Genomic DNA, 72,089 nt, shown 5'->3' with positions numbered 1-72,089 from the left:
TTTATGTCACTTTGTGCAATCTTCCTTTATTCATAATGTATCTTTGTTCAAGACAAAAATCAAGTCCGTGTAGCAGTAACAAGTTGTCCTATATTGTCTAACAATGTAAAAGTTTATTGGTTATTTTGCATAGTTTAAAAATTTGGATTTATAAGTTTTGAATTTCATAAATACTTTTCCTTTGTAATAATTCTTTGTAAGTAATTTAGAATGATATTTTTGTATTAAAATTTAGCTATTAATGAATTGTAAATGAATACATTAACTCACAATTTAATTATAATCATTAGCATATTATTACTCATGGATTTGTTTAGGTCAACCCAAGAGTATAGCAAGTAATCCTTAGCTTGACTAAATCCATCCATTGATTATTACCATTTATTTATAATTAGATTAGTAGTAGATCAATAAAATAGATATTTATTTATATATTAATAAATGCATAGAGTAGCATACATCAATATAAGAATGCAAGTAGTTATTAAGAGAATTTAAGTAAGAGGTGTAGAGATGTTATTAAAGCTTAAACTTTATTAAGTTATAACATTAAATGTATAGAAATAAATTCATTAGTCAACAATATTAAACTTGAATATATTCTTTCTGTATATCTTAAGATGAAGAAGTTATTATTTGAATGCCTCTACAATACTTTGTTTGGATTAAAAATAGAAAGACTTTTTAAAATCACAAGACAAATATATAAAATAGGATAATAAGGATAGAAATGAGAGAAATGGACTCTTGGGTCAAGGGTAAGATGTAAGCCCTTATCCCTTACCATATAGAAATAATAAATTTTGTTTTTATTTTGTGATTGTTGAATATTGAACTTTGACTTAGTGAAAACTCTAATGATAATATGATAGTCTGTATTTTTAAATGTAAAGCATAAGGGTGGAATTTCATATTAATCTCATGTTGACATGATCGTATAGTTTCTTGACTAGATGATAGTTCCTTACCATTAAATGGTTAACCATCTTTAAAGTTTATGACTATATATATAAATATTAAATGGATTTGATCTTATATTGTGATTGTTTGATCATGATAACACTTTTTAATCAAAGGAGTGATTAGATGAATATGATATTTAATATTATAATCAAATCTAAGGTAGAAAGTTTATTCTAAGATAGAAAATATCTTCTATTATCAAAATATTTGAATCAATTAGATTTAATGAATGCAACTAAGTTATTTATGATAATCATTTCTTATCAATTTATAACATGTTAATGATATAATGTTAGTGAATTTATGCATCATATAATAACTCATGAATTAGTTGTTAAGTATATCATTTAGAAGATTTAATAATGAATTAGCATTTAATATGTCTTGCATGATATCAGGTTAATTAGATAGATTGATAGTTACCTTTTCTTTTGTACTCTTATACATGTGTCTGTATGAGTTTTATACTCTCAAGATCATGTTTAGAGAAATCTTGTTATTGGTATTCTTATGTACTAATGTGTTTGAAATCAAATTTTATGCTAAATTTAATTATCAAGAAGATAATACTTGTTAGATGCTTCTATTTTCCTATGACTACTTTGTATACTTGTGAATTCAATTCTTGTTTCTGTAAATGGATGGTGCTAAACATGGAGAACCATAGAAGGATTGAGTATCACCTCTATATATCTATCAACAAATGACTTAAAAAGATGCATTGGGAAAAACATGTTTTATCAAATTTTAATATTAGACCATGCTACTACTTTTGATCATTCAAAACTCATACTCTTTGCCATATCATAATATTGTTATATTAGCGTGTGTGTGTGCACACACACACACACACACAAACAAACATAGAGAGAGAGAGAGAGAGAGAGAGAGAGAGAGAGAGAGAGAGAGAGAGAGAGAGAGAGAGAGAGAGAGAGAGAGAGAGAGAGAGAGAGAGAGAGAGAGAGAGAGAGAGAGAGAGTATATCATGCTACATAGATTTCATCACTCCTACTTGTTTAAGATTTCTTGACATCTATGTGTTGGGCCAGGTATTCTTCATGCCAAGAAGAGTTTGAGGGGAGTGTAAAGATTTGTGGTTCGGTAGATAAGTTCTTCGATGATGCTCTCACCCAATGTGTGCTTGTTGGAGATAGTGTGTCCAGAGTTCCTCTTAGGGTTACCTTTATTTTTGTAGTCTTTGTAATTGACCTTTTGATGTTATGTAAAGAAAATTGTTTCCTTATGACATGGCTTGTCAATGGCTTTTGTACTTAGACGTCATGTTTCCATTCTAATATATTTGAACATGTTATTTTAAATGTTTTAGAATAATGTGTATTTTATGCTATATCATTATTTTAATAATATGAAGGTCCTTATAGTTTGAAATTATTATTGTCTCAAAACTTTAAAAATATCAAAATTGACACATTACTAACTCATGTGAATGCACATTGATATATTCAAAGCAATTTCACTTGTAGTTGGGTTTGTTTCATGTAAGATAAATAAATTTACCAAATATTTAATATATTTTCAATGTGAGTACATATAAGAGGCATTTTTATAATTTATTATTTTTGTATTTATAATTTAATAACAAGTCATCTAGTGTAAAAATACTCTAATAATAAGAGGTGGTAGAAAATTTTGATAGAATTTATGATATAAGGACTCATGTTCAACTTTAATATTATTTTATGTGGCATGGAAACTGAGATGTTTACTTCTAAAAATGGTTTACAAATCCAATCACATAGAACTATTTGGACTTTTGCTAATGCTATTTAAATGATTTTTATTTGATAAAAAAAAAAAATCTCATATAATTAATTACTCCATCTAATAGTAAAAAAACATAAGTATTAGAAAGCCTTCTATTATTCACAGCTCCTTTTTATAAGTAAGAGCTACACAATTAGAAGTTCTAGAAATGAATGATCTTATTAGATCAATATAAATAACAATTAGTTCACCATTCATACTTCTTACAAAAGCCTTCTCACTATTAGGCTGTGTGTGTCATACAATTCAATAGAATTAAAAGTTGAATTAATGCACAAAAATGTTCCAATAGTATCATATGTCTTTATTATTTTTAAAAGTTGAATATTTAGTTTGATTAAAGATATATTTCAGGTTGAGCTAGCCATCCAAACTAAAAACATAGAATGATTCAACATATTATTTAAAAGTTCATATTATTAAATTGATATGATGTAGAACCCCCTTCAATATGAACCCCCTTCAATATGACTAAGGCTGAGAATAGTGATAAATATCATGTTGAGAAGCCGGAGCTTGTAGTTCAAATGGTAGAAAGGTAACCATCTCGCCTTTCAGATGATTTAGACATTTTAGAGAATTTATTTATGGTAGTATAGAAATGAAATCCAATATCTTATTGAATTTACTACATTACTATGAAATCCTTAATGACAAGGTTTATTATAAATGTTCTATTTATTCTTATGCTTTTCCTCGACGTTTTCTTCAGTGTAATTTCTATAATATTATTCTTGTAACTGTAGTTGGTATGCAGTAGTTATAGAACAAATTTCTATCACCCATATCATCATGCCATTGGATAATTAACAATTGTCGTCATTGAGACAGATTCAACGAAAGAAAATTCACTACAGAAAAGATATTTAAGTCAGTTCAATTAAGAGAATTTCAAAGTTCTAGCATTTTTTTAAAGCTAGCATATATTACAGACAGTTGAGATTATTTACTTCAAGAACTATTGTGCAGGAGTTTAAATAATTCGAAAAGAAAGCTGAGCTCGTGCGAAACGGGGAACCCCATCGATGACTCTTGGCGTTGTGATCCTAACTGGGTTAACAACCGAAAGAGACTGGCTGATTGTGCCATCGGATTTGACAAAAACGCCATTGGAGGTAAGAATGGCAGATCCAAATAACGATGACCCGGTCAATCCTCGACCTGGCACTCTGCGGCACGCTGTTATTCAAACCGAACCTCTCTGGATTATTTTCCAAACAGATATGGTTATTCAGCTCAAGGAGGAGCTTATCATGAACAGTTATAAGACTATTGATGGTAGAGGTGCCAATGTTCATATAGCAAATGGAGCTTGCATTACAATTCAGTATGTGACCAATATTATCATTCATGGAGTTCATATCCACGACTGTAAACCTGCGGGAAATACAAATGTTAGGAGCTCCCCGACCCATTATGGGTTTAGAACCAAGAGTGATGGAGATGGGATTTCTATCTTTGGATCAAGCGCAATTTGGGTTGACCACTGTTCATTGTCAAATTGCGCAGATGGATTGATCGACGCCATCAGGGGTTCCACTGCTATAACCATTTCAAACAACTTTTTCACTCACCATGACAAGGTGCTCAAAACTGCTTGTTTGGTCTACCATAAATATACTTTTCTTTGAAACTAGGTTTCACAATTGTTTTTTTTATCCGAGGATTTTAGGGTAGGGTACTAAAAGCCTATTACTAGACTTGAACGAAAAAAATGTGAGTATTTACTAAATTGTCGATAGAACGCTATTTCTCAAATCCAATAATTATTGGCTTTTTGCAGGTGATGCTCCTGGGACACAGCGATGCCTACACCGAGGACGTCAAAATGCAAGTAACAGTTACTTTCAACCACTTTGGAAAAGGGCTTGTTCAACGTATGCTCAGGTGTGAATAGATATTCCTTGCACAAAGACCACGAATATACACCTTGCTGAAGTTTATTTGCTCAAGTCTTTAAGATATTAACGTTATGATGCAGATGTTGACATGGATACTTTCATGTGGTGAACAATGATTACACCCACTGGGAAATGTATGCAATCGGGGGAAGTGCAAACCCCACCATTAACAGCCAAGGCAACAGATTCCTTGCTCCTGATAATCGATTCCACAAGGAGGTAAAAGACCTGTACAACTCATGTCTCTTATATTTTTGGTATTTAACGGTTGTAGTATAGTTATAGTATGGGTAATGTGCAGGTTACAAAGCACCAAGATTCAACAGAAGGCAACTGGAGATCAGTGGGAGATCTTATGTTAAATGGAGCATTCTTCACAGCATCAAGGGCTAAAGCATCCTCAAGCTATGCCAAAGTTTCGAGTATGGCGGCATGTCCTTCCTCTATTGTGGGCTCTATCACTGCAAGTTCGGGTGTTCTCACCTGCAGAAAAGTTTCCAGTTGTTAGACCAAATGCATGCATTATAGACAAATTCTTAGGAATCCCTCAATTCTGTTACTTTGCAAGCATGAGCACACGAAATGAGGCTTCTTAGTTATTTTTGTTTTGTTTGCCGAGACTCTCCTGTCAACTTTCACTAAAGATGAATATATGGAAAATATCGAATAATATTTTTCTCAAATTTGAAGCGTAGTGGTAGAACGTCAAGCCAATGTTTGTTTATATTATCTCAATTATCACTTAAAAGCATCTCTTAGGTAAATCTCACAAGAACTGCAATATATAGATAGGAAATAGTTGAATTTATGTTCATACCAGTAATTAAAAAAACTAATTTATGCGAATGTTTCTTGAAACTATGAACACACCCGGTGTAATTGCATACGATGCAACAGTCAATGTCAAAAATAATTTGTGTAAATTGATGTTATTTTAGGAAATTAAATGTATAAGGGTATACAAAATCTTAATTGATCTTAGGTTTATTATGCGATTGTAGATTGATTTTACACTACACATATCTAATTTGTAATCCTGCACCTTTTCTATTATTATGTAGACTTTTTCTCTCTGATTATACTATATTCTCTATTACTCATTGATTGTTTTGATTAGATAAAGTAGGAGAGGGCCTAAACCTTTACATATAAACCTACCAAGCAACACAGAGGGATCTCATAAGGAGTGACAAAACCAACAAAATTGAGAAGGTCTAAATCCAACACATGCTCCCCAAAAAAGGAAAAGCTAAAAACTATAAAAAGGCAAACTAGCAAGGCAAAGTAGGGACATAAGGGGAACAAGGCTACAAGCAGCCTTAAGGAGATGGGAAAGTCCTAGATGTTTGAATCCAAACTCAATTCATGACCTCATGAGAGGAGTAGGTTGAGAAGAAAGAATAGAATTTTGTAAAGAATGTCTCCCATGATCCACAACAAGATTTCTCTTACCCTTACAAGATGAACCCAAGACAAAGGGAAAAATGTCAATCTTTTTCCTAATGATGCCTATCAAAGAGAACCCAATAGTAGGATACAACAAAGGGCCTTGCACCATAGAGGGGCAATAAAAATATTTAAGACCCTTGGAAGAAGAAGAAGAAACCTACACCAAACTAGCTAGTTGAGGAAGAACATTCACTAACTTCTAAACTGCATTATAGGGATTGATCTTATGAGAATTGATGAAATTCATAGAGAAAATTCCCATATAGTTGAAATGACACAAATGAGAGTGATCAAAAAGAAAATATTAATCTCAAACTCTCAATCTAGAAGACAACTTGATGGAGTTAGGCAACCTAAAACCCTCCTCCACACAAACACAAAATCTAGCAGAGCAATATCTTGATATAGATTTAGTGATCTCATCCACAAAATTGAGCTAACCAAAAGATTTAGTATTTCCACGAAAAATATAGTCATCCCAGTACTCCAAAGGGAATTCTAGGAGCTTGATCCAAATAGGAAGTGAATTGAACATAGAAGGATCAAACCCAACAACCCATATTTTCAAATTTAGGAACACCTTGTGAGAGAACCAAGGACCTCCTAGAAGAACACTTTTACTATCCTCCAAATAATTTATAGAAATAATAGTAAACCATGTGAAAGGCCCATTACCACATGAACAACAATAGACCAATGAATAGAAATCCATTCACGTATAGTCTCTATGTTAGGTCTTGGCCTCAAGAACTTACCAATGAGAGTAACCTGCAACCTATAAGAAGCCTTATCCACCCATTGACTAGGGATAGAAGGAACAAGGCATTGCAGGACCAGAGGAAGAGACTTCAAACACTGAGTATAGTTAGTGGAGAGAGCCATCCTCTAAAGATATTCCTGACAAAATTCATGGAAAAAAACTTAATCTTTAGCAATGATAGCATCAGAAGGGGATAGCTGAAGGGCACCTAAAGTCCTCCACCAACAAAGAGAGAGAGGAAGTAGGGGGAATAACACCATCTAGAGGAGAGGTGGTTGGAGGGACATTAAAGACACACACAACATCTAGAGGAGAGTTGGAAGGAAGGACATCAAAGACATTCACACGCATAGTGACATTAGCCACAACAGGACTAGAAAGAAAGTCCCTACGTATTCAAAGATTAGAGGAGGGAGCATCATAGTAGGAGCCTAGCATAGGCTCAGGGAAAGAGCCAACACCAAGGAGTGAATATTCATATGGATGGAAATTTATTGTTTACAACTTTTTTTCAAGTATTATTTTGCCAAATTCTAACACTCAAGGAAAAAATTATGCATTTTTCTTAAAATGGTAAATTTGTCACACAAGAAGAACTCTCCTGACAAATATATCTACTTTTTATGTAATTTATACAAAATTTGTGAAATATATGCAAAAATACTAGATAGATTTTTTTTAGTGTGGGAATAAAACCTAGATATTTTTGTTTATTTCCATTGAGAGGAAGATGAGTTTCTAATACAAAATTAAAAAATAGTTCCATAAAATATTTCAAATTTTAAACTTTGATTTGTAACTTTGTCCCATAATCTTTGATTTTCATGAAATAAAAGTCAATTATGACTTTCTCAGACCTTTTGGATGCTTTGGAAATGCTAAAAAAACTTCCAATATTGCCAAAATGCTACAATCAACCAAATCTCATAGGAACATAAATATGCAAACTAGAGTATATAGACTCTTAGTTTTCCTTTAAATTATCCACATTCTCTAAGTCATCCATGGATGTAGGAGAAGAGAATACTAGATTTTGTAAAAAATATAGCTACCTTTTAGTCTAAAATCTCTCAAAAAATCATATAATAAAATGAACTATACTAGACACCAAGCTTTGATACCATGTTTTTGATTATGGGAAAATAGGTTTTTAGGGGACCCGAAACCCCTTACAAGAAGGTTTGAAGGGACCCAAAACCCTCAGATTTTACCAAGATCTAGAACCCACAGAACAACGCTACTCCAGAAATCAAACCATGAAAACTAGCAGCCCTAACACAGCTGAGCTGACAAAAGCCAACCGAACACCAGCACTACCATAGGTAGAAAGAGCTAACCAGACACTTCAGATATGATTAAGACAAAAAAAATTTGCCACATCGAAAAAGCTACAGCCTTAACCTTAAGAAATAGTGATGAGGGTTAACAAGCACCCTCATGTAAACAACAGGGATATTCATGTCTCCCTTAACCTGAGATAAAGACTCCAGACACAAAAAAACCAGCCTAGGCCATAACCAAAAACAACCACTACCTAAAATGGGCCCTTGAAAACTATCAGCTTCCAGCCAGACAAGATTAAACATAAAAGAAAAAACATGCTGAAAAGAAACAAGGGGATTTTCAAAGGCTTCCTTAACCTTAGACCTGGGTTTTGAAATTGTTTCCAAAAATGCAAGAAAGGGTTTTGAAGTGGCTCCCTCAACCACCTTGGATTGAAAGAGAGGCCTTAAAATAACAACATCCAATCAAACAAGCAACACCAAAAACTCCACCTCTATAGAAGAAGACAAAAGAGATCTTGAAAGCGTGGATCCATCAACCAAAAAATTGTCTGCCTCAAGAAAAACCAGGCTCCCACAACCTAAAGAGATGGGTTTAGTAGTAGCACTCATAGCCACCAGGGCGAACCCAGCAAGAATATCAACTTGCAATTGAAGAAGAAAGTCCAAAAACTCAAGAAAAAACCCATTTCTCTTAGCTGGAACAAAGGGTTTTAGTAGGCCCCCATAACTGAAAGATCAAGGAGAAAGATCTCCTTTAGAACCTCGGCAGTCTAGAAAGAGGACAACACCAGCCATCCAATAGATGGTCATAGATCAAAATTTCAGAGTAGAGATAAAATATAAAATATAAAATGAAAGAACAATAGAGATAATGCAATATAATTTTACAATACTCTTAATACTCTCATTGAGCTATCACCAATTAGTGAAGGTCAGAAAATAGTGTTGTATACATAGAAAAATAATGGCATATATATCAAATAGTTGCATTAACTTCTAAGAACCATAAATGATGGAAAGTTTTAGCTACTTGATAAATGCCATTTAAACATGTGGCATAGATTCCTTAAGTGTGGATAGAGAAGAAGTTATGAGAGGTGGCACATTAAGCTAAAAGAGGGTGAGAAACCCAACTACCCCATAACCTACTCAGGTAAGGACAAAGTAGTGGTTATAAGAGGTGGCACACCAAGGAAAAAGAGGGTGTGTGACTCAGTTACACATTTGTGGGAGAGGGTGACACATATTTTGCCATATGCCTTCATATTAACCACTCCTAATAAACCAAACAAACCTAAATAATATGTGTAAGAAATATAAATACCCCCTAATATAAGGAAATGAAAAACTCACAATAACAAGCGCTATGTGGTAAAAGGTAAGGATTCATTGGTGTATAAATTGAAGAAATTTCTATACAATCTCAAACAATCTCAAAAAATGCGCTATCAAAAGTTTGATTCCTTTCGAAGTCCAAATCTATACTTGCTACAAACCATATCATTTTATATATTTTAACTGTATGATAATCATTTTCTTGATACTAATTTATGTATAAATTATATGCTGATATTTGGTGACAATAAATGGATGACTAGAAATAATATATATCAATGTTCACTAAAATTCCACATAAAAACTTTGGGTTTGCTAAGTGCATCTTAGGTATTGAAAAAGGAGAGAAAATAGAAAGCTTTGGTTCAGATAGGCTAAGAATGAGAATTTATATTAGAATATTTAAGTATGAAAAAATATATACTAGTAAATATTCCTATTTTGGTGGGGACTATGTTATTGGTTAAACAATGTATTTGTCTTCAGCTATAATGATGGAGTATAGAATTCATGTTGCTTACACAAGTTTAGTTCACAGTCTAATGTATGCTATGTTTCACATAAAGCTAGACATTGCCAATATAGTAGGAGCCCAAATTTTTTATATGGCTAATATTGGCATAAATAAATGCGCAACACTGAATAAAGAGTTTATGTGAATGTGAAACACTACAAACTATTATATTTTCTACTTTTGGGATTACTCACAATCCTTTGAGATCCAAGGTTTTGTCAACTTAGATTGGATAGGAGATCTCAATTGAAAAAGATCTACTAGTGGCTATTTCTTTAAACTGTTTAATGTTGTTATTAGTTGAATGAGCAAGTGATAGGTTGTAGTCATTTATCCATTCTAGAGGCAAAGCACATGACAATTACTAAAAATTAGAACCAGACAATTTTGTTTAGATTTTTTTTTCAATTATTAGGCTAACTCAAGGAGTAGTTTAGATTGGATGTGAGAGTCAAAGTGTCATTATCTTCGAAAAACACAACTTTTTCTATGTAGGTGGTGTATATAGATGCACACTATCATTATTCTCATCACATGGTGGAGTAGAGTGGATGCTGATTGAAAACACTAACTCTTTGGTGAGTTTTTTAGATGATTTGATGAAGCATGTGAGCATAAATAAATTTAGATGGTGTAGTAAATATAATGGCCTCATAGTCCTTAATAGTTAGATTGATCATTTTCGAAGGCGTTTGAAATAAGTGCAATAACATTGGAAAACTATTCTCTTAAACTTTTTTTTGTAGTGTTCATTTGTAATTATTCAATGGTTAATCTTCATATCTATTTCTCTCATCACTGGTTAGTGTAGGGCATGTTTCTACTATCTTCTTCCTTTTAGACAGGTGCTATCTGCCTAGAATTGGACATGATCTCACCTTAAAGTTCTATATCTATGAGAAAATCAGCTAAATTAAATCATCCCAATGAAAATTCTAAATTTTAGACAAGTAGGTAACCTTGATTCATTGGTAAACAATCTTAATGAAGTAGTACCATTAGTTAAGTTTTAACTTTAATAATGTGCCATCATGCTCAACAATGTTTTCTCATTTAATTCAACTACAACCCTTTGGTATGTGTTCTCTTTAGCTACCTTTTTAATCCATTCCCTCTTAATCTTAATAAATAAATGAAATAATTTGACATAATTAATCTTAATAAATAAATAAATATAAAAAATAATTACTAAATACAAACTACTTCTCTAAACTGACTCTGTATGCTAAACTTTTAAGCACTTGAAAATATTGTTAGCTAATCTAACATTTGCATCTAAATTTCGTTCCTTCCGAAGGTAAGCCTAAGTGGACGAACGGAAAGAATATATATGGAGGAGCCCAATTATTCTATAGCAAGCGCCAGAGGAGCATTACTTTTTTCTCTGACTATCGATGGTTGTATTGTAGTACCCCTACTCGTTTGGACTCATATTTTATTCTTGTTGTTTTCAGTGGATACATTACCACGTTTTGTTATTTAGACTTATATGACATTATTTCATGCTTTATATGGATATGAGATGCATAATTTATTTGCAGTATTTTAGTACTTGTGATTTATGGCATTTTATGGATTATTGCTATGTGCAGACACTTTACTTTATCTATGCAATGTGGAATTATATGTTGTGTGTCTGCGAGTGTATTTGATGCAAGGGGACGATTTTCCTTCACTCATTTCGGTGAGACAGGGAACATCGCGAGTCTCCTTCATCGGTGTGTTTTTCATGTTTTCTATATTGTATATATGTATGTGTGGTTCGGTGATGCAACATATTGCAGGTACAAGTACCAGGTAGGTACGGGGTATCATCTCCACCTGCCTTATATTTTCCCATGGAAGTGGAGGAGATAGTAGATGACCCTATTTTATTTAGTTAAACTCATGTGAGTGTCATCAATTGGTCGTCCGGTCAGTTTGTTCGGCCTTTGTATTTTGTTGTTTGATCTTTTATGAGTATTTGCTTGAGTTTTAATTATTGCATGATACACTTTATTTGTCTATATAGGATGAGAAATCGATTAATGATTTGAATTATATAGTGATTTGTATATATATATATATAGGTGAAGTCGTAAATTTAATTAATATGAATATTGTCATATGATATAAAAAATGATTATTCATAAAACATATTTATAAATATTAGCATATGGTAAATAATTAATATATATTATAAACTTTAAATGTCTAAGTTTAATATTACTTTGAAAAATATGTTAGAGTCGCATGTTAAAATATAATTTAACAAAAGCTAGCAGGTGAAGTTAAGTTTTGAGAGAATTTAATGATAAAGAGGGTGGTCGATAGCAATATCGACCACCCCCCTTAATAAAAGGGAGAGGTCAGTATTACCACCGACCACCCTCCTCCCTTTTAATATTTCATACACCATGTTGCAGGCTAAATGCGGTGGTAGTTAAACACCGACCTACCCTCCTCCCTTTTTATGAAACATACTCCACGTTGCAAGCAGAAACTTTGGTGGATAATGCTATCCCAATCACCATGTAGAAGATCCAATATGGTAGTGGGCAAGTTTAAAGGTAAGTTGTTTGAATTTAGGAAAGCGTAAACACCAACCACGTCGTAACTTAGAAATCATGGAGTTTAATGCTAAGTATGCCACATTTCAAGACACATAAACTACGTGCAACCACTTAAACTTTATGGTTGGAAAGTTAATGTGGAAAGTATAGTAATGGAGGGAGTCGACACCACTGATTACCCCCCCAAACCACGGCGAAATGGTAGAGAAGTGATTAAATCAGTAGATTGGCATCCCACGACTGCAGTGAATAGCGAGTTAAGAGAAGGAAGTCTTTGGATTGGTATCAACTTTACATGCAAACAAACACGTAGAGTTTAAGATGATCAGACCTTGCAACCACGATGTGTTTGAAGAGATGTCAAACTTGTTAAATTGGAATGAGAAGAGTTTGCTACTACTACGATTGGGTGTATTTAATTCAAGTCGTATTTGAAAAAGGAGGAAAGTCAACTTGGCATCATGAGAACTTATAAAACTGTTTGCAAGGGAGTCATTATTAGTGTCTATAACGACATGTGCAGTGTTGTGTCACATAAGAAGTTAATGGATAACTTTGCATGTGAACACATAAGAATTCAAATATGATTAGGACTATTATGATGCAATTAGATTATGAGTGGTGTCACTTAGAATCAATCCACCTCTAGTAGAGATAGCCCGAAAGTAGGAAAGAGGGTAGACGACTACACTATATATAAACCATTGAGTTGGAAGAGAAGGGAGGTGAGATGCAACTAAGGAATAGAGAATGAAATAGGAGGATAGCAAGTTGGACGATAAAAAGTTGGAGAATAGCAAGTTGGAGGATAGCAAGTTAGAGGATAGCAAGTTAGAAGATAGCAAGCTAGAGGATAGATTGGTTTGAGATTGGCAAGCAAGGCATAGTGCTATTTGGTGGAAGAGCGTTAGAAGTCTCACAAACCAGTTTTAGCTTGCAACGAGGTCGGAGTTTCTTTTGATTTTGGTTATTATTTAAGGAAGTGTGAAATTTGTAGTTTTAGATATAGGTTATGATTATTTATATGATTTTGCTTATATCATTGTTAATTGAAAATGTAATTATTAATCATTTTGAAATAGAGGAATGGAAGTCATAGTGAAATAAATGTTAACTAATTTAATTGCTGCAGTGGTGAATAAGGATATTTAATCTTTTAGTTATATTATAAGGTTATTTGTTAGGGAGCATGATAGGATTACAGAAGATGTAATGTTGCAAATATGTTTCTTTTTCGCTAAGAAATATCGACATTTCTTATGGATTAAAATTTTAAGTTTATATCACCTAAGCTCTCTATATTCCCATGTGTCCTGATTCATTTATCTCTTTTCTCAATAAAATGACAACATTTATTATTTGTATTAATATAGTTGTAATTCTTATTTTCTGGAAATATTAAATTGCAAGTTATTTATGCATTTTGTTGTGTTAAGAAAAGATTGCCTGTATTAGGATCTTGTTTTAATGGTGTTTAGAGTCAAGTTTAAATTTTGTTGCAATTTTGGTTGAGTTGTCATTGTGTCCTATGTTATTATATTTCCTTGGTCAGGTGTTGATGTATAACCTTATTGATGTGGGCCATTGTGTGTTTTGTCCAAATGGTCAATCTTGGGTTAGTGATTGTGTATCCTTCACGTGTAGTTTGTCAGGATTAGGTATGGTTGTCTGTTTCACCATAGAGTTCTCATAGAGAGACCTTTCCTATAGTGTCCTCTAAGAGAGAGTGGCTTTCGAGTGGGGGCTGTGCTCGAAGTGGATGACAGGATAACCCGTCGGAACTCAGATAAAAAGTTATAACCTAATAATTGATTAGGGGGTGGTTAGAATAAACGATAATTAAGATAATGTGCCTCGTGCATAGGTGTAGTGCTTGTATAGGGCTCATAATGTTACAAGAAGGCCTGGAATGGCAAACTTACCACCTTGTCTTCATGAAAGGATTGGTAGGGTCCGCATGAGAATTAGTTGGAGCTGGAAGCCAGGAGAGGTTACCAGGACAGAGAGCCGGGACCTAGGAGGCTGTACCATGGTATCCATCTTAAGCTATGTGATGACACTCTCTCCTTAGAGTCACTAGTGTTTGTGAGTTGAGTCACATGGATGTTTGCAGAGTCTTGTAGTCCTTTCGTACTTGTCTTACTTTACTTGCTTGAGGGTTTTCTACTATCTCCTAGAACGGTGGGGTGGTTGCATTTCAGGATCACATGGTCAGGCCATAGTGCCACTTCCTATTAGATGTTCTGGAAAGTATCTTCAGGCGAGGAAGGGCTTCGTTGGTGTTCTTGGTTTGTGGTTCATGTACCAGCTCATGTTCGTGATCATTGTTCAATTGAGACTTTGTCATCATCGTATCAAACTTTTGTGTAACCTTGATATTGTAATTTTGTAATCCGTGGTATTTGTGGCAACCATGTATTTATGGATATTGTAAAAGGGAATCATTGGAATGTTTGTTATTTCAGTTGCCTTAATCTTTTGTATATATGATCTATGAGAAATGAATGCATTGGAGTACTTAGATTCTTTCACTATGGAATTTAGATGTATGTGTAGATTTTATCTTAAACATTTAATTTTCCTAAATAGCTGGACAAAAGGATTTTCCATGGTGTTATTATAATCTACAAAGTAATCTTCGTTGGTAACTCTTAGGGAATCAGGGGTTAGACTTCCGTTGTGTTATTAAACGTGCAAGTTATATGATTGTGCACTTAATCTTTAGGAAAAAAAATTATTTCACCCTTTAGTTGCCTAGATTGTGATGTTTTCCTTTAGGGTTTCTGGTGGGGCATTACACGTATCATATCTAAAACCAAATGTATATCTTCAAAACTAAGAGTTGCTTTTGCACATGTTCGCGAGGAATTTATATCCATTTGCATTATTGAATTTCTATTCTAGTTGTCAAATCATGAACGCAAATTATGCCAGTCGCTTTCCACAGAAGGTATATTAACTTCAATGGCCTTCAGACTAGTCCCTAATTTCAAAATTTTACCAAATAAGGGAGTACCAACAATCAAAATTTGACAAACTTGGGCATCTTGATTATTTCATTGTGCACGACCACCTTCCATCCCCACAAAAGAACTAACAACTATATACAGATTGGAGGGCGTCCATGAATTTACTCATGAGATATCACGAGCTACATTTTTCGATACTCGACATGCATTTGACTATTATTTTTACTCCTTTATTCTCGCATACTTTGGTCAAGATTTTATCTTATTTTGAAAACGATGTCGTAGTAGCGTTTCATCTTACAAATGATTTAATGGCCCTATGTATATTCGTTTGGCTGCAAAACCTTTTGCTGGTTTTTATTTAAAACCTATATTTTGATTTGAGATATAAACAATAATTTTAGTTTATTAGGAATGGATTAGGAGACCACCAACTATAAGGAAAAGTGGATCCAACATCCCACAAAGAGCCATGACTTCTGAAAGAAGTCAAAAGCTATGCTACATAGACATCGAAGCTGGCGGGTGGGTTCTTGTCAAAATCTACTCGCTACCCCATGTGCTATATGGATTTCATTCTGGTCTTATATCGTTGGAAAATATAGGAAAAACACCCACGAGGAGAGATCATTGGAAAAGCCAATTTGCATTTTTTATACACGAGAGAAAAATTTGTTGCATATTTATGAAAATCATGCATATAATCTTCAGGTGCTCACACATAGTCGAGAATCAACTTCAGTTTAAGATTGACATAGATGAATGGTGTCTCATACCCATCCTAATTATGATGACTTGGATTGTTGGCCACCACATAGGGAGTTCGATATTAAATTTCCTTGTAGTTTATCCAATTCAATAGAATATAGATTAGACTTGGATTTAATTTAGTTGACGTGTTATAGTTCACACAGGTTGTAGTTGAGCTAGTGATGCTTGGCAGAATCTCGAGTCCAGTGGTAGTAATGGGACTGCTTATCTATTTGAGAGGCATGATATCCATGCAGTTCTTGGGGTACCTAGGAGAGGGAGATTCTCTTTCAATTGGCTTTGCAAACATAACCGACTTTTCAGTTATTTTTGGACTAGTTATGGGAATGGAACCTCTGTGTAGTTCGCACAGTTGGTTAGAGATTTATGGAAAGCATTCCTTAAAAGTAAAACATTAAGTATGTAGGACAAATATTGGGTTGTGTTAGATAGGAAATTTAGTAGTCTTTTTTGGTTTTGCTTGGGAAATTTAGTACTCCTGAATGTTGTAGATGAATCTTCTGCCAGCCTTTTGAGAAATGATTGGAAAGTTGTACCAGACCAAATCATTGCTGAACAAGCATCTTCTATGGAAGTAGTATATTTTGAGGGTAGGTGATAGGGATTCAATTATTGAACAATGCATTTAATACTATTGTATACTAACTATAATTTTTCATGTAAAGATGGAGGAAGAAGATATATGCATGGTCCTGTTATGGTTTTTATTGGTAGACTTATGAGACAATCTAGCGATGGCCATTTGATGCACTAATTCAATTTTTTTTCTTTTGGTTGCATGACAAGGTAGTGGACTCTCTTGTCCCAAATGATGTAAGTTGGAAAGATTCTAAATCAGATGGTCTAAGGAAAATAAAAGAAGGATAAGAAAACAAGACTAGATCTAAGTCTCAAGGGAGATCCGAGTCTCCTAGAAAATCAAAGGAAATATGTTGGAGATGTTGTAAGAAAGGTGGCATCAAGAAGGAATGCAAGTAGAACTAGAAATGAAAGAATGAATTAAATGGGGAATTATATTTTAAATACTTTTAGGCTGAATTAAAAATGTGTTATAGATTTTCTTACACATGCATGTTAGGATGAATGGAAGATTCTTTTTGTGTGCTTCTTTCTACATGACTTCTCCCAACGAGTGATTTTCTAACTATGAGAAATTTGATGGTAGAAAGATCTTTCTCAGTGTCAAATCATTTCTAAGTATTGTTGTGGATAGTTGAGTTAATATTAGATCTTTTGATGGGAGGATAAAATTTATTTTGGGAGCTTTGCATATTCCAAGTTTGGCACAAGACCTATTAGCTAGTAGTAATATAAATGATGTGAGTGTGTAAACAGTGTTCATTGAGTGATGTTGGCAAAGGGACTTTGGTTTAGAACTATTTTCCACCTTTATGTTAGCACCCATATTAGTTTAGTGATACCTCTTAATATATGCTTACAAGATCAATAATTGTAGAAAAGGGAATTTAGGAATTGTAGACAGGCACAAATGTCAAAGACACGTGGTAAGGTTGAATGTTGCAAGGGTTCACATGTTCTCACTTTAGAAACCAAGCTACTAGCTAAGAGGAATATGTTGTGGCATAGCCACATGGGCCACATTGGTGTAAAGGGTCTTAGTAATTAAAACACAAATCTTGTATAAGAGTTAACTAATTATTTTCTTGACTCAAACTATTGTGAATATCAAATTTATTGAAAAAAAATAATGTTCAACTTTATTCAAGTTACATAAGTCTAGTGTGATTTTTGATGTTATTCATAGTGATGTGTCAAGTCTTGTAAACATGCTTGATTGGAAAAGACCATGTATTATTTTACTTTAATTGATGATATCTCAATCAAGATGTGGGTCTATTTTATAAAGAATCAATCCAAGGTCTTCATTAAATTTGAAGAGTGTAAGGATCTTTTAGAAAATTAGGCAAGTAAAATGATGAAACCGTTGAAAATAAATAATGGTAAATAATTTATTTATAAGTAAAATTTGATAGATTTAATAAAAAGTTATGATATTAAATGTAATATTACAACTCCATAGACTTCTAAAAAAATAGAGCTATAGAGGACATAGGTAATTTGCTAAGGGAAAGGATGATCAGTATGTTTAGTGGGGGCTAGTTTGGAATAGGGAGAGGTGATTAGTACTACATGTTACTTAATCAGTAGGTCCCTTTCATTAGCAATTATCGATGAAACCAAGATTGTGGTTTGGATAAGAAGAAAGAGCACAATTAAATATCCTTTAGTATTTGGTTGTGATGCATATGTACTTGTGTGCTCATAAAGAAGAGGTCAAAATTGTAATATAAAGTAGTAAAAAGTATATATTTTAGTTATGATAAAGATAAAATGATACAAGTTATGATTGAGATAATGTGAAATTTATTATATAGCTAGAATATGATCTTGAGAGAGATTGGGTATTCTTCTATAGTTGAGCAACTAGATGGGAGTGTTAATTCTACAATGCAATGATAACCAAAGGCCAAGATAATTAATCTTGAAGATGAAACAAAAGATTCGGATGTAATTTATGAGGATGCTAGTATAAAGAGATTAAAGAAATTAAAATATAAAAAAATAAAATATTGATTATGGTGAAAATATTTTATAACAATATTCCTTTATAAGGGGACAACCACCTAACACACTTTGAGTTGGATAGCTCCAACAGGCTTTAACAAGAACATACTACTTCACATGATGATAATAACTAACCTAGACCTCATATATGCACCTTACTTATGTCTTGGATGACATCTGAGCTAAGTTTTGATATGTACTTATAACCCATACGACAATCTAAATAGATATATATGATTATAATAATTATTATATAATTTTGAAGAACTAAAGTAGCTACAAGATAAATATTCATAACCTAATACATGCTATAAGGAGAGAAGAGTTATGGGAAGGATAAATAGAAGATACAAAGTATAAGGAGTTATAATGGACTGCAATTAATGCATTGACATATAAATATAGGATACGTGGTTATCAAGCCCAATATTGTGTATTATGTTTTCTTTCTATTTAAGTACCAAAAATAGATCCAAAATAAATTTCAAAATTACTTCTATAGAATGAAGTTTGGGGATATTAGATTACAATTGTAATCTACACCCTTTGAGAAAAAAACTCTAGCCTATCTCCTTTAGATTTCATGCTACTATTAGTTTCATTGCTAGGAAATTGGTTAGGATATTAAAATGATTAAATGATGAAAAAATAGGAAAATAGAATAATTAGTAAGATGATGAGGAAATATGAAATTAGAAGAATATGATTAATTAACTTAATTAAATAATTAAAGAATTATTTAATCAATTAGAGGAATAATTAGTACATGATCAATAAGACATTTTTAGGTGTCTACATTTTCTCCTCTTTGAGACAAAGTCGGAATGACATTGTTTAAAAGAAAATGAAAAATTCTGCCCTAGTATGCCTTGGTACTGCTGTATAGTGTAAATATGCCCCCTCGGAAAAGGTGGTCGGAAAATTCCAAAATTGAGACCATGTATTCAATATCAGTTTAACGAGCAAGTGTGTGAAATTTCGTGCGATTTCGAGATCATTTGAGTAGGCTACAAGGTGTTTGAAGCTGGCGAGAACCACCAGCGTCAAGGTGTCAAAAAACCCTAATTTTGAGCTATAAATAGAGATTTTTAGGTTTTCATTTACTCATTTGAAATTTGGTAATTCCTTGGTTTTCTCTGCAATTTGTGTGCTTTTTTCTGAGTATTTGATCATCATGGCTAGTTATAGAGCTCGATTTTGCCTGTCTAACTGAGTACGTTCATATCAGAGATCTCTTGGGATTGGCGGCATGGTATTTTTTCAATTTTATCTGATTTATGCCTGTATTATGCTTGTTTCCAAAAAAAATAATTCTTGATCAATTTTTGCATTGTGTCACGCAATCGCTTGTCGATGTTTACACATTAGTGTTAACTATACTGCAAACATTCTAAATGCTACACATTCATCGTAAGTGTTATGCATTAGTATTAAACATGCTGCATTCGCTCATTTATTTATGCATAAGTATTTATTGTTATGAAAGAGCTCATTTCATTACGCATTAGCTTTAAACATCACGCAAGAGTCATAATTGTTCCGCATTAGTCATAACTATCATGAATTCATTGTATGTGTAATTTTTGTCGTGCGTTTGAAAATATTTTTTTGTTTCTTGGGATCCGATATTTGATATTTTGAACATTTTCTCATTGCAGAAGAACATTGGAGTGTTATACTGCCAACAGAGCAGACCTAGTGGACTTGATCTTCTAGCTGACTTATCGGATGAGGAGATCGAGCATATCCAACAGCTTGGTCTATATCATGTTTTACATTTGCCAGAGGTTATGGCCAACAGGGCCATGATTACAACTTTGATAGAGCGGTGGCATTCCAAGAACTGTTCTTTTCATTTTCCAACAGGAGAGGCATCGATTACTTTAGAGAATGTATGGCGTATACTGCAGATTCCCATTCATGGTGAGAGAGTTGTATATGACCATGATGATGGCATTGCTGGACTATGTGAACTTTTCAAGTGTGAGATTCAAGACTTGCAGAATAGTGGCTATTATGACATCCCTTGGGCCCGTTTAGACTATGATGAGCTAACTATTGTATTATGCGGTGTTGTTAGTGGTTTACTGATACCTGACAGATGAGGTCATGGGTTTCCAGTTGGATGGGGTAGAGTGCTTCATGATATGATTGTTCATCATCGACTATATGCTTGGTGTCCTTGCCTACTAGCCATGTTGTATTATCAGTTGCATGGTATTGTGTATCTTGGATACCATTCTATCAGTTGTGGTGTTACTCTTCTACAAACATGGGCATGGGAGCACATTTCTATTTCTAGGCCTTTCATTCATAAAGAATTGTAGCCTGGTGAGCATTATGCTTTCAGATATACAATAGGTATTAGACACAAGGGTTCGGGGAACACCTTGTACTAGAGACTAGTTTGACATATTGCAGCATTTTATTTGGAGAGCATATTTAGATTGCCCAGGTTGGGAGGATGATGCAGTGCACTTCCCTTTCTACCGAAAACATAGATATCTTATTGGTAGGACCTTTGAGACCCAGTGGATTATCGAGATGTATCTTCCAAGGTGGGTTCTAAGACAGTTCGCAGAGGTACATGTGACACCTATGGTTACTGCGTATTTTGCTTGTGTATCGTGAGAGGTATCTGATTTGGGTGTTTGCATACAACCACATGTTGCTTCTGCTGAGTTTGATTCTCTGCAACCATTACTTTGGTGTTGGGGTAGAGGTGCAGCAGATCCAGGGACGATGACAGAGTATGATGCTTGGTTTGCTAGGCATAGGCCAGTGCCTTTGACTGATCCTGCTTTTCCGATTACAACACAACAGATTCGCCATCCTAGACAATGGTTGAGGATACAAGTAGGGGAGAGTGCCAGAGGAGATGGTGGAGCTGAGAGAGGAGGTGAGGATGATGAGGGAGGAGGTGAGGGATATGAGGAAGATGAGGATGGAGATATTGGTGGAGACACCGAGTCTATTAGCAGTGAGGATAGCGATGATTCTTCTGAGTCATCGAGTAGAGAGGGTGGAGGTGATGATGAGGATATGTCAGAGCTAGAGGATGTGCCTTGTGTAGAGGGTGGGATAGGACATGTTGGTGAGGAGGATGAGCTACAGACTCTTAGAGCGCAGGTCCAGAGTTTGGAGGATGAGCTCGCTAGATAAGATATTGAGCGAGAGACTTATTGTGCAGATTATGGTGCCCTTGAGGCTGAGAGAGATCATCTCCAAAGGGAGAGAGATGAGGCAGTGTGGAGATGTTAGATTACCATGGATGCCTTTGATCAGATTTTTAGAGCAGGTACAGATGTGCGGGACTAGGCAGATAGGTATTTCATTGTTGCATAGGAGTCTATTTATTATCGGCAGGCATATGAGAGAGCCATCCCTGAGGGTCAGAGAGAGCCTAGCTTCAGTGTGTTTATGGGGAGGAGATCGAGTAGATCTACTTCACAACGGACTAGCAGTGGTGGCATTATGGGACCACCTCAACATCCTAGGGCATGATCTAGTAGACAGGATCCACCTGTTGACAGAGGCAGTGTTGGTTGATCATGTTATTGAAGCCTTCGGGCTTATTTATTGTATTCACACACATTATCATTTTTGAGTTATATATATATATATATATGACATGTTGGTTTTGATAGTGATCTATGTATGTTTTGCTTCTCATGTATGCTTATATGATGCTATGAGTTTTATGATGCTTATCTATTTGATTCTATATGATTCTAAATGAAATGGTAATACATGTATGTATAATGATGGTAATGGATTTTAAAACGAATGCAATGGATCTATATAAAATGTTATGATGAATGCAAATGAATCTACAATGAATGCAAATGAATATATAATGAATGCAATTGAATGCAAATGAATCTACAATGAATGCAAATGAATCTATAATGAATGCAAATGAATCTATAATAAATGGTTTTTTGTATGATAATGGTTGAACCAATTTTAACTCAAATACACCTTGAAGAAATGTTAGTTAGATAATAGAAATAAAAATTGATGGTAGAAGGAATGTTTAGAAAGAATGTGATTTAGACAAAAGATGAGAAATCAGAAAACTATCAAGAAATAGATGAGATGAGAATGAAGCTGAAGGAATCACAAACCTGTGTCACATATTTTATTGCGTCAATATATATTCATCACTGAGCCTTACTATTGAACAATGAAGCTTAGCACATCAGGGTATAAGGAACCAAGATACAAAGATATCTCATTGTAGAAACAAACACATAGCAAACAAGGAGTGAACCCTCCATTCTGGGAATTACGCTAGGGGTCGAGGTATGTATGGAAATTACACCTTGATGTCAAGGCTCGTATCACAGACACCCACTAGAGCAATTTCCCTAAAATTTCATTGGTTCACACCACAAACAGCAAAAAAGAAAAATATAATGCCCATCATAGCTCCTCTAGTCACTTGTAGACATCCTTGATTAGCATGGGGACAATATCTGTCGCCAAATGATAAAAAGATAAAGACTGACCCAGAAAAAATTCAGTAGCTATACTGACCTTGTGCCTTTGTTCTTAGTTGTTTGATGTGATGGTTGATAATGTCTGATCTTAGAAAGTTGCGGACCCCATTTAAGACTGACTTGTCTGATTTCAAGTATATCCTCTTCTGTTTAAGACAAGATAATGATCATGTTGATATGGATGTGATACAATTGATAAGACAGTTTGATCAGTTGATTGCAGACGATTGACTGGATAGTCGTATCCTTTGTTAACTTCGTTCAAACTGTTTGCTGGATATCTACTAGGGCATTTGTTTCTCACAAGACATTTTATTGCAAGTTTTTCTGATTGATTGATTTTTGATTTTTTAGTTCTTTTCCATGAGCTTTTTCGATGTTTTTGGATTTTGTAGATCGATATTTGAATGTTTTTGGTTGATTTTTTCAGGCTCGTATTTGAATGTTTTTTGGTTGTTATGTAGGATTGTTTTGCAGATATTTTTGGTTGTTATGTTTTCCATATTTGAATGTTTTTGGATGATTTTTTTAGGACTTTATATGGATGTTTTTGGTATTTTATGATTTTTAATGTTTTTGAATATTTCAATGTTTTTTGGATTTTGAGTTTTTCAATGTTTTTGGATTTTTGAGTTTTTCACTGTTTTTGAATTTTTGTGTTTTTCAATGTTTTTTTAATTTTTCGAAGGACATTATCTGATTTTTCAGATTGTTTCACGAATTTATATGATTTTTTGGATTTTTTTAGGACTTTATATGATTTTTTTTTTTGGATTTTTTCAGGACTTTATATGATTTTTTGGATTGTTTCATGACTTTATATGATTTTTTGGATTTTTTCAGGACTTTATAGGAGTTTTTGGATTTTTTCAGGACTTTATATGATATTTTTGGATCTTTTCAGTTATGCCCCCAGTGTACAAACTTGTATGACATGATGATCTACAGAATGTATGTGGAGACAACTGAATTTTTGACATGGCCTATGTGAATACAATATGCAGAATGAAGATGCATTTCCTATTCGAACAAGGTTGACTGTGTTTTTTGTTGCATTTGTAATCCACCAATTGAAATGGAGGTGCAAAACATTTCATAGATAAGCAGTCAATCGATCTCTAAGTCCCTAGGAACATTCATCTCAACACACTTAGTGACAAGAATTTAGAAATGGAGAGGCAAAAAACTTCCCCATTGGTTCTTGAAACTTAGATCTTTGTTTTCCCATGTGTGCAGATGAGTTAATTCATGCTCTTGTGTTCACTAAAGATCCTTAGCATCCTATATAACTAGCTACATGGATTATTCTAACTTCAAAAGCATCCTGAATAGAGCCTCGCTACCAGTAGGCCTTGAGAGCTCTGACGAGGTTATAAACTGTAATTTCTCAAATATTGCTCCATTGCCAGTAGGTGTTCATAGCCCTGATGGAGTTACTTGCATGTTTCCATAGTCAAGATTTTTTATCGGATTTGTATTCATGATATTTTAGTTATATATCATTGCTCTTTTTCCTTGAGATGGATATTTGGCATAGCTCTTTTTTTCTTTTTGTTTCTTTCATTTCTTGCCTTGACTTGTAAGTAATGAAACCTACTTGGGTGTGATAATTACAGCGACGCTGAAGCAAAATTTTAGATTTTTCACTAGTCATATGATCAATTAGGTGTTTAGAATGAATTAGAGATCTTCTTAATGTGTGAGATATAGCAATTGATAGATTGTGGATTAACAAGTCTCAAATAGTGAAATTACTACCCAACCATAAGTAAAGCGTCACCACAAGGTAATGTTGAAAATGAATGACCTTAGGACCTCAAAGACTTCATGTCCAAATATCTAAGAAAGGAAATGACCCTTGTTTTCCTTAGATGCAAACAAATGATAACTTAGACAGTTGCCTTGTTTTATTGATGCTGCTATATGTAAATACAGAAACTTTTGAGAATGCGATGCATTTAAAAAAGAAACTATAAGTAATTTAGTATTTTAAATGAGATGATATGCAATGCAGAAAATAAAACCTAAACTATACAACCCCTAGGTATAATATCGCTTAAGGTGCATGTTCTTCATAGGGTTAGAGAGTGGATCTCCCTCCATGGTAGCCAAATTATATGCTCCATTTCCTATGATCCTTGTTATAATGAAAGGACCTAGCTAGTTAGGTTTGAATTTCCCTGGCCTTTCTCATTCCGCTAGGCTCCTTTGATTCTCTTTAAGTACTAGATCTCCCACTTGAAAAGTTCGTGGGTGGACCCATTGATTATAACACTATCTTAGTCTGTTTTGATATCCTTGTAGATGGTTAAACGATGTTTGTCTTTTTTCATCAAGGGTTTCGACTTCTTGTAACCTTGCTACCCTATAGTCTTCCTCTAATATGATGTTCTGTAAGGAGACTCTTAGAGACGATATTTCTATTTCAATGGGGAGTATCGCTTTTGTCCCATAGACCAAGGAATATGGTGTTGCTCCTATAGGCATGCGTACTCCTTTTCTATAAGCCCAGAGAGTGGGATTTAACTGGAGATTCCAGTCCCATCCTGTGTTAGTGACTACTTTCTTAAGAATTTCAATATTGTTTTATTTGTAGCCTCTGCTTGCCCATTACTTTGTGGATAATAAGGTGTGGTAAATCTCTGTTGTATATGAAATTTGTCACACAACTCTTTCACTTCCTAGTTTTTAAATGGACGCCCGTTATCTATAACAAAGCACATTGGAACTCCGTATCTACATATAATGTAGTTGAGCATGAAGTTTGCTATCTGCTTTCCAGTGGTGTATGTTATAGTAATTGCCTCAACCCATTTGGTAAAGTATTTAGTGCTTGTCAAGATGAACTTGTGCCCATTGGAAGAAGTAGAGTTGATTTTACCCACTAGATCTAATCCCCATTGTGAAAATGGCCATGGTGATGTGAAGGGTTGAAGATCTTATGTTGGTGCATGAATAAGGTCTCCATGCATTTGGAATTGTTTACACTTTTGTACATACTTGTAAGCATCCTTTTCCATAGTTGGCCATTAATAACGTGTTCTCAACAATTTCTTTGACAATGATGGACCGCTTTGGTGAGCCCCATAGATTCCATCATGGACTTCTTTTAAAGCAAGGTGTGCCTCATTCTCATCTAGGCATTAGAGCAGAGTTCCATCGAAACCCTTTCTATACAAAGTATCAGCTATAATGGTGTACCTAGATGCCTAATGAATAAATGTCTTCTTTTGATTCCTAGACAAATCCAGTGACATGTATGGAGTGTGTAAATATGTATATATTTTATTGTACCAAGGTGATTCCGGACCCATGATTGCACATACATATTCTGATAGGGGAGTCTCATATGCAGGTAGCATCAACTATTCTATGATGAACTCAAATTGAGTTTTATTAGCAGACATATTCGGAAGAGATCCTATGGTTGCCATTGCTTCTATTGCCTTGTTTTTTATTATTGGGATTTGTTTGAAGGTAATTTTGTTGAAGTGCTCCTTGTAATCTTCAACCAATTTCTTATAAGGCATGAGTTTGTCATCCTTTATGTCGTAATCATCATTGACTTGGTTCACAATCAACTGTGAATCACCATGGACCTGTAACTCTTGTATTTTCCATTGTATAGTTGTACAAAGCCCTATGAGGAGAGCTTCATATTCAGCCATATTGTTGGTGCATTGGAAATTGATCCTAAATGACTTAGGTATAATGTCCACTTGAGGAGTAATGAAGAGAATCCCTGCTCCAGATCCGTGATTTGTATATGACACATCAAATTATAACTTCCACATTACTAAGGCAGTTAATATAAACATGGATTCATCTGCAAATTCTATTAGGAATAGATGACCATCTTGTATAGGAGCCTCTACTAATTGATCTGCTATAATTTGTCCTTTGATGGATTTTCTATCTACGTATTCTATATCAAACTCGCTAAGGATCATAACCCACTTAGCCAATCACTCGGTCAATGTTGCTCTGCTCAATAGGTACTTGAGTGGGTCAAAGAGTGCAATGAGTTGTACCTTATGACTCAACATGTAATGTCTAAGCTTTTGGGATGTAAAGATTACTGCTAACCATGCTCGCTCTATGGGGGTATAATTAAGCTCATAGCCAATCAGATTCCTACTTATATAATAAATGGCTCTTTCTTTTCCATTTTTGTCATGTTGTGCCAATAGAGCTCCTAGAGCTGAGTTCATTGCTGATATGTGTAACAATAGAGGTTGTCCTGGAGTAGGAGATATTAATACTGGTGTGTTCAAAATACAGTCTTTCAGAGCTTGGAAAGATTCCTGGGATTGTTCTGTCCATTTAAAAGTAACTCCTTTCCTGAGTAAATGTTGGAATGGGTGACACTTATCTGCCAACTGTGCTATGAATCTCCTTATGGATTGCAGTCTTCCTTGTAACCCTCTGAGTTGTTTAAGTATTGATGGAGGTTACATATCAATGATTGCCTTGACCTTGGGAGGGTCTATTTCAATTCCTTTGTTTGACACTATAAACCCTAACAGTTTAGCTGTTGTTATGCCAAACACACACTTCTTTAGGTTTAATTTGACATTATTTTGTTCCAACCGATCATATATTTGTGTAAGAACTGCAAGGTGACTTTCTCTTGTTTGTGATTTAGCCAATATGTCATCCATGTAATCTTCCATTATGTTCTGGATGATGTCATTAAATAATGTTGTCATGGCTCTTTGGTATGTTGCTCTAGTGTTTTTGAGACCAAATGGCATCACACTCCAGCAGTATGTTCCCCATGGGTATGTAAAGGCCATTTTATGTTGATCTTCTGGTGCAATTTTAATCTGGTTGTATCCTAAAAAACCATCCATTAAGGATAGCATCTCATTTCCAGTTGTTAGGTCAACTATCATGTCGATATTGGGTAGTGGAAAGTCATCCTTAGGACAACCTTTATTTGGATCTTGAAAATCAATACAGATTCTTATGTCTCCTGTGGGATTAGTCATAGGTACCAGGTTGGATATCCATTCCACATAGTCAATAGGTCTAATAAAACCTACATCCAACAACTTTTGTAGTTCTATTTTAACTAGTAATGTGATACTTGGATGCATTTTTCTCAATTTTTTCTTGTAAGGTTTAACTCCTAGTATCGAAGGTAAGTGATTCAACACTAATTTAGAGTCTAAGCCTGGCATGTCTCAATAGGACCAAAGTTGATAGGTCTTTGTTTGAAAAAATGGATGAATCTATCTTTTTCTTCTTTGCTTAGTGACTTTGCCAGATAGATTTTATGTACAACCTCCCCTTCTGCTATGTTTACTTCTTTTGTTTCTTTTGTAAGTAATGCTGAAATTTCTCTTTCCATAGGAAGATTACCCAAGCCACTCTTGCCATTATGGGTAGTTTGATCCTTATCTTTTTTTGTGGAAGCACTTTCTTCTCCAAAGTATGTCGTTCTATTTAGGTCTATAAAAAACCCTTCTTTATGATCACCTTGTGGAAATCCCTCTCTGACTCCAAGAAATTCTAAAATTGCTTCGTCATTTTCAAACCAATCCAGCATTGGTTTTCCTTCTTGCCCCCAATCAATCAAGTGTGAATGCACTAGGGGTAAATCATTACTCCCTTCTTTAGTAGACTCTGATAACATGAAGACTTGATTGTTTGACTAACTTTGTGTATCTTCATCCTATATAAGCTTTATTTGATTCCTTAAAATTACACTTTCTGGTGGGCTAGAATCATGGAGTGATAAGAATTCGTAGTCATGAGAGTCTATCTCACTTTCAAGATATGTTTCATCATATGAGCTATCATCACTTATTTCTTCTTGTTCCTGTCCCTGATTCTGTTCTATATTGACTGGTCTTCTTTGGACATTAGTTACCCTTCTTAAGCCTAGTATAAGCCTTTGCAATCTTTCTTCATCTGTTTCATTAGGTTGAGCCTGAGTGGCTTCTCGTGGTAGAAGTAGTGACAATAACCATGGCTGGGATTCGGGTGGTGGTGGCAAACCTACATCTTTTGCCACATTAGCCTGTATTATTGTGTCAATAACTGCATCATTTTGTAACTCAGCGGTAGGTTCTTGCAAGAGTTGTCTCATGTCTTCTCCATCTAATTCTGCACTAGGTGATGTAGGTACCTGATTACTTGTTTGAGATGAAGATGGGAGTGCCTTTGTGGACAAATTCCTTTGTGATATGTAGTCTAACAGTTTTCTTGGTTGATTTAGTATATCAAGAGTATGTTGTCTTTCTTCTGTGATAGGTTGTATATGCTTATATCCCAATCCTTGATTCCCTGGATTATCATTAGGAACAATAGGTTGTAGCCTTCCTTGTTTCTATAACCCAAGGCCTGTGGTACCATCATATCCATGTCTTTGGAGTATTTTGAATCCATTGCCATACTGATCCATGTGTATTCTGGGTATTATCATATGATCTTCTTCTCTATATATCCAATGGTTAACATCTTCGTTCAAGGATTCTTCTTGTAAGTCACCCCATCTAATGAAAGAGCACGAGTCTGTATATTTGACAATTTCTGTTCCTTTTAGCTATTTTTTTACTATGTTTTGAGGTTTCCCAAAGGATTTAGGAGAAAGAGACAACTATTTCCCACTTAAATTATTTGCAATAGAGTACTCTCCACAACCCATATCTTTTATTTGTAAGGAGGATGTGGAAGGCATATCATTTTTTGTTTTTGTGATCTTTAATGTTTCCAATTGTGTAGTGAGAGGTGCAGCCTAATTGATAGGTACCAGATTATCCACACTGTCTTTCAAATAATTGCAATGTTGGAATGGATTTGGATCACCCTTTATGGTGATTTCAATACCATTGTATGGGAATTTGACACATTGATGGAACGTGGATGGTACTACTTGTATGGTGTGGATCCATGGGCTGCCCAATAACATGTTATATCCCAGCTCTCTGTCCAATACTTGAAAAGCAAACTCTGTCATTATTGGTCCTACTTGTACAGGTAATGTTACAATGCCTTTAGATGGAGGCTCTTCATCATCGTAAGCCTTGATATTTATCCTTTTGGAAGAATCAATATGAAGTTCAGAATATCCTAGTGCTTTGATCAACTTTAAAGTACAAATGTTGAGACCGGCTTCCCCATCTATGAGTACTCTTCTGATTCTTCTCTTATGAATGTAAGCTTCTAGATGTAGAGGGTCGTTATGAAGCAGTCTATCACTAGGAATATCTTGTTCTATGAATGCAATATGTGTGCCTTGTGTCAGATTTCCCAGCATGGACTGGAAGGCATTTTCATCTATATCTTTGTTCACTATCGAATCTTGAAGTGCTTTGTCCAATATATCTCTATGAGTGGGCGAAATTCGCAATAGTTTGAATAATGATATCTGTTCAGGAGTTTTCTTAAGTTGCTCAACAACATTGTAAGTTCCTATTGCCGGTGGTTGATTTTGTGTTATTCCTTGTAAAGTTACATTTGATCTGTGAGTAACTACTGCATAGTCACTATCTTTGGGAATTATGGTGATTGTAGCGATTGTATCATTTGTATCATAGGTTGTTTTATCAAGATTTATGTTAAATCCTTCTTCATAGTCTTTATGGGTATCTTTGACATCCATTATATGTTCTATGAGTTCATCTTCAAACCAACTTGAGTGAGATGGTTGATCATGCCCCCAGTCTCTGAGACAAAGATTTCTATCATCATCATACTTCAATGCCTCTAATATCATGCAAATTTAGTTATCATCTGTTTCTTGTGAATAATTGTTTTCTATATCTCCTGAGCTAATGGCATGAATCGTGTAGTCATATGAGACCTTTGTGTAGTTAGCTATATTGTCTTGGGTACCTGATGTGGTTGCTTTCCCATTATCATGCTTAAAAAAAGGATCCTTAAAAATCATGTGATTTGTGTTTTCTGCGGTTTTATCGATATCAATTGTGATGTCCCCTTGGTCTATCATATCTTGGACCAAGTTTTTCAATTTGTAGCAACTTGTTGTTTTGTGACCTTTAGTCTGATGATAATCGCATAAATAATTATCATTCCACCATGTGGGTTTGAAAGGACATGTTTCATACACTCTTACTTCAGGTAAAGTAATCATGTTTGTCTGTATTAACTTTTTGAGTGCTGACTCAATAAGTTCTCCTAGAGGTGTGTAATTTCTTCTTGGAGCATTTACCCTAGGGTATCTTGTGTTCATGTTTTGTGTAGCATTTACATTTGATGAGGTTGTGTTATTCCCTCTATGTGGATTAGATGAATGACTCATTCCCAAAGATAAAATAGGATGAGTTATGTTTATTGTTTTGGCATCTACAATACCATCATTGGTCACATTTTTGTTTTTTGACCAAAACTTAGATTTCTCATTGTTGTTGGTATTTCCATACTTAATAAGACCTTGTTCTACTAGTCCCTTCTCATATTTGAGATCTTTTTCTGTGATTTGTTTGAATGTGGTTAAACATTGCATTTGTATCGGATACTTAATCTTAGGAATTAAATTTTTTATGAACATATCCACTTGCTCTGTTTCTGGGATAACTATCTTGCACCTCCTATAGAGAGCCATCCATCATTATATGAAGGATGCAAATGTTTCATTCTCATATTTTTTAGCGGCACACAAGTCCATCAAAGTAACTGGGGTGTCAATGTTGTGTGAGAAGTTTGCAATAAATTGTTCAGCTAATTCTCCCCATGATGTGATGGTTGGTGGTAAATGTGAAAACCACTCTAAAGCAGGACCTCCCAGACTTTTAGGAAAAAATCTCATTAGATAATTATATTCTGAGGCAACCTCTATAGATGCCATAAAAAATTCTCTGATATGATCTCTAGGATCACCCTTGTCTCGATATCTATCAAATTCGGGTGTTTCAAAATATTGCGGGAAAGGAGGAATGTATAATGTGTGATTGAATGGATAAGGACGTAAGTCCTGCATTGTGTATCTCTTTTTATCATTACCAATTTGCATGGTCATCATTTGTTGTTGTAAATTATGTATTTGTTATGTCAGAATATCTGTTTATGTCAAAGGTATACCTTGTGTTTGTGTATGTCCCACAAAAGGATTCATGGTTGCATAACTAGGAGGTTGTTGGAAGGTACCAAGATTATAACCTTTTGTGTTGTGCTAACCACTAGGTACTTTGAAATAGTTGATATGTGAACCCATGTTTGGTTGAGTTGTACTTGTTGTATTGGCAAGACCTAGATTTGCATTTTGATAACTATATGTTGATCCCATGGAATAGGAAACTGGAGGTTGGGTTGCACTTGTTTCTTGTGTTTGAATAGGTGCTAAGACACTTGATATTATCGGTATGATTTGTGATGGTATACTAGCATTGATCACCAAAGATGACACACTTGTTTGAAAGTTTGCATTTGTCTTGACATTTGTTTGGATAGGTACGTTTTGAAGAAAACTGGAGGTCGTTGCTTGTATTTGTGTCAAGGGTGGAGTTTGACTATTATCTTGACCTAAAGTTTTTACTGGTGGTAAAATCTTAGTGACATCAAAATCCTCAGGTAGTTTTGCCCCATTTTGTATTAACAGCGAAAGATACTTGTCCCTATCGCTATGTATAAGTGCATCTAGGATCATGAGGACATGTGGGTCTTATTGTGTGGACTCAATTTTTTCCTTTGTCAAATGCTATTGTAATTCATTTAGGGTGGACATTTTCTGTGTACCTGAGTGTTGACCTGTTGTCATGTCTAAATTCCAAGTAGGGTTTACAAACTGTGTGCTATTCGGGTCCATTATTCCTTTCGCTTTCTGCAACCTTGTGACGGGCATCTAAAATTGCTTATATGAGGGTGGTTCTATGAAAGACGATGACTTAACCCTAGACTGTAGACGTAAATGCAAGGCTATACTAGACTCTCTATTGAGGATTTTGACATGAGACCTTTTGAGCATTCCTAGATTTCTCTAATGCAAGTCTGTCCATTTGTTGACGAAGTTGTTCAGCCTCAATCTCTCTATCAATTATATGGGAAATAATAGAATCAATGTTTATCTCATGTATGACTCCTATATATTCAGGTGTGCTTCTTCTTAAATCCTAAGCTAAGTTAGCTAGACCATCAATGATTTCGCGTTGACCGTCGTTTGGAACTAAATTAGGTTGCTTGAAGCGGAGAAAACCATCACTTGGGAGACCCATGAAGGCACATGCTATGAACATATAACTGACAATGGAGTCAGATGTATATGAGGTCTAGATGAAAATGTATATGATAATGTAGGACTATGTAACTAATATGGATGATAATGCAAAAGACTTAGGATGATAATGAGGAAGTGATTGGGACTGTGCAAAAGATGTAGGACGATAATGAGGACGTAAGTGGGACTATGCAAAAGATGTAGGACGATAATGAGGACATAAGTTGGACTATGCAAAAGACGTAGGACAATAATGAGGACGTAAGTGGGACTATGCAAAGGACATAGGATGATAATGAGGACATGATTAGGACTATGCAAAAGACTATGTAAAAGACTACCTAGGGTCACAAGTATGTAAGGACTTTTGAGTTTTGGTTTCAAAATGGACTTTGTTTTCTGTAACTTCATGTGTAGGACAATGTTTTGTAGTTTTCCAAATCTGAGAACAATTGCCGGTAGGTATGTATAGCTGACTAACTCAATTTTCATGCAATCTCAGAAAATTTAGAGATGCGTGGGATAGGGCCTGAAATAGCCCAAGGGACTGACTCAATACTGGTCTAGCACAATGATACATAAAAAAGAATGAAATACAATCTTAGGCTAGATAGTGGACACCATTCAATGAGGCCCCCATAGCAAAATACCAAAACAAGATGGACAAATAGAGAGTCTAGTAGCACTGGCTCCACTCCATGACACACACTTTTTGGGCATGCCAATCTCTCTTACCCCAAAGATCCGAGGATCTTATCACCAAGGGATTTCACGTCGGGTTCACCAAAATGTGTATGTGTAAAATTCATCTTAAAAACAAGTAATCAATTAGAAGCAAAAGGGAAATCATGAATCCCTATCTAACCAAAGAATTTAACAAATAAAACAATGGAATAACACAATCAAGCAAATAGGAATTAAAATAATCAAATCAAATCAAAACTCCCTATCCTAAGATCACGTATTGCTTCCATTGCTCTTCTCCTCTCTGTGGTATAATGGCTCTCAGATATTGTGCTGGTAACCTGCAAGTGACACAAAGATTCAAAGTTCATGATTGTTGAAAATGGAGATTGAGTGCTCAATTTATAGATTTTTGGAGAAGATTGATTGAAAGGTGGAACAAATTGATCAAGAGGTGGAACTCAAGTGAGCTCAAATGCTGATTGATAGTTGAACTGCCGACTGTAGGAGTGAAACTCAATAGATTGAATAGATTAATTGAGTCAATTGATTGAGAAAAAGCTAACTGAGGGAAGAAAAAGAATGATTGGAGGAAATAAAGAGGATGACAAAGAAAGCTTAATTTAGTAAAAGCTAATTGAAAGATGGAAATAGAGATTGGAGAGATACATGATTTAATTAATTAATTGATTTAATTAATTAATTTAGCATGTGCTTGCATTTAGATTTAGATTATCAATTTAATCTTTGCATGATATTTATTCAAATAATTGAATTTATTAATTCAATTTAGCATTTGAATATATTTAGAACTTAACTTTGATTTTCAATTTGGTTTTTGAAATCATGCACATGTATTTGAATTTGGAAGAATTTAGAAGAATATGAAATTAAATGAAATTAGAATTTGAAGATTTGGAAATAAAAGAATTAATTAGTTAATTAATTAAATAATTTAAAAAACCATTCAATTAGTTTAGAAATAGAATTTAATTAAATAATAGAGATTTTTTTTTTTGAAGGATTAAATCATAATTAATTAAATAATAAATATTTAATTAATATTTAGAAGAGGGTTAATGATTGAATGATGACTAGAGATAGAAATTGAATAATTAGTAATTTATTTAAATAATAAAGATTATTTAAATTGGAAAATTAATTAGAATTAATTAAATAATAAAAATTTAATTAATATTTAGGAAATGATTAAAATGATTAAATGATGAAAGAATAGGAAAATATAATAATTAGTAAGATGACAAGGAAATATGAAATTAGAAGAATAAGATTAATTAACTTAATTAAATAATTAAAGAATTATTTAATCAATTAGAGGAATAATTAGTACATTATGAATGTGACATTTTTAGGTGTCTACAGATTGATTTTAGACTACACATATCTAATTTGTAATCTTGCACCTTTTCTACTATTATCTAGACTTTTTCTCTCTGATTTTACTATATTCTCTACTTCTCATTGATTGTTTTGATTAGATAAAGTAGGAGAGGGCCCAAACCTTTACATATCAACCTACCAAGCAACACAGAGGGATCTTGTAAGGAGTAAGAAAACCAACAAAATTGAGAAGGTCTAAATCCAACACATGCTACCCAAAAAAGAAAAGCTAAAAATGATAAAAAGGGAAACTAGCAAGGCAAAGAAGGGACATAAGGGGAACAAGGCTACAAGTAGCCTTAAGGAGATGGGAAAGTCCCAGATGTTTGAATCCAAACTCAATTCATGACCTCAGGAGAGGAGTAGGTTGAGAAGAAGGAATATAATTTTGCAAAGAATGTCTCCCATGATCCACAATAAGATTTCTCTTGCCCTTTTGAAGATTAACCCAAGCCAAAGGGAAAAATGTCAATCTTTTTTCAAATAATTCCTATCAAAGAGAACGCAATAGTAGGAGACAACAAAGGGCCTTGCACCATAGAGGGGCAATAAAAATATTTAAGATCCTTGGAGGAAAAAGAAGAAACCTACACCAAACTAGCTAGTTGAGCAAGAACATTCACTAAGTTCTAAACTGCATTATAGGGATTGATCTTATGAGAATTTATGAAATTCATAGAGAAAATTCCCATATAGTGGAAATGACACAAATGAGAGTGATCAAAAAGAAAATATTAATCTCAAAGTATCAATCTAGAAGATAGTTTTATGGAGTTAGGCTACCTAAAACCCTCCTCCACACAAACACAAAATCTAGAAGAGCAATATCTTGATATAGATTAGGTGATCTCATCCACAAAAATTATAGTCATCCTAGTACTCCAAAGTGAATTCTGGGAAGTTGATCCAAATAGGAAGTGAATTGAACATAGAAGGATCAAACCCAACAACCCATCTTTAAAAATTTAGGACCACATTGTCAGAGAACCAAGGACCTCCTAGAAGAACCTTCTTACTATCCTCCAAATAATTTATAGAAATAATAGACAACCATGTGAAATACCCATTACCACATGAGCAACAATAGACCAATGAATAGAAACCCATTCACGTATAGTCTCTATGTTAGGTCTTGGCCTCAAGAACTTACTAATGATAGTAACTTGCAACCTATAAGAATCCTTATCCACCCATTGACTATGGATAGAAGGAACAAGGTATTGCGGGACCAGAGGAAGAGGCTTCAAACATCGAGTATAGTTAGTGGAGAGAGCCATCCTCTAAAGATATACCTGACAAAAGTCATGCATAAAAACTTAATCATTGGGAATGATAGCATCAGTAAGGGGATATTTGAAGGGCACCTAAAGTCCTCCACCAAAACAGAGAGAGAGAGAGAGGAAGTAGGGGGAATAACACCATCTAGAGGAGAGGTGGTTGGAGGGACATTAAAGACACGCAGAATATCTAGAGGAGAGTTGGAAGGAAGGACATCAAAGACACTCACACGCATAGTGACATTAGCCACAACTGGACTAGAAACAAAGTCCCTAAGTAGTCAAAGATTAGAGGAGGGAGCATCATAGTAGGAGCCTAGAGAGAGAGAGAGAGAGAGAGAGAGAGAGAGAGAGAGAGAGAGAGAGAGAGAGAGAGAGAGAGAGAGAGAGAGAGAGAGAGAGAGAGAGAGAGAGAGAGAGAGAGAGAGAGAGAGAGTTTCCAAAGAACGGAAGTCAAAATTATCAAGAGCACAAAGCCAAACTTGAGCAGAATGAAAGTCCAATTACAATGGAAGCAAATTTTCTACACAAGGGGAGCCCCTGATTTCCATTATGAGGAGCATTTTATTTGTAGCATTTTTTGTGTTTGGCACCAATGACAAAGGGGGAGATTGTTGAAATTTATATTGTCATTAATGTCAAAGGAGGTAGTTAAGGATGTATATAAATTATCATTATGATACCCTCAATATCTAGTTTCCAAAAATTACAATAATTTTAATTAATATTATGTCATATCAAATAATTATTGATCTAGATAAATAGAGTCAAGTTATGTTAAATACATCATTTAATATAGTATGTCACTAGTATCATCTTAATCAATTTTTTATTATTGAAGGATTGGAAGTATTTCTGATGTGTATATGAAGTCCATTCCTCAAAAACTATATCCACTAGCACAATATTTTATACCACATTCTACGATAGTTATTTTGAGGCTTGTAGTTTGGAAGGTAAATAAGGCTACACACAAAGACAAATCTATTCAAGTTTCAAAGGTGGACTTCAATAACATGAAAAGTTAGGGTCAACATTATGCTCATAGAGATCACTTCACAATATATTGTTACTTTTTTTATAAAATGGGTCAAATTATTTCACTATGAGCCAACTATAGGAAGCATGTGAAAGTGAACTAGGACCAACTAATTTAATTTAGTAAAGCATAGCATCATCCAACTCTTGGGGTAGCATTCTGGATCTTGGTTTAAGCATATTACATGTTTGGTCTAAAGTATGCATGTGGCAAACATGTGGATGTTGTAAATAAGTTATAAGATGAGTTGTGGTCATATATAACATAGGGATGCATAAGTGTGATTGGATTCATTTCAAGAGTAATTATTGTTAGTAGAAGTAATAACCATGGAAAAATTTATGTAAGTTGTCTACTAAAGTCTAGGTTAAGTGGGCAAAATAACTTGAAGGTCTCATGCACTTTGAGAGGGTTATCAAAAATTGATTAGATCAAGGTGATGCTAAAGGTTCATCCTTGAAGGTCTACATAGCATATATTTCATGTACTATTATTGTATTTAAGGTTGGCTCGTCATCATCATAGTTGGTGTTCACTTCTTAGACTCGGGGAATGGTGTCTCCTATGGGTTGATGCATACAAAATATTGTAAGTTTATTATTTAGTTTATGAGGCTAGATTTGGCTATTAGATCCAAGCATCTTTTCTCACCATGGTTTTCCCCTTTAGTTTCTACATAAATCTAGTATTATTTTGTGTTCATGTCCTCTTATCTTATCTTATCAGTTTCTATGATGTTTGGAGAAGTTATCAAGGGTAATTAATTTGGAATTGGTGTCTACTGATTACGATTCTCTTAGTATCTATGTGTGATTAACGCACATAATATATGCATTCTATTAAGAACAATAACCACTATTTCTTTTATTTTCATTCAAAAGAACTATCTAGATTTCCTTGGATATGACCTTCTATTTATGTCACTTTGTGCAATATTCCTTTATTCATAATGTATCTTTGTTCAAGACAAAAGTCAAGTCCTTGTAGCAGTAACAAGTTATCCTATATTGTCTAACAATGTAAAAGTTTATTGGTTATTTTGGATAGATTAAAAATTTGGATTTATAAGGTTTGAATTTCATAAATACTTTTCCTTTGTAATAATTCTTTGTCAGTAATTTATAATGATATTTTTGTATTAAAATTCAGCTATTAATGAATTGTAATTGAATATATTAACTCACACTTTAATTATAATCATTAGCATATTATTACTCATGGATTTGCTTAGGTCAACCCAAGAGTATACCCAATAATCCTTAGCTTGACTAAATCCATCCATTGATTATTACCATTTATTTATAATTAGATTAGTAGTAGATCAATAAAATAGATATTTATTTATATATTAATACATACATAGAGTAGTATATATCTATATAAGAATGCAAGTAGTTATTAAGAGAATTTAAGTAAGAGGTGTAGCGATGTTATTAAAGCTTAAACTTTATTAAGTTATAACATTAAACGTAAAGAAATAAATTCATTAGTCAACACTATTAAACTTAAATATATTATTTCTGTATATGTTAAGATGAATAATTTATTATTTGAATGCGTCTACAATACTTTGTTTAAATTAAAAAAATAGAAAGATTTTCAAAAATCACAAGACTAATATATAAAATAGGATAATAAGGATAGTAATGAGAGAAATGGACTCTTGTATCAAGGGTAAGATGTAAGCCCTTATCCCTTACCATATAGAAATAATAAATTTTGTTTTTATTTTGTGATTGTTGAATATTGAACTCTGACTTAGTGAAAACTCTAATGATAATATCATAGTTTTTTTTTTAATGTAAAGGATAAGGGTGGAATTTCATATTAATCTAATGTTGACATGTTCATATAGTTTCTTGACTAGATGATAGTTCTTTACCATTAAATGGTTAACCATCTCTAAAGTTTATGACTATATATATAAATATTAAAAGGATCTGATCTTATATTGTGATTGTTTGATCATGGTAACACCTTTTAATCAAAGGAGTGATTAGATGAATATGATATTGAATATTATAATCAAATCGAAGGTAGAAAGTTTATTCTAAGATAGAAAATATCTTCTATTATCAAAATATTTGAACCAATTAGATTTAATGAATGGAACTAAGTTATTTATGATAATCATTTCCTATCAATTTATAACATGTTATTGATATAATGTTAGCGAATTTATGCATCATATAATAACTCATGAATTAGTTGTTAAGTATATCATTTAGAAGATTTAAGAATGAATTAGCATTTAATATGTCTTGCATGATATCAGGTTAACTAGATAGATTGATAGTTACCTTTTCTTTTGTACTCTTATACATCTGTCTCTATGAGTTTTGTACTCTCAAGATCATGTTTAGAGAAATCTTGTTATTGGTATTCTTATATACTAATGTGTTTGAAATTAGTTTTTATGTTGAATTTTATTATCAAGAAGATAATACTTGTTAGATGCTTCTATTTTCCTCTGACTACTTTGTATACTTATGCATTCAATTCTTGTTTGTGTAAATGGATGGTGCTAAACATGGAGAACCATAGAAGGATTGTGTATCACCCTCTATATATCTATCAGCAAATGAATTAAAAAGATGCATTGGGAAAAACATGTTTTATCAAATTTTAATATTAGACCATGCTACTACTTTTGATCATTCAGAACTCATACTCTTGGCCATGTCATAATATTGTTATATTAGCGTGCGCACGTGTGCACACACACACACACACACAAACATAGAGAGAGAGAGAGAGAGAGAGAGAGAGAGAGAGAGAGAGAGAGAGAGAGAGAGAGAGAGAGAGAGAGAGAGTATCATGCTATATAGATTCCACCACTCCTACTTGTTTAAGATTTCTATTGCCTTTTGTTTTGCAAAGTAAAGCATAGCACCATCCAACTCTTGGAATAGCATGTTGGATCTTGGTTTAAGCCTATTAAATATTTGGTCTAAAGTATGCATGTGGCAAATGTGTGAATGCTGTAAATAAGTTATAAGATGAGTTGTGATTATATATAATGTAGGGATGCATAAGTGTAATTGGATTCATTTCAAGAGTAATTCTTACTAGCAGTACTAATAACCATGGTAAAAGCTATGTAAGTTGTCTACTAAATTTTAGGTTAAGTGGGCAAAATAAATTGAAGGTCTCATGCACTTTGAGAGGGTTGTCAAAAGTTGATTAGATCAAGGTGACACTAAAGGTTCATCCTTGAAGGTCTGCATAGCATATATTTCATGTACTATTATTGTATTTAAGGTTGGCACCTCATCATCATAGTTGGTGTTCTCTTCTTAGACTCGAGAATTGGTGTCTCCTATTATTTAGTTTATGGGCTAGATTTAGATATCAGATCCAAGCAACTTTTCTCGCCATGGTTTTTGCCTTAAGTTTCTACATAAATCTAGTATTATTTTGTGTTGATGTCCTCTTATCTTGTCTTATTGTATCAGTTTCTATGATGTTTGGAGAAGTTATCAAGGGTAATTAATTTGGATTTGGTGTCTACTGATTACCATTCTCTTAGTGTCTATGTGTGATTAACACACATAATATATGCATTCTATTAAGAACAATAACCACTATTTCTTTTATTTTCATTCAAACGAACTATCTAGATTTCCTTGTATATGACCTTCTATTTATGTCACTTTGTGTAATATTCCTTTAATCATAATGTATCTTTGTTGAAGACAAAAATCAAGTCCTTGTAGTAGTAACAAGTTATCCTATATTGTCTAACAATGTAAAAGTTTATTGGTTATTTTGGATAGTTTAAAAATTTGGATTTATAAGGTTTGAATTTCATAAATACTTTTCCTTTGTAATAATTCTTTGTAAGTAATTTAGAATGATATTTTTGTACTAAAATTTAGCTATTAATGAATTGTAATTGAATACATTAACTCACACTTTAATTATAATCATTAGCATATTATTACTCATGGATTTGCTTAGGTCAACCCAAGAATATAGCCAGTAATCCTTAGCTTGACTAAATCCATCCATTAAGTATTACCATTTATTTATAATTAGATTAGTAGTAGATCAATAAAATAGATATTTATTTATATATCAATAAATGCATAGAGTAGCATATATCAATATAAGAATGCAAGTAGTTATTAAGAGAATTTAAGTAAGAGGTGTAGAGATGTTATTAAAGCTTAAACTTAATTAATTTATAACATTAAACGTATAGAAATAAATTCATTAGTCAACAATATTAAACTTGAATATATTCTTTCTGTATATCTTAAGATGAATAAGTTATTATTTGAATGCCTCTACAATAAATTGTTTAGATTAAAAAATAGAAAGAATTTTTAAAATCACAAGACTAATATATAAAATAGGGTAATAAGGATAGTAATGAGAGATGTAATACCCCGCTAGAAACCCTAAAGAAAAACAACACAACTAGGCAACTAAAGGGTGAAATATATATATATTTTTAAAAGAACAAGTGCACTAATTATAACCATTGTACATATAATAACACATCGGAAGACTAACACATGATTCCCTAAGGGTTACCAACAAAGATTACTCCGTAGATTATATTAACACCACGGTAAATCCTATTGTTCAACTAATTAGGAAAATTAAATGCTTAAGATAAAATCTACACATACATCTAAATTCCATAATGAAAGAATTCAAAGTACTCCAATGCATTCATTTCTCATAGTTCATATATACAAAAGATTAAAGCAACTGAATTAACACACATTCCAATGACTCCCTTTTACAATATCCATAAATAGATGGTTACCAAAAATACCATGAATTACAAAGTTACAATATCAGGGTTCCATAAAAGTTTGATGCAATGACCACAAGGTCTCAACTGAACAATAATCACAAACATGAGCTGGTACATCAACCATGAACCAAGAAACACCAGCGAATCTCTTCCTCGCTTGAAGATACATTCCAGAACATCCGATGGGGAGTGGCACTACCAGCTGGCCATGTGATCCCAAAATGGAACCACCCCATCGTGCTAGGAGATAGTAGAAAACCCTCAAGAAAGCAATGTAAGACAAGTACGAAAGAACTGCAAGACTTCGCAAACATCCATGTGACTCAACTCACAACACTAGTGACTCTAAGGAGAGAGTGTCACTGCATAGCTTAAGATGGATACCATGGTACAACCTCCTAGGTCTCGGTTCTCTATCCTGGTAACCTCTCCTGGCTTCTGGCTCCAACTAAGTCTCATGCGGACCCTACCAATCCTTTCATGAAGACAAGGTGGTAAGTTTATCATTCTAGGCCTTCTCATAACATTATGAGCCCTGTACAAGCACTACACCTATGCACGAGGTACATTATCTTAATTAATATTTATTCTACCCACCCCCTAATCAATTATTAGGTTATCACTTCTTAATTGACTTCCGATGGGTTATCCTGTCATCCACTTCGGGCATGGCCCCTGCTCGAAACCCACTCTCTCTCATAGGACACTACAGGAAATTTCTCTCTACGAGAACTCTGTGGCAAAACAGACAGCCATACCTAATCCTGACAAAGCACAAGTGAAGGATACACAATCACTAACCAAAGATTGACCATTTGGAAAAAACACATAGTGGCTCACATCAATAAGGTTATACATCAACACCCGACCAAGGAAATATAATAACATAGGACACAATGACAACTCAACCAGAATTGTGACAAATTATAAACTTGACTAGAAACACCATTTACACAAGATCCTAATATAGAAAATCTTTTCTTAAAATAGAAAAATGCATAAATAGATTTCAACTTAAGACTTCTAGAAAATAAGAATTACAACTAAATTAATACACTATTTAATAAGTCATAAACCTAATGTTTCATCTTTTTTTGTAGTTCAACTTCAAAGTTTCTCTCTCTATCCTCTGACTCTGTTTCTAGAGGATTGGGTGATCTAATTTTCTAAGAGTTTCGCTAAGTTTAATCAACCAACTTTCATGAAATATATCATTAATGCATCTAAACTTGCATGATCATAATTTATTGATTGATATTGTGACTCTAACTATTTCATAAATATAAATCTAGATCATTCTTAATCTTTTAAATCCTTCCAACAAAACATACTAGATTTGAGCCTACCTCAAGAAATGCGATCCATGGTTATTACGATCCTTGATAACTTCAAATTGTTTGCAATATGTCTGGATTCCGATGCTTTCCTTCTCGGCACTCTCCTATCTCACGAGCTCTCTATTCCTAGTCCTTATCCTTCCTATATTCTAAGAATTTCTCTAATAATAATAAAGCAACTAACAGTCATCCAAGACCCTAACCTCTAAGTTCGACACTAAATAAGAAATGACCATCGTCAATCTTTTACGACTCAGTCATAAACACATCAAAATCTCCATTATCCTCTATCTTCCTCCCCTCTAACTTCCTATCTTTTTCTTTATTTCTCTTTGCTCCAACTTGCTATTTGCTATCTTCCTCTATATCTTTTCCTACCTTCTCTTCTTCATTCCATTCTCTAATCCTTCGTTGCATCTCACCCCCTCTTGTCTTCCAACTCAATGGTCTATATATATAGGGTTGTCATCTACCTTCTTTCCTATTTTCAGGCTATCTCTCCTAGTGGTGGATTGATTCTAAATGACACCACTCATGATTTTATTGCAACATAATAGTCCTAAATGATTTTGAATTCTTATGTGTTCACCATACAAAGTTATACATTACCTACTTCGTGACACCAACCACCATAGTTGTTAAGTCCATAATTATAGATTATCCATTCATCTATTTCAAACGATTAATAATACATTTTCAATAATCAACGATATAAGCAAAATCACATAAATAATCGTAACCTATATTTAAAACTCCCAATTTCACACTTCCTTAAATAATAACCAAAATTAAATAAAGAACCTACCTCTTTACGCTTGAAATTGGCTTGGAATGAACTCCTTCGTGCCTCCTCTAATTTGACCTTCTTCTTCCTTGATGGCTCAAGAGTTCTCTCACAAATCTTCTATTCTCCTTCTATCTATGCTCTAAAATGCTCCTCGGCTATTTTCTCCCTTTTTCCTCGAGCTTTCACTATTATTTATACCGTTCTCATTCTAAATTGGTTGCTATAATCTTGGCGCTATGCATCGATTATTTTAAACAATTAACAGAACTGCTCACCTCTACTCCATGTCTACCTATCTTCTATGACTCAATCTTGGCCATAATAACGACATCACTAATAATTATAAATCTTTCTTTTAGTTCTAATTGATTCACAACTCTAAGGGATTGCATACATGTCGACTAAGCTATGCATCGATTATTTTAAACAATTAGCAGAATTGCTCACCTCTACTCCATGTCTACCTATCTTCTATGACTCAATTATGGTTGGCTTAACAATAAGTGCTAGATATCGAATGCAGATCCACATACCTAGCGATCTGTTTGGATGGAGAAGTTACATTACCGTCATTGCCACGCAGAGTTTGGTTTGCTTTCAAACACTTTAGTGTTTGTCAAGTGCAGGTTTGTCGGTATCACTGCCAAGTCTCCCTATCCATCGACCATCGACCTGCCAAGTCTCCGCCATGTTTCACCGTGAGTCGTGGTGCCTAGGTCAACCAACCCAAATCTATAGATTTAACGTGGGTCATGGGGTGCCAGGACAACCACTTGCTATGGTTCCTCTGTCATTTACTACCAGTCGTGGTTTGCTAGTCTACTGGTTTAATCAACTTCTCTGTCATTTCACCGTGGTTTGGGGTGAGGGGGGGTAATCGGTGGTGTCGACTCCCTCCATTTCTATACTTTCCACGTTAACTTTCCAACTGCCATAAAGTTTGAGTGGCTGCACGTGGTTTACGTCTCTTGCAATGTGGTTTACTTAGCATTAAACTCCATTGCTCCACCAACTAATTCTGCATTCAACTACTGGTTTTGCCTACGTGTTGGTATATTGCCACATATCGACTCCTAGTACTCGTTGTTCTTAGCTCTAAGTTAATCGATAGTTTTTGTTTAGTTTGGCCACCCTAATGGTCATGTAACATGTCGCTTATCTAATAAAACCCGCCACCTTTTATATAACATGCGACTATCTATAATTTACAATGTAACCTTTAAACTTAGACGTTTTAAAGTTATAATATATAATCATAATTTACGTATATGCTCATATTCATAACCATGAGCATATACATAAACATGTTTTATGAATATTTTTATAGCATAAGACAATAATCGCAATATTTACAAAATCACCTTAAAATATATATGCGAAAATATGTGTGTTTGATAAAATCAAAGTTATTAACTACCAAATATATTTAACTCGCATCAATATAAAAACGGTCATTAATAAAGATACATTTTCTTATTCAAAAGACAATAAATCTTTCTATATATGGTACGTTAGGTCGTAAAATTCAAAATTTCAACTTATAATAAATCACATTAAAATAATCAATATAATTAGTCATAAACTATATTCACCTTTGAATATATATAAGTTTATGATCGATTCCTATTATTTCAAATACGTACAACTATAGTATAATTTTGAAAACAAAACATTAAATATAGTTTCAATAATTTACCCACTTCTACACGTAGAACATTAAATCATAGAGTCACTATTTAATTCACATTATTAACAATTTTTCACCCTTCAAAGAGAAATAAAATGTAACATGCAATAATTAAAATCACTAAACACGCAACTTGAGCAAACCTCAAGTAAATACTCACAAAAAATCAAACAACAAAATACGAAGGCCGAACAAAGTGACAGGATGACCAACTGACAACACTCACACGAGTGTAACTGAATAAAATAGGGTCAACTACTATCTCCTCCACTTCCATCGGAAAGTATAAAGCATGCTCAAACCTGTGAAGGCAGGTGGAGATGATACCCCATGCCTACCTGGTACTTGTACCTGCAATATCCTACATCACCGAACCACACATGCATATATACAATATAGAAAACACAGCATACACACCGATGAAAGAGAATCGCGACGTTCCTTGTCTTACCGAAATGAGCGAAGGAAAATTGTCCCCTTGCATCCAATACACTCGTAGACACACAACATATAATTCCACATTGCATAGATAAAGTAAAGTGTCAGTACATAGCAATAATCCACAAAATGCCATAAATCAAAACTACTGAAATACTGGAAATAAATTATGCATCTCAAATCTAGATAAAGCATGAAATAATGTCATATAAGTCTGAAAACCAATCATGGTAATGTATCCACTGAAAACAACCAATAATAAAATATAAGTCCAATGAGTTCAAATGAGTAGGGGTACTACAAGAGAAATGAACTCTTGGGTCAAGGGTAAGATGTAAGCCCTTATCTCTTACCATATAGAAATAATAAATTTTGTTTTTATTTTGTGATTGTTGAATATTGAACTCTAACTTAGTGAAAAATTTAATGAAAATATCATAGTTTGTTTTTTAAAATGTAAAGGATAAGGGTGGAATTTCATATTAATGCCATGTTGACATGTTTGTATAGTTTCTTGACCAGATGATAGTTCCTTACCATTAAATGATTAACCATCTCTAAATTTTATGACTATATATATAAATATTAAATGGATTTGATCTTATATTGTGATTGTTTGATCATGACAACACCTTTTAATCAAAGGAGTGATTACATGAATATGATATTGAATATTATAATCAAATCTAAGGTAGAAAGTTTATTCTAGGATAGAAAAAATCTTCTATTATCAAAATATTTGATCCAATTAGATTTAATGAATGGAACTAAGTTATTTATGATAATCATTTCTTATCAATTTATAACATCTTAATGATATAATGTTAGTGAATTTATGCATCATATAATAACTCATGAATTAGTTGTTAAGTATATCATTTAGAAGATTTAAGAATGAATTAGCATTTAATATGTCTTGCATGATATCAGGTTAATTAGATAGATTGATAGTTACCTTTTCTTTTGTACTCTTATACATGTGTCTGTGTGAGTTTTATACTCTCAAGATCATGTTATTGGTATTCTTATGTACTAATGTGTTTGAAATCAGTTTTTATGCTGAATTTTATTATCAAGAAGATAATACTTGTTAGATGCTTCTATTTTCATATGACTACTTTGTATACTTGTGCATTCAATTATTGTTTGTGTAAATGGATGGTGCTAAACACGGAGAACCATAGAAGGATTGAGTATCAACCTCTATATATCTATCAACAAAGGACTTAAAAAGATGCATTGGGAAAAACATGTTTTATCAAATTTTAATATAAGACCATGCTACTACTTTTGATCATTCCAAACTCAACCTCTTTGCCATATCATAATATTGTTATATAAGTGTGTGCACACGCGTGCACACACACACACACAAACAGAGAGAGAGAGAGAGAGAGAGAGAGAGAGAGAGAGAGAGAGTCATGCTACATAGATTCCATCACTCCTACTTGTTTAAGAATTCTCGACATCTTTGTGTTGGGCCATGTATTCTTCATGCCAAGAAGAGTTTGAGGGGAGCGTAAAGATTTGTGGTTGGGTAGATAAGTTCTTCGATGATGCTCTCACCCAATGTGTTCTTATTGGAGGTAGTGTGTCGAGAGTTCCTATTAGTGTTAACTTTATTTTTGTACTCTTTGTAATTGACCTTTTGATGTTATGTAAAGGAAATTGTTTCCTTATGATACGGCTTGTCAATGGCTTTTGTACTTAGACATCATGTTTCCATTCTAATATATTTGAACATGTTATTTTAAATGTTTTAGAATAATGTGTATTTTATGCTATATGATTATTTTTCAAACGTCGGGGTCAAGATTCCCCCTTCGCTACAGATTTTGCAGATGACGATTTTGTATATAAGATAGCCCGAAGCCATAGCATGTAATACAACCATTGCAGGTTTTCTCCTATCCAAAATGGCGAGCAGACAAGCCTAACAGCCATTGTTTCTTTTTCTTGCTGTCTTTTTCTTCAAGTTAGTAATGGTGGAATCAATAAGAACCCCCTTCAATATGACTAAGGCTGAGAATAGTGATAAATATCATGTTTAGAAGCCGGAGCTTATAGTTCAAATGGTAAAAAGGTAACCATCTCGCCTTTCAGATGATTTAGACATTTTAGAGAATTTATTTATGGTAGTATAGAAATGAAATCCAATATCTTATTGAATTTAGTACATTAGTATGAAATCCTAAATGACAACGTTTATTATAAATGTTCTATTTATTCTTATGCTGTTCCTCGACGTTTTCTTCACTGTAATTTCTATAATACTATTCTTGTAACTGTAGCTGGTATGCAGCAGTTTTAGAACAAATTTCTATCACCCATATCATCATGCCATTGGATAATTAACAATTGTCGTCGTTGAGACAGATTCAATGAAAGAAAATTCACTACAGAAAAGATATTTAAGTCAGTTCAATTAAAAGAATTTCAAAGTCCTAGCATTTTTTTATAGCTAGCATATATTATAGACAGTTGAGATTATTTACTTCAAGAACTATTGTGCAGGAGTTTAAATAATTCGAAAAGAAAGCTGAGCTCGTCCGAAACGGGGAACCCCATCGATGACTGTTGGCGTTGTGATCCTAACTGGGTTAACAACCGAAAGAGACTGGCTGATTGTGCCATCGGATTTCGCAAAAAGGCCATTGGAGGTAAGAATGGCAGATTTTATATAGTTACAGATCCAAATGACGATGACCCGGTCAATCCTCGACCTGGCACTCTGCGGCACGCTGTTATTCAAACCGAACCTCTCTGGATTATTTTCCAAAGAGATATGGTTATTCAGCTCAAGTAGGAGCTTATCAAGAACAGTTATAAGACTATTCATGGTAGAGGTGCCAATGTTCATATAGCAATTGGAGCTTGCATTACAATTCAGTATGTGACCAATATTATCATTCATGGAGTTCATATCCACGACTGTAAACCTGCGGGAAATACAAATGTTAGGAGCTCCCCGACACATTATGGGTTTACAACCAAGAGTGATGGAGATGGGATTTCCATCTTTGGATCAAGCGCAATTTGGGTTGACCACTGTTCATTGTCAAGTTGCGCAGATGGATTGATCGACGCCATCATGGGTTCCACTGCTATAACCATTTCAAACAGCTTTTTCACTCACCATGACAAGGTGCTCAAAACTACTTTTTTGGTCTACCATAAATATACTTTTCTTTGAAATTAGGTTTCACAATTGTATTTTTTATCCAAGGATTTTAGGGTAGGGTATTAAAAGCCTATTACTAGACTTGAACGAAAAAAATGTGAGTATTTATTAAATTGTCGATAGAACGCTATTTCTCAAGTCCAATATTTATTGGCTTTTTCTAGGTGATGCTCCTGGGACACAGCGACGCCTACACCGAGGACATCAAAATGCAAGTAACAGTTGCTTTCAACCACTTTGGAGAAGGGCTTGTTCAACATATGCCCAGGTGTGAATAGAATTTTGTAACAAATTGTATTCCTTGCACAAAGACCACGAATATACAACTTGCTGAAGTTTATTTGCTCAAGTCTTTAAGATATTAACGTTATGATGCAGATGTCGACATGGATACTTTCATGTGGTGAACAATGATTACATCCACTAGGAAATGTATGCAATCGGGGGAAGTGCAAACCCCACCATTAAACACCAAGGCAACAGATTCCTTGCTCTTGACTATCTATTCCACAAGGAGGTAGAAGACCTATACAACTCATGTCTCTTATATCTTTAGTATTCAACGGTTGTAGTATAGTTATAGTATGGGTAATGTGCAGGTTACAAAGCACCAAGATTCAAATGAAGGCAACTGGAGATCAGTGGGAGATCTTATGTCAAATGGGGCATTCTTCACAACATCAGGGGCTCTATCACTAATGTTCCTCTATTGTGGGCTCTATCACAGCAAGTTCGGGTGTTCTCACCTGTAGAAAAGGTTCCAGTTGTTAGACCAAATGCGTGCATTATAGACAAATTCTTAGGAATCCCTCAATTCTATTACTTTGCAAGCATGAGCACATAGGAATGAGGCTTCTTAGTTATTTTAGTTTTGTTTGCCGACACTCTCCTATCATCTTTCACTAAAGACGAATATATGGAAAATATCTAATAATATTTTTCTCCAATTTGAAGCATAGTGGTAGAACGGCAAGCCAGTGTTTGTTTATATTATCTCAATTGTCACTTAAAAGCATTTCATAGGTAAATCTCACAAGAACTGCAATATATAGATAGGAAATAGTTGAATTTATGTTCATACCATTAATTCCAAAAACTAATTGACTGCTCCTATAAGATTTTTATTGAATATAAAATAGAGTATAATGAACTCACAAGAATGTGAGACATTGTAACATAGAATAGCCTTTCAATTTAGGTTAATTAAATAGATATAATCAATTTATTTTATATTAGTTTAGATTAAATAATTTAAATTAGTAGTTGAAAAAAAAAATTGTGTAAATTGATGCTATTTTAGGAAATTAAATTTATAAGGGTATGGATATTTTATTAATATACTTAATGATTAAGGTAATATTGGTGCACTATAGTTTCTACTCACTTTCATATCAAAGAAGAAATAATTTGGAAACAGTCAATGTCAAAAATTCTATACAAAATCTTAATTGATCTTAGGTTTATTATGTGATTGTAGATTGATTTTACACTACACATATCTAATTTGTAATCCTGCACCTTTTCTATTATTATGTAGACTTTTTCTCTCTGATTTTAGTATATTCTCTATTACTCATTGATTGTTTTGATTAGATAAAGTAGGAGAGAGCCCAAACCTCTACATATAAACTTTACCAAGCAACACAGAGGGATCTCATAAGGAGTGAGAAAACCAACAAAATTGACAAGGTCTAAATCGAACACATGCTGCCCAAAAAAGGAAAAGCTAAAAACTATAAAAAGGCAAACTAGCAAGGCAAAGTAGGGACATAAGGGGAACAAGGCTACAAGCAGCCTTAAGGAGATGGGAAAGTCCTAGACGTTTGAATCCAAACTCAATTCATGACCTCATGAGAGGAGTAGGTTGAGAAGAAGGAATAGAATTTTGTAAAGAATGTCTCCCATGATCCACAACAAGATTTCTCTTACCCTTACAAGATGAACCCAAGACAAAGGGAAAAATGTCAACCTTTTTCCTAATGATGCCTATCAAAGAGAACCCAATAGTAGAAGACAACAAAGGGCCTTGCACCATAGAGGGGCAATAAAAATAATTAAGATCCTTGGAGGAAGAAGAAGAAACCTACATCAAACCCAACAACCCATCTTTTCAAATTTAGGAACACCTTGTAAGAGAACCAAGGACCTCCTAGAAGAACCCTCTTACTATCCTCCAAATAATTTATGAAAATAATAGACAACCATGTGAAAGACCTATTACCACATGAACAACAATAGACTAATGAATATAAACCCATTCATATATAGTCTCTATGTTAGGTCTTGGCCTCAAGAACTTACCAATGAGAGTAACCTGTAACCTATAAAATGCCTTATCCACCCTTTGACTAGGGATACAAGGGAAAAGGCATTGCAGGACCAGTGGAAGAGGCTTCAAACACCGAGTATAGTTAGTGGAGAGCCATCCTCTAAAGATCTACCTGACAAAAGTCATGGAGAAAAACTTAATCTTTAGCAATGATTGCATCAGAAGGGGATAGTTGAAGGGCACCTAAAGTCCTCCACCAACAAAGAGAGAGAGGAAGTAGGGGGAATAACACCATCTAGAGGAGAGGTGGTCAGAGGGACATTAAAGACACGTGCAACATCTAGAGGAGAGTTGGAAGGAAGACATCAGAGACACTCACACGCATAGTGACATTAGCCACAACAGGACTAGAAAGAAAGTCCCTACATAGTCAAACATTAGAGGAGGGAGCATCATAGTAGGAGCCTAGCATAGGCTTAGGGAAAGAGCCAACACCAAGGAGCCAATAATCATATGGATGGAAATTTATTGTTGTATACACCTAAAAATGGTCTGAAGATAATTAATTAAATAAGCAATTATTTAATTAATCCTCCTTCCTAATTTAATTGAATTCAATAAGTAATTTGATTAAATTTCCCCTTTCATCTACTTATTAATAAATCTAAGGATTTATTAAATAGGTTCATTTCACCCCTTTAATTAATTAATTCAAATTAATTAATTCCCTCCATCGAAATTCATTTCTTCTAAATCCTAATTAATTAAAACAAATCAAATCCATTAGTTGTTGAGATTAATTATCCCTTTTCATATTATTTGAATTTTTAAATTCAAATTCTCCTAACTTCTACCACTCCTAAACCTAACCCATTCTACCTACCACCGTGTCCCCTTTCATGCAACATCTTCTATAACTTTGTGACACTTGTCACTAAGTGTTCCCTTTCATCCAACCCTTCTAGAAGCCTCTTGACACTTGTCACCATAGAGATGACAAATTTTCCCTTTAATCCAACCCCCTTTTCTATCCTCCTCCAATTTAACCATTGATATCTTCAGATCAATATTGACCATTGATTCTTGCCACATCACCCGTAGCCTTGTAAATCATATTAATAGAGCTCATTTTGGAGCTTTGAGGGTCCCAATATCGATGGTCCCAATTTCATGTGCCAATTTCATATCATTTGATCCCATCTCATTCTCATCTTATGCATTGTTACTATAGGCATCTAGCTTATAGTTTATCAGTTTTAGCAATGTTATCATGATCAATTTTAGCTTAAATCTTAGCTTAATCATGCTAGATCAATCATTCATGTAGCTTAATCATGCTATTCTTTCTAGATCATGCATTTTCAGCATTCAAATCCTCCAAGTGTAGTCAAGTCACTGGAATTTGCATAATCAGATCTGAGAGCATTTTCATTCTCGCATTTACTAGGAGGCAATAAGTCGATTAGCTATGGTTTTGTCTTTCTTTGATTTAAATCTTCTAACCATGCTTGTAATGATTTATTGAGTGCATTGTGTTTGCAGGTACAAGTACACTTCACAGAGCATGACAATTATTTACAACTTTGTTTCAAGTATTATTTTGCCAAATTCTAACACTCAAGGAAAAAATTATGCATTTTTCTTAAAATGGTAAATTTGTCATACGAGAACAACTCTTCTGACAAATATATCTACTTTTGATGTAATTTATACAAAATTTGTGAAATATATGCAAATATACTAGATAGATTTTTTTTAGTGTACGAATAGAACCTAGTTATTTTTTTTTCTTTCCATTGAGAGGAAGATGAGTTTCTAATACAAAATTAAAAAATAGTTCCATAAAAGATTTCAAATTTGTAACTTTGATTTGTAACTTTGTCCCCTAATCTTTGATTTTGGTGAAATAAAAGTCAATTATGACTTTCTCAAACCTTTTGGATGCTTTGGAAATGCTGAAAAAACTTCCAATATTACCAAAATGCTACAATCAACCAAATCTCATAGGAACATAAATATGCAAACTAGAGTATATAGATTCTTAGTTTTCCTTTAAATTGTCTCGATTCTCTAACTGATCCATGGATTTAGGAGACGAGAATACTAGATTTTGTAAAAAAAATAGCTACCTATTAGTCTAAAATCTCTCAAAAAATCATATAATAAAATGAACTGTACTAGACACCAAGCTTGTTACCTTTGTTATGCTGCATTGTCCTTGATGACAAAAAGGTTTTGGTGACTATATAGCTTTATCTCTATGAATAGTGGACAGGTGTAAGCAGATTAATTTTTGGTATTCATTGATAGTGAAACTTTTTGTGGAAGAGAAGAAGGTAGGTTCAGTGACCAGTGGTTCTTCAAATTCAAATTGTGGTATTTTTTGATTTAATAATCTACAGGTATGAATGCTTCAGATGGTAATATTTTATGGCTAATTTTGTGGGGATTTCTCGCAATTTTTTTAGCATCAAATTGTCAAATTGTTATTTTTGCAGTATGTTTTGTGAAACCGTGAGGGGTAAAAAGTAAAAAAGGAAGTGAAAGATAAAAGTGTTTTCTCTTGTCAAACCATGAAGGGTAAAAAGTAAAATGGAAGTGAAAGAAGAAAAAAAAATAGAAAGATAAAAGTGTTTACTCTTCTATTTTAAAAAAAAAATGAAAAAGATGGTCCCGAGTATTTTTCCAGTTATCAAAAATGCAAAGATTAAAAATATCTTTCTTGCTACTATATTCTTCCAAAGAAATAATCACAAGTAATTTTTTTTTGAAACAAAAATTGGGAAAAGGAAAGAAGTATTTCTAAAGAGATCCTATGCAGTACATTTATTTTGGTGATAAATTTTTATTAACTCCAACCTAAGTTAGGGTTTGGTAACCCTACTCAAGGATGAACACACAAAATAGTTTTATTCCGGTTGTGATTCAGTTCTATAAAACTCGTATTACAGTTTGGGAACCTGATTTTGGAGCGTGGTCAAGGAAGAAGTTTTGTTAGTTGGTTTTGCTTGATGAAGGATAGATCTCTTGAATATAACAGGGTGTAACAAAAAAAATAGAGATGGCGGTGATAGACCATCTTTTGTATTAATCTTGTTCAGTGATTGACAAGTTGAGAGTTGCATAATATGATGCACTTCTGAATTTATCAGTGCTCGTAATTGGAGATATTTTCTTGATATCATTTGTGACATAGGGGTCGGTGCTCCTTGAAGTTTGAGACTTCTAAATATAGTGTATGGAGTGGGTGCTTCTTGAGATAATAAAATATTCTTTTATCAAGTGGTTTTTCTACCACAAGAGGGTTTTCCACTCATGAAAATCTGTGTTGTGTGCTAATCCACTTTATGTGTTCCATTAGATGAATGCTCTGATACATTTATTTATGCTTCATTGTTGTTCTAAAAAATTTTAATTCTTTATGCTGGTCACTTTGTTTTTTAATTAATTCTACTAGTCATAATTTGATGCTTTGACAAGTTCAATAAGAAGCATATCAAGATTACTCAATTATATATATTGTTTAATCATAAATGCATGCTTCGATACAAGTTAGGGTGTCATATGTGTGTTAAAAGAGTTTTCCAAAGTAAGAAAAAATTAAAGAGAGTTAAATTGATTATTGACTCTGATTCACCCCCCCCTCTCAGAGTCAATCCACTTCCAACAAGTGGTATCAGAGCGTAGGGTTCCATCTTTTAGGTCTATCCTAGGGATTGTTCCTGGTCTTTTGGAAGTCTTGTCATGGCTTATTCACAAGAAGGTGCCTCTCTTTCAAGAGCTCCCCTCTTTGATGGCACAGATTATGTGTTTTGGAAGATCAGAATGGAAACGTACTTGATCTCTGTTGATGTAAATGTGTGGAACATTGTTATCACAAAATATGTTGTTCCTAATGCTATTCCTTCAGATCCTAATGCTAAATCTTAGTATGAGTTAAATGCTAGAGCAAAACATGCTCTCTTGTGTGGTCTTACCAACGATGTGTTTGTTAAAGTTATGCATTGTGCATCTGCTCATGAAATATGGAGCAAGCTTGAAACTATTTATCAAGGTGATGCAAAGGTCAAAGAATCTAAAATTATCACACTCAAGAATCAGTTTGAGTCATTGAGAATGAAAGAAGATGAGACTATTGCAAATTATTTTCTTAGAATTGATGAAGTTGTGAATTCAAGAAGGGGCCTTGGTGAAAATGTTGATGAAAAAGATGTTGTCAGAAAGGTTATTAGAACTTTACTTCCTAAATATGAAACTAAGGTGTCAACTTTAGAAGAAAAGAAAAGCTTTTCAACTATGTCTCTTGACAGCCTACAAAGCATACTCACAGCCTATGAAATGAGGATAGGTAGTAATCCTTCTAGTTCTAAAGAAACTGCATTTAAAGTAGAAAAGAAGGAGGAACTAGATAGTGAGTCTGAACTTTCAGATGCTATAGAAGCTTTGCTAGTTAGAAAGTTAAAAAAGAAGTATAAGGGAAAATTACCCTTCAAATGTTTTAATTGCGGCAAAGCTGGGCACTTTGCTGCTCAATGTCCCCTGAGTGATCAAAATAATGAAGAAGAAAAACCAGAAAAAGTATTCAAAATGAAAAAATGGAACTCTAAAAAGAAATTCAATCCTTTTCAGAAAAAGAAGAGTCTTTTTATTAAAGAAGATTCTGAAAATGATTCAGATGACTCACCTTGTGAAGGTGATGAAATCTTGTTTATGGCTGCAATAGAAACTTCCTCAAAGAAAGATTTAAATAACATATCAGTAGATCAATCTGATGATTTAGATCAAGGTGAAATTGATCTTGAAGGAGAGTTACTGTGTGCTCTCAAAGAAATCAAAAGGTTTAAGAAACTTGTAGCTTCTCATGAAAGTGAAAAACAGATTTTACAAATTGAATTAAAAGATTCAAAGCAAACAGTTGAAGATCTGAAAGTCTTACTTGCTGACAGTGAATTGAAAGTTAACATTTTGGAACAGCAAAGTAGTTCTTTACATAAGCAGATTGAGCAGTATGAAAGTACCTTGCATTTGAATGAAATCTTAAGCAAATAGAAACAATGCAAGAATTTGACAGGTATAGGTTTTGATAGTGCTGAATCATCAAAACAAATTACTAAACTTGCAAACAAAAAACAATTTCAGGCCTACAACAGAATGACTCCTTTTAGGTTTGGGTTCTTTCATGGTTACTGTTTTTACTGCAACAAGTTTGGCCATAAGGTTAACACTTGTAGATTTTTGCAACATAGAACTTCTATGTTTGGACATAATCAAGCCTTTGGTTTTCCAAATACTGTGAAGTGCATTAAGTGTAACTTCTTTGGACATACTTCTTCTTAATGCAAGTCAAAGGAAAAAATTCATAAGGTGTGGAAACCAAAGTTTGTCCCTAGTTCTGAACAGTTTATGATAGTGCAAACTGCATTTCTTTCAAGTAAAAAGTCATTGTGGGTGTTGGACAGTGGCTGTTCACACCATATGACAGGAGACAGAAATAAATTCCTTCATTTTGAAAACTTTGATGGAGGTTTTGTAAGATTTGGTGGTAATTCAGGAGCCTTTGTTAGAGGTAAAGGCACATTACTGGTAAATGATGACACTCCTATTCATGATGTTTATTTTGTTGAAGGATTAAAACACAATTTGTTGAGTGTCAGTCAAATTTGTGACAGTGGTTATAATGTATCTTTTAGTTCTCAAGGTTGTGCTATCAAAAATAAATCTGGTAAAATTTTTGCTACTGGTTTGAGGACTATTGGGAATGTTTACAATTTACTTGACTCCACAGATTATGAAAATAATGTAGGTATGTGTCTTATGGGTCAAGTAGAAGAAAACTGGTTATGGCACAAGCGCTTGGGACATGTAAACTTTGATAATCTAGTTCGAAACAGCAAGAACCAGAATGTCAGAGGTTTACCCATCTTGAGCAAACCATTAAATATTGTGTGCAAAGAGTGTTTGAAAGGTAAACAGACAAAATATCTTTTAAATCTAAAGAACACTCTTCTACTAGTCCTTTACAACTTGTTCATACAGATTTATGTGGTCCAACAAGGACACAATCCATCAATGGTGAAAAATACTTCATGCTCTTTGTGGATGATTATACAAGAATGGTATGGGTCACTTTTCTCAAACATAAATCTGAAGCATTTGACAGATTTAAAATTTTTAGGAAAATGGTTGAACGTGAAATTGATAGCAAATGGACCTTGCATTACAATACAATATGTGACCAATATCATCATACATGGCATCCATATCCATGACTATAAGCCTGCAGGAAATACAAATGTGAGGAGCTCCCCGACTCATTATGGGTACAAAATCAGGAGTGATGGAGATGGAATTTATATCTTTGGAGGAAGTGCAATTTGGGTTGATCACTGTTCTCTGTCAAGCTATGCAGATGGACTGATCGGCGCCATAATGGGTCCCACTGCTATAACCATTTCAAACAACTTTTTCACTCACCATAACAAGGTGCTTTAAACTACTTGTTTGGTCTACCATAAATTTACTTTATTTATAAAAGGTTTCACTATTATACTTTTATGACATGGATCTTAGAGTAGGGTACTAAAAGGCAAGTATTAGACAGAAACATAAACAAATGTTAGTATTAATAGACTTGTTGATAGAGTGCTATTTCTCAAGTCAGCTATATATATAATTTTTGTAGGTGATGCTTCTTGGACACAACGATGCCTATACCCAAGACGTCAAAATGCAAGTAACAGTTGCATTCAACCACTTTGGAGAAGGGCTTGTTTAGTGTATGCCCAGGTTTGAATAAAATTTTATAACTACTGTGTATTCCTTTTACGAAGAACATGATACAACTTGCTGATGTTTATTTGTTTAAGTTTAAGAAATGGATGTTATGATGCAGATGCAGATGCCGACATGGATACTTCCATGTGGTGAACAATGATTACACCCACTGGGAAATGTATGCAATTGGTGGAAGTGCAAACCCCACCATTAACAACCAAGGCAATAGATTCCTTGCTCCTCATAATCGATTCTAGAAGGGGGTAAAAGATCCTTACAACTCATGTCTCTTATATATTTGGTATTCAAGGGATGTAGAATAGTTATGGTATGGGTAATGTGCAGGTGACAAAGCCCAAAGATTCAACAAAATGTAATTGGAGATCAGTGGGAGATCGGATGTTAAATGGGGCATTCTTCACAGCATCAGGGGTTAGAGCATCCTTAAACTATGCCAAAGCTTTGACTATGGAAGCAAGACCTTCCTCTATTGTGGGCTCTATAACTGCAAATTCAGGTGTTCTCACCTGCACTCCGGTCACTAATTACTAAAGGGGAATATATTAGTAATCTTATTCTGAAATTTGAACCGTAGTGGTGGAACGTTAAGTGAATATGGTTTTTATTATTTTGATTGCCACTAAAAATAATTTTTAAGCTATGCTTCACAAGGATTGCGGTATATAGACGTGAATAGTTGAATTTATGTCTATACCAGTATTTCAGAAAACTAATTTGTGTGAGTTTATTTTTTAACTATTAACACGCCTTGTACAATTGCACACGACACAACTAAATAAATTCACTCTAATGAGACTTGTATTGACCTTTCGAGTTTCATTTCTCTATTACTATTTTATTTAATATAAAATAGAGTATAATTAACTCATAGAAAGTGAGATATTTTAGAGTAGAGGCGCCTTTCCATTTAGGTTAATTAAAAAATAAATATAATTAATTTTTAATATATTAATTTAGATTAAACAGATTGAAAGTTGACAAAAATAAATGGTGTAAATTGATTTTTTTAAAGAAACCTAAGGGTATGGATATTTACTTATTACGCTAATGTAGAAGATAATATTGATGCAGTGTATAGTCCACTCACTTCTATATCAAAAATAGATGATTTGAAAATTTTCATTGTCAAAGATTGTATACAAAATTTTAATTGAACTTAAGTTAATTATGTGATTGAAGATTAATTTTATATTATACATGTCTAATTTTTAACTCTAGACCTTATCTATCACAATATATACTTTTTCTCTTTGATTTGCTAGATTCTATACTCCTCATTGATTGTTAAGGACTTGGTATATTTATAACTACATCATAAAGATAGTGAAATAATCAATGGTCATGTTCTCCTACTCCCTTAATTAGAATAATTTTTTGATTGTGATAAAGATACTTAGATGTTGATTTTGATACAATATTTTTAATCCATTTAAAGTTCCAAATGAAAATGTTCATAAGTTCATTCTATATACGAATAAGTCAATGATTGCTTAATGGTCAATTAATGTCTTTAAATTTGAAGCCATGTTAGATAATTCCATGTTTTACAAACTCAACTACCAATGGCTATGAGGAAAGAGGAGAATTTTAAAATTTAAAACAAATTTATTTTTCCTTAAAATTCAAGCCAAGAAAGATCAATCCTCAATGCTACAAAAATGGTCCATTGTAAAAAGATATATAATACAATGATCATAGGTAAATGTATACAAATATAAGACAAAAAATAATGGGAATGCATGAATATAAATATAGGTAGGATATAGATAAGAATGGATATAGATTGATGTACTAAAAAATGAGTTTCTAATGCAAAATTTAAAACAGCTCATGTAAAAGTTTTTAAATTTTAACATTTGATTTCTAATTTTGTCCTCCAAGCTTTGATGTTTTTGAAAAAAAAGTCAATTGTGACTTTATCCAACCTTTTGGATGCTTTGGAAATGTTGAAAATTTTGCCAAAATTACCTAAATGCTACAATCACGCAAACCTCGCAAGAATATAACTATGCAAAGTAGATTATAGGGATGCTTATTCTTTAGTTAAGTTGTACTTATTATTAGGGATATGCAAGGATGTAGGAGAAGAGAATACTTGGTTTTTTAATATTATAGCTATTAGTTAGTCTCAAATCTATAAAAACCAGATATTAAAATTAACTTTACTAGACAACAAGTTCCAATACCATGTTAGATTCTTTGGGAAGTGATAATCGGGCTAGAATCTCATGTGTAACCTAGATCATGTGCAACTACAATTAATAGATAATCGAATATCAAATAGCAGAGCCAAAATCTTAAAAGAAAGAACAATATTGACAATGGAAGAGAACTTGAGAATACTCTTGATATGCTCACCAAGCTACCAATAGGTGCATTAACTCCTACTACCCATAAAATATGGGAAGTTTTGCCTACTTGATAAATGTCAAAATATGTAGCATAACCTCCTTAAGTGAAGATAGAAAAGAAGTTATAATTAGTGGTATAAAAGCCAGAAGAGGGTGAGAAAATCAATTACCCTATAACCTACTAAAGCTAAGAACAAACTAGTGGTTATGGAAGGAGGCACAACAAGCCAAAAGAGGGTGTGTGACTCAATTACTCATGTCTTAGAAAGTGGTAAATGTAGATTATGTATTTTTCCATGTTTATTCACATTAACCACTCCTAATAAACCTAAGAAAGCTTAAATAATATTTTTAGGAAAAAGAATAACCCCTAACAACTACTATGTGGTAAAAGGCAAGGTTTTATTAGCATATAAATTGAAGCAATACTTATATGGTGTCCAATGATCTCCAAAATTATGGTTTCAAAAGTTTAATTCATATGCTTTGTATTATAAACTAGTGTACTTCCTAATTGTGTTGGTTGTATATATAGTTGGTCAGATATTGGACTTTGGTTTTTGTGGGGTTGGTTTTATGTACTAGAAGGTAGTCATCGGGGTGCCAATAATTGTCTCTTCTTTGCCCTATATTTTGTGTTATGTTGTTTATAGACTTCACTTTCTACTGTATTGGGTGTTGGGACCCTAAGCAACTATTTAATTATTAAACATAAAACTTTATGATGGTAATCAATCTCTTTTTATCAATATATGCATAGATCATATTGTTGATATTTGGTAACAATGAATGGATGATTAGAGATATGGTATATAAAATTTCATTACATTTCAACATAAACAATTAGGGGTTCCTATATGCATCCTAGGCATTGAAAAGAGAGAGAGAAATAAGAAATGTTTGATTGCGATAGACTAAGTATGTTGAATTTGTGTTGTAATATTTTAGTATGCAAAATTATATAGTAGGAAATGTTTCTATTTTTTTGGGTACTAAGTTATTAGTTAACTAATATATACGTCTTCACCGTTAAATATAGAGTATATATTGCATGTTCCTTACACTAGTCTACTTCATATTCTAATTTATGTTATATTTTACATAAAGGTAGACATTGGTGATGTAATGGGAGCCTTGGGTTATTATATGGCTAATATTGGCATAGAGCATTGAGCAACAATTAAGAGAGACTTAAGGTGAATGCAAAACACTATAAATTATTATATCTTCTACTATGTTGATTACTCACAACGGATTGTTGACTTAGATTTCATAGGAGATATAGATCATAAAATATCTACTAGTGGCTATTTCTTTAGCCTATTTAGTGTTTGTATTACATGAATGAGAAAGTGATGGGTTGTAGTCATTTATCCATTGTAGAGGTATAGTACATGACAATTAGTAATGCCTATAAGGAGGCGAGTTGGTTTTAGAGTTTTTGTTGAATTGTTGGCCTTATTCAAGTAGTAGTTTAAATTCAATGTGAGAGTCAAGGTGTCATTAGCTTGTTCAAACCCCAATTTTTTGTGTATAAATGAAGCATATAGATACACAATACTATTTTTCTCATCACATGGTGGAGGATAGTGGATGATGATTGAAAATGATGACTCTTTGGTGATTGTTTTAGATGATTTGATGAAGCATGTAAGCACAAATAACATTAGATGGTGTAATAAATATAATGGCCTCATAGTCCTTAATACTTAGATGCTAATATTCCCTTTATGCTTTTGCAAGGTATTTGAAATAAGTGGGAGAATTCTAGAAAGCCATTGTCTCAACCATATTTTGTTCATATCTAATTATTTGATAATTAAAATTTACATGTATTTCTGTTATCACTGTTAGTGTGTGGTATGTTTCTACTATCATATTCATGTTAGACTTGTACCATCCACTTAGAATTGGACAAGCTCTCACCTTATAGTTCTATATCAAAGGTAAAATCAGCTAAATTAAGCAAGTTGCTTGGAAAAGAGGGGTATATTAACTTGAATGGCCTTCCTAAAGGTCCTTAATTTTGAACATTTACCAAATAAGGGAGTACCAACAATCAAAATTTGACTACTTGAGCATCGTGATTATTTCATTGTTCATGCTTGCCTTCCATCCTAAACTAATAACTATAAGCAGATTGGAGGAAGTGCATGAATTTACTCATGTGTGTGTGTGTGTGTGTGTGTGAGAGAGAGAGAGAGAGAGAGAGAGAGAGAGAGAGAGAGAGAGAGAGAGAGAGGAGAGAGAGAGAGAGAGAGAGAGAGAGAGAGAGAGAGAGAGAGAGAGAGAGAGAGAGAGAGAGAGAGAGAGTATATCATGCTACATGGATTCCATCACTCCTACTTGTTTAAGATTTCTCGACATCTTTGTGTTGGGCCAGGTATTATTCATGCCAAGAAGAGTTTGAGGGAAGTGTAAAGATTTGTGGTTAGGTAGATAAGTTCTTTGATGATGCTCTCACCCAATGTGTGCTTGTTGGAGATAGTGTGTCGAGAGTTCCTGTTAGGGTTACCTTTATTTTTGTACTCTTTGTAATTGACCTTTTGATGTTATGTAAAGGAAATTGTTTCCTTATGATATGGCTTGTCAATGGCTTTTGTACTTAGACATCATGTTTCCATTCTAATATATTTGAGCATGTTATTTTAAATGTTTTAGAATAATGCTTATTTTATGTTATATCATTATTTTAATAATGTGGAGGTCCTTATAGTTTGAAATTATTATTGTCTCAAAACATTAAAAAATATCGAAATTGACACATTACTAACTCATGTGAATGCACATTGATATATTCAAAGCAATTTCACTTGTATTTGGGTTTGTTTCATGTAAGATAAACAAATTTACCAAATATTTAATATATTTTCAATGCGAGTACATATAAGAGGCATTTTTATAATTTATTATTTTGTATTTATAATTTAATAACAAGTCATCTAGTGTAAAAATGCTCTAATAATAAGAGGTGGTAGAAAATTTCGATAGAATTTATGATATAAGGACTGATGTTCAACTTTAATATTATTTTATGTAGCATGGAAAGTGAGATGCCTACTTCTAAAAATGGTTTACAAATCCAATCACATAGAACTATTTGGACTTTTGTTGATGCTATTTAAATGATTTTTATTTGATTAAAAAAATAAATCTCATATAATTAATTACTCCATCTAATAGTAAAAAAACAGAAGTATTAGAAAGCCTTCTATTATTCACAGCTCCTTTTTATAAGTAAGATCTACACAATTAGAAGTTCTAGAAATGAATGATCATATCAGATCAAAATAAATAACAATTAGTTCACCATTCATACTTCTTAGAAAAGCCTTCTCACTATTAAGCTGGGTGTGTCATACAATTCAATAGAATTAAAAGTTGAATTAATGCACAAAAATGTTCCAATAGTATCATATGTCTTTATTATTTTTAAAAGTTGAATATTTGGTTTGATTAAATATATATTTCAGGTTGAGCTAGCCATCCAAACTAAAAACATAGAAGGATTCAACATATTATTTAAAAGTTCATAATATTAAATTGATATGATGTAGAATTAGAAATAATCAATCTTTATAAACTTATAACCTTAAATTAATATATAAATATCTCTATTATACCTAATTATCCTCATGACGTCACACATAGCAAATAAAGCTCCAATTATTTTCACTTCGACCTATCTTTCTCTAACGTAATCATCCATTCATTATGTTTTATTGCGTTAACATAAAGAAGTTTATCCTACAAATATACATTTACAATCTATTAAGTTTCGATACGTTAGGTTCTTTCGAATTCTAATTTTTTCCACGATAAAAAAAATGAAGAGCGCGGGAACCATGTGAGCGCGGGAACAACATGCGAGAATTTTATAGCAAATTTGGTCGCCCATCCCCGTGCAAATTACGGAAGAGGAAAGTCATTTATAACCAAAGACAAATATACTTGTCGGCCATATCACCTTTGCCAATGTTTCTCATGTTTTTATGTGAAACCCAAAGAAGTGTTACTTCTGAATGCCGCGTCCACCACATCCATGAAACGTCTATGTTTTTCAAATAGATTTGGAGGAAACTCTCAATTCAGAAAAACGTCGGAGTAAACATTCTAAGAAACGTGCATTACCACCGTATTAATCGCACTGAGATAACGTGCATACAACCATATTTTCAAACGGCGGGGTCAAGATTCCCCCTTCGCTACAGATTTTGCACATGATGATTTTGTATATAAGAGAGCCCAAAGCCCTAGCATTTAATACAACCATTGCAGGTTTTCTCCTATCCAAAATGGCGAGCAGACAAGCCTAACAGCCATTGTTTCTTTTTCTTGCTGTCTTTTTCTTCAAGTTAGTAATGGTGGAATCAATAAGAACCCCCTTCAATATGACTAAGGCTGAGAATAGTGATAAATTTCATGTTGAGAAGCCGGAGCTTGTAGTTCAAATGGTAGAAAGGTAACCATCTCGCCTTTCAGATGATTTAGACATTTTAGAGAATTTATTTATGGTAGTATCGAAATGAAATCCAAAATCTTATTGAATTTAGTACATTAGTATGAAATCCCAAATGACAAGGTTTATTATAAATGTTATATTTATTCTTATGCTGTTCCTCGACGTTTTCTTCACTGTAATTTCTATAATACTATTCTTGTAACTGTAGTTGGTATGTAGCAGTTATAGAACAAATTTCTATCACCTATATCATCATGCCATTGGATAATTAACAACTGTCGTCGTTGAGACAGATTCAATGAAAGAAAATTCACTACAGAAAAGATATTTAAGTCAGTTCAATTAAGAGAATTTCGAAGTCCTATCATTTTTTTATAGCTAGCATATATTACAGACAGTTGAGATTATTTATTTCAAGAACTATTGTGCAGGAGTTTAAATAATTCGAAAAGAAAGCTGAGCTCGTGCGAAACGGGGAACCCCATCGATGACTGTTGGCGTTGTGATCCTAACTGGGTTAACAACCGAAAGAGACTGGCTGATTGTGCCATCGGATTTGGCAAAAACGCCATTGGAGGTAAGAATGGAAGATATTATATAGTTACAGATCCAAATGACGATGACCCAGTCAATCCTCGACCTGGCACTCTGCGGCACGCTGTTATTCAAACCGAACCTCTCTGGATTATTTTCCAAAGACATATGGTTATTCAGCTCAAGGAGGAGCTTATCACGAACAGTTATAAGACTATTCATGGTAGAGGTGCCAATGTTCATATAGCAATTGGAGCTTGCATTACAATTCAGTATGTGACCAATATTATCATTCACGGAGTTCATATCCACGACTGTAAACCTGCGGGAAATACAAATGTTAGGAGCTCCCCGACACATTATGGGTTTAGAGCCAAGAGTGATGGAGATGGGATTTCCATCTTTGGATCAAGCGCAATTTGGGTTGACCACTGTTCATTGTCAAGTTGCGCAGATGGATTGATCGACGCCATCATGGGTTCCACTGCTATAACCATTTCAAACAGCTTTTTCACTCACCATGACAAGGTGCTCAAAACTGCTTTTTTGGTCTACCATAAATATACTGTTCTTTGAAATTAGGTTTCACAATTGTATTTTTTATCCGAGGATTTTAGGGTAGGGTATTAAAAGCCTATTACTAGACTTGAACGAAAAAAATGTGAGTATTTATTAAATTGTCGATAGAATGCTATTTCTCAAGTCCAATATTTATCGGCTTTTTCCAGGTGATGCTCCTAGGACACAGCAACGCCTACATCAAGGACGTCAAAATGCAAGTAACAGTTGCTTTCAACCACTTTGGATAAGGGCTTGTTCAACGTATGCCCAGGTGTGAATAAAATTTTGTAACAAATTGTATTCCTTGCACAAAGACCACGAATATACAACTTGCTGAAGTTTATTTGCTCAAGTCTTTAAGATATTAACGTTATGATGCAGATGTCGACATAGATACTTTCATGTGGTGAACAATGATTACACCCATTGGGAAATGTATGCAATCTGGGGAAGTGCAAACCCCACCATTAACAGCCAAGGCAACAGATTCCTTGCTCCTGATTATCGTTTCCACAAGGAGGTAAAAGACCTGTACAACTCATGTCTCTTATATCTTTGGTATTCAATGGTTGTTGTATAGTTATAGTATGGGTAATGTGCAGGTTACAAAGCACCAAGATTCAACAGAAGGCAACTGGAGATCAGTGGGAGATCTTATGTTAAATGGGGCATTCTTCACAACATCAGGGGCTAAAGCATCCTCAAGCTATGCCTAAGCATCGAGTATGGCGGCAAGACCTTCCTCTATTGTGGGCTCTATCACTGCAAGTTCGGGTGTTCTCACCTGCAGAAAAGGTTCCAGCTGTTAGACCAAATGTGTGCATTATAGACAATTTTTTAGGAATCCCTCAATTCTGTTACTTTACAAGCATGAGCACATGGAATGGGGCTTCTTAGTTATCACTAAAGACGAATATATGGAAAATATCAAATAATATTTTTCTCAAATTTGAAGCGTAGTGTTAGAACATCAAGCCAGTGTTTGTTTATATTATCTTGATTGTAACTTAGAAGCATTTCTTAGGTAAATCTCACAAGAACTGCAATATATAGATAGGAAATAGTTGAATTTATGTTCATACCAATAATTCAAAAAACTAATTTATGCGAATGTTTCTTGAAACTATGAACACACCTGGTGTAATTGCATATGACGCAACTAAATATATTCACTTGCATGGGGAATTATTAACCTTTTACATTTGACTGCTCCTATAAGATTTTTATTTAATATAAAATAGAGTATAACAAACTCACAAGAATGTGAGACATTGTAACGTAGAATAGCCTTTCAATTTAGAGTAATTAAATAAATTTAAACAATTTATTATATATCAGTTTATATTAAATAAATTTAAATTAGTAGTTGAAAAAAAAAATTGTGTAAATTTATGCTATTTTAGGAAATTAAATGTATAAGGGTATGGATATTTTATTAATATACTTAATGATTCAGATAATATTGCTGCACTGTAGATTCTACTCACTTTCATATCAAAAAATACATAATTTGGAAACAGTCAATGTCAAAAATTGTATACAAAATCTTAATTGATCTTAGGTTTATTATGTGATTGTAGATTGATTTTACTCTACACATATCTAATTTGTAATCCTGCACCTTTTCTATTATTATGTAGACTTTTTCTCTCCAATTTTACTATATTCTCTACTCCTCATTGATTGTTTTGATTAGATAAAGTAGGAGAGGGCCCGAACCTTTACATATAAACCTACCAAGCAACACAGAGGGATCTCATGAGTGAGAAAACCAACCAAATTGAGAAGGTCTAAATCCAACACATGCTGCCCGAAAAAGAAAAGCTAAAAACTATAAAAAGGCAAACTAGCAAGCGTAAGAAGGGACATAAGGGGAACAAGGTTACAAGCAACCTTAAGGAGATGGGAAAGTCCCAGACGTTTGAATCCAAACTCAATTCACGACCCCATGAGAGGAGTAGGTTGAGAAGAAGTAGTAGAATTTTGCAAAGAATGTCTCCAATGATCCACAACAAGATTTCTCTTACCCTTACAAGATGAACCCAAGACAAAGGGAAAAATGTCAATCTTTTTCCTAATGATGCCTATCAAAGAGAACCCAATAGTAGGAGACAACAAAGGGCCTTGTGCCATAAAGGGGAAATAAAAATAATTAAGATCCTTGGAGAAAGATGAAGAAACCTACACCAAACTAGCTAGTTGAGGAAGAACATTCACTAACTTCTAAACTGCATTATAGGGATTGATCTTATGAGAATTGATGAAATTCATAGAGAAAACTCCCATATAGTGGAAATGACACAAATGAGAGTGATCAAAAAGAAAATATTAATCTCAAACTCTCAATCTAGAAGACAGCTTTATGGAATTAGGCAACCTAAAACCCTCCTCCACACAAACACAAAATCTAGCAGAGCAATATCTTGATTTAGATTTAGTGATCTCATCCATAAAACTGAGCTAACCAAAATCTTTAGTATTTCCATGAAAAATATAGTCATCCTAGTACTCCAAAGGGAATTCTGGGAGCTTGATCCAAATAGGAAGTGAATTGAACATGGAAGGATCAAACCCAACAACCCATCTTTTCAAATTTAGGAACACCTTGTAAGAGAACCAAGGACCTCCTAGAAGAACCCTCTTACTATCCTCCAAATAATTTATGAAAATAATAGACAGCCATGTGAAAGACCCATTACCACATGAACAATAATAGACTAATGAATAGAAACCCATTCACATATAGTCTCTATGTTAGGTCTTGGCCTCAAGAACTTACCAATGAGAGTAACCTGCAACCTATAAAAAGCCTTATCCACCCATTGACTAGGGATAGAAGGGAAAAGGCATTGTGGGACTAGAGGAAGAGGCTTCAAACATTGAGTATAGTTAGCGGAGAGAGCCATCCTCTAAAGATCTACCTGACAAAAGTTGTGGAGAAAAACTTAATCTTTAGCAATGGTAGCATCAAAAGGGGATAGTTGAAGGGCACCTAAAGTCCTCCACCAACAAAGAGAGAGAGAGAGGAAGTAGGGGGAATAAAATCATCTAGAGGAGAGGTGGAAGGAAGGACATCAAAGACACTCACACGCATAGTGACATTAGCCACAACAGGACTAGAAAAAAGTCCCTACGTAGTCAAAGATTAGAGGAGGGAGCATCACAGTAGGAGCCTGGCATAGGCTCAAGGAAAGAGCCCGCACCAAGGAGCCAATTATCATATGGATGGAAATTTATTGTTGTATACACCTAAAAATGGTCTGAAGATAATTAATTAAATAAGCAATTATTTAATTAATCCTCCTTCCTAATTTAATTGAATTCAATAAGTAATTTGATTAAATTTTCACTTTCATCTACTTATTAATAAATCTAAAAATTTATTAAATAGGTTCATTTCACCCCTTTAATTAATTAATTCCCTCCATCCAAATTCATTTCTTCTAAATCCTAATTAATTAAAACAAATCAAATCCATGAGCTGTTGAAATTAATTATCCCTTTTCATATTATTTGAATTTTTAAATTCAAATTCTCCTAACTTCTACCACTCCTAAACCTAACCACGCCTAAACCTAACCCATTCTACCTACCACCATGTCCCTTTTCATCCAACATCTTCTAGAACTTTGCGACACTTGTCACTAAGTGTTCCCTTTCATCCAACCCTTCTAGAAGCCTGTTGACACTTGTCACCATAGAGATGACAAATGTTCCCTTTAATCCAACCACCTTTTCCATCCTCCTCCAATTTAACCATTGATATCTTCAGATCAGTCTTGACCGTTGATTCTTGCCACATCACCCCTAGCCTTGAAAATTCTATAAATAGAGCTCATTTTGGAGGTCAAAGGGTCCCAATATCGATGGTCCCAATTTCATATCATTTGATCCCATCTCATTCTCATCTTATGCATTGTTACTATAGGAATCTATCTTATAGTTTATCCATTTTACCAATGTTATCATGCTCAATTTTAGCTTAAATCTTAGCTTAATCATGCTAGATCAATCATTCATGTAGCTTAATCATGCTATTCTTGCTAGATCATGCATTTTCAGCATTCAAATCCTCCATCTAAGTGTAGTCAAAACACTGGAATTTGCATAATCAGATTTGAGAGCATTTTCATACTCACATTTACTAGGAGGCAATAAGTCGATTAGCTATGGTTTTGTCTTTCTTTGATTTAAATATTCTAACCATGCTTGTAATGATTTATTGAGTGCATTGTGTTTGCAGGTACAACTACACTTCACAGAGCACGACAATTGTTTACAACTTTCTTTCAAGTATTATTTTGCCAAATTCTAACACTCAAGGAAAAAATTATGCATTTTTCTTAAAATTGCAAATTTTTTATACGAGAACAACTCTTCTGACAAATATATCTACTTTTGATGTAATTTATACAAAATTTGTGAAATATATGCAAATATACTAGATAGGTTTTTTTTAGTGTAGGAATTAAACCTAGATTTTATTTTTCTTTCCATTGAGAGGAAGATGAGTTTCTAATACAAAATTAAAAATTAGTTCCATAAAAGATTTCAAATTTTAAACTTTCATTTGTAACTTTGTCCCCTAATCTTTGATTTTGGCGAAATAAAAGTCAATTATGACTTTCGCAGACCATTTGGATGCTTTGGAAATGCTAAAAAAACTTCCAATATTACCAAAATGCTACAATCAACCAAATCTCATAGGAACATAAATATGCAAACTAGAGTACATAGATGCTTAGTTTTCCTTTAAATTGTCCCGATTCTCTAAGTCATTCATGGATATAGGAGAAGAGAATACTAGATTTTGTAAAAAATATAGCTACCTATTAGTCTAAAATCTCTCAAAAAATCATATAATAAAATGAACTATAGTAGACACCAAGCTTTGATACCATGTTTATGATTATGCGAAAACAGGTTTTCAGGGGACCCGAAACCCCTTACAACAAGGTTTGAAGG

The 72,089-nt window shown here is 33.7% G+C and overlaps 3 pseudogenes; all 3 read left to right on the top strand.

Annotated features, from left to right (window-relative positions):
• Positions 1 to 3,215: 3,215 nt before the first annotated feature.
• LOC131068876 (probable pectate lyase 18) lies at positions 3,216 to 5,157 on the top strand (annotated as a pseudogene).
• Positions 5,158 to 21,613: 16,456 nt separating this feature from the next.
• LOC131058122 (pectate lyase-like) lies at positions 21,614 to 50,904 on the top strand (annotated as a pseudogene).
• A 15,024-nt stretch (positions 50,905 to 65,928) lies between these two features.
• On the top strand, positions 65,929 to 67,933 carry LOC131058124 (probable pectate lyase 18; annotated as a pseudogene).
• The last annotated feature ends 4,156 nt before the right edge of the window (positions 67,934 to 72,089 follow it).

This window comes from Cryptomeria japonica, chromosome 3, assembly GCF_030272615.1.
Source record: "Cryptomeria japonica chromosome 3, Sugi_1.0, whole genome shotgun sequence".
NCBI classification, from domain to species: domain Eukaryota; kingdom Viridiplantae; phylum Streptophyta; class Pinopsida; order Cupressales; family Cupressaceae; genus Cryptomeria; species Cryptomeria japonica.
Note: the sequence above shows the minus strand (reverse complement) of the source record. Positions and strands in the feature narration are given on the sequence as shown.